The sequence below is a fragment of the Pezoporus flaviventris genome, unplaced genomic scaffold, assembly GCF_033815535.1.
Source record: "Pezoporus flaviventris isolate CSIRO_AGI_PZ_B2104156 unplaced genomic scaffold, CSIRO_AGI_Pfla_v1 ptg000132l, whole genome shotgun sequence".
Taxonomy (NCBI): domain Eukaryota; kingdom Metazoa; phylum Chordata; class Aves; order Psittaciformes; family Psittacidae; genus Pezoporus; species Pezoporus flaviventris.
In genome coordinates, this window is record NW_026892680.1 from 5,529 (window position 1) to 75,473 (window position 69,945).

Below are 69,945 nucleotides of genomic sequence, written 5' to 3' on the forward strand. Positions count from 1 at the left end.
CACGCACACATACATGTACATGCACGCATACGTGTACATACACACACACTATGAACATACACACGTGTACATACGCATGTACACACATACACACACATGTACATACACACACGTGCACATACACACACGTGTACATAGACACACGTGCACATACATACACACGCGTGCACATACACACACATGTACATACATACACACGCATGTACATACACACACGTGCACATACACACGTGTACATACACACACATGCATGCACATACATACACACACGTGTATATACACACACGTATGAACATACACACGTGTACATACACATGCATGTACACACATACACACACATGTACATACACACGCGTGTACATACACACGCGTGTACATAGACACACGTGCACATACATACACACGCGTGTACATACACGTGCACATACACACACATGTACATACATACACACACGTGTACACACACGTGTACATACATACACACGCATGTACATACACACACGTGCACATACACACGTGTACATACACACACATGCATGTACATACATACACACACGTGTACATACACACACACGTATGAACATACACACGTGTACATACACATGCATGTACACACATACACACACATGTACATACACACGCGTGTACATAAACACGCGTGTACATAGACACACGTGCACATACATACACACGCGTGTACATACACACACGTGCACATACACACACATGTACATACATACACACACGTGTACACACATACGTGTACATACATACACACGCATGTACATACACACACGTGTACACACACGTGTACATACATACACACGCATGTACATACACACACGTGTACACACACGTGTACATACACACACATGCATGTACATGCATACACACACGTGTACACACGCACACGTGTACATACACACACATGCATGCACATACATACACACACGTGTACATACACACACGTGTACAAACACACGTGTACATACATACACGTGTACATACATACATACACACGTGTACATACACACGTGTACATACACCCACGTGCACAGCCACGTGCACACCCTCCCGGTCACGTGACACCACCCCCCCCCCCCCCCCCCCCCGCCGCTTCCCGGCAGGGGCGGGGCCGAGTTCCCGCCAACGGCCCCGCGGTGGCGCCCGGACCCGCGCCCGGGGGAGGGGTCACGTGGCCGTAAAGTGCGCACGTGGCTGTGCACGTGAGGTGCGCACGTGTGTGTGTGTACACGTGTGTGTGTGTGTGCATACGTGTGTATGCATGTACACGTGTGTGTGTGTACATACATGTGTAAGCATGTACACGTGTGTGTACATACGTGTGTATGTACACGTGTGTGTATGTATGTACACGTGCGTGTGTACATACGTGTGTATGTATGTATACGTGTGTGTACACGTGTGTGTATGTATGTACACGTGTGTGTACACGTGTGTGTATGTACACGTGTGTGTATGTATGTACACGTGTGTGTGTACATACGTGTGTATGTATGTATACGTGTGTGTACACGTGTGTGTATGTATGTACACGTGTGTGTACACGTGTGTGTATGTACACGTGTGTGTATGTATGTACACGTGTGTGTACACGTGTGTGTATGTACACGTGTGTGTATGTATGTACACGTGTGTGTACACGTGTGTGTATGTACACGTGTGTGTATGTATGTACACGTGTGTGTGTACACGTGTGTGTATGTATGTACACGTGTGTGTGTACACGTGTGTGTATGTATGTACACGTGTGTATGTACACGTGTGTGTATGTATGTACACGTGTGTGTGTACACGTGTGTGTATGTATGTACACGTGTGTATGTACACGTGTGTGTATGTATGTACACGTGTGTGTGTACACGTGTGTATGTATGTACACGTGTGTGTATGTACACGTGTGTGTATGTACACGTGTGTGTATGTATGTACACGTGTGTGTACACGTGTGTGTATGTATGTACATGTGTGTGTATGTACATGTGTGTGTATGTACACGTGTGTGTATGTATGTACACGTGTGTGTACACGTGTGTGTATGTATGTACATGTGTGTGTATGTGCACGTGTGTGTATGTACACGCGTGTGTATGTATGTACACGTGTGTGTACACGTGTGTGTATGTATGTACACGTGTGTGTGTACACGTGTGTGTGTGTATGTACACGTGTGTGTATGTACACGTGTGTGTATGTATGTACACGTGTGTGTACACGTGTGTGTATGTATGTACACGTGTGTGTATGTATGTACACGTGTGTGTATGTATGTACACGTGTATGTACACGTGTGTGTATGTATGTACACGTGTGTGTATGTACACGTGTGTGTATGTACACGTGTGTGTATGTACACGTGTATGTACACGTGTGTGTATGTATGTACACGTGTGTGTACACGTGTGTGTATGTATGTACACGTGTGTGTATGTACACGTGTGTGTATGTATGTACACGTGTGTGTACACGTGTGTGTATGTATGTACATGTGTGTGTATGTACACGTGTGTGTATGTACATGCGTGTGTATGTATGTACACGTGTGTGTATGTACACGTGTGTGTATGTATGTACATGCGTGTGTATGTATGTACACGTGTGTGTATGTACACGTGTGTGTATGTATGTACACGTGTGTGTACACGTGTGTGTATGTATGTACACGTGTGTGTATGTACACGTGTGTGTGTAGTAGGTACACGTGTGTGTACACGTGTGTGTATGTATGTACACGTGTGTGTATGTACACGTGTGTGTATGTACACGTGTGTGTATGTATGTACACGTGTGTGTATGTATGTACACGTATGTGTGTATGTACACGTGTGTGTATGTATGTACACGTGTATGTACACGTGTGTGTATGTATGTACACGTGTGTGTGTATGTACACGTGTGTGTATGTATGTACACGTGTGTGTACACGTGTGTGTATGTATGTACACGTGTGTGTATGTATGTACACGTGTATGTATGTACACGTGTGTGTACACGTGTGTGTATGTATGTACATGTGTGTGTATGTATGTACACGTGTGTGTACACGTGTGTGTATGTATGTACACGTGTGTGTATGTATGTACACGTGTGTGTGTACATACGTGTGTATGTATGTACACGTGTGTGTGTATGTACACGTGTGTATGTATGTACACGTGTATGTATGTATGTACACGTGTGTGTACACGTGTGTGTATGTATGTACACGTGTGTGTATGTATGTACACGTGTGTGTACACGTGTGTGTATGTATGTACACGTGTGTGTACACGTGTGTGTATGTATGTACACGTGTGTGTACACGTGTGTGTATGTATGTACATGTGTGTGTATGTATGTACACGTGTGTGTATGTACACGTGTGTGTATGTACACGTGTGTGTATGTATGTACACGTGTGTGTGTACACGTGTGTGTATGTAGGTACATGTGTGTGTATGTATGTACACGTGTGTGTATGTATGTACACGTGTGTATGTATGTACACGTGTGTGTGTACACGTGTGTGTATGTATGTACACGTGTGTGTATGTATGTACACGTGTGTGTATGTATGTACACGTGTGTGTATGTATATACACGTGTGTATGTACACGTGTGTGCGTGTACACGTGTGTGTGGAGAAGGATGGATAAGGATGGAAAAGGAAGGAAAAGGATGGAGGGAGCAGGAGGGGAAAACGAGGGAGAAGGAGGGAAAAGGAAGAAGGAGGATGGAAAACGATGGAAAAGGAGGGAAAAAGATGGAAAACGAAGGAGGGAAAAAGAGGGAAAAGGAAGGAAAAGCATGGAGAAGGAAGGAGAAGGAGGGAGGAGGAGGGAAAAGGAGGGAGAAGGATGAAAAAGGATGGAAAAGGAAGGAGAAGGAGGGAAAAGGATGGAAAAGGATGGAAAAGGGGGGAGAAAGAGGGGAAAGGAGGGAAAAGGAAGGAGAAGGATGGAAAAGGAGGGAGAAGGAGGGAGAAGGAAGGAGAATGAGGGAAAAGGAAGGAAAAGGATGGAAAAGGAAGGAAAAGGAGGGAGGAGGAGGGAAAAGGAGGGAAAAGGTAGGAAAAGGATGGAAAAGGAGGAGAAGGATGGAAAGGGAGAAGGAGGGAGAAGGAGGGAAAAGGAAGGAGGGGAAAGGATGAAAAAGGATGGAGAAAGAGGGGAAAGGATGGAAAAGGGGGGAGGAGGATGGGGAAAAGGATGGAAAAGGAGGGAAAAGGAGGGAAAAGGATGGAAAAGGAAGGAAAACGATGGAAAAGGAGGGAGGAGGATGGGAAAAGGAGGGAAAAGGATGGAAAAGGAGGGAAAAGGAGGGAGAAGGATGGGAAAGGATGGGAAAAGGAGGGAGAAGGGGGGAAAAGAAGGGGAAAAGTAGGGAGAAGGATGGAAAAGGAAGGAGAAGGAGGGAAAAGGAGGGATAAGAAGGAAAAGGAAGGAAAAGGATAGAAAAGGAGGGAGAAGGAGGGAGAAGGAAAGAAAAAGGAGGGAAAAGGAAGGAAAAAGAGGGAGAAGGAGGGAAAAGGAAGGAAAAGGAGGGAAAAGGAGGGGAAAGGATGAAAAAGGATGGAGAAGGAGGGAGAAGGTAGGAAAGGATGGGAAAGGATGGAAAGGATGGAAAAGGAAGGAGAATGAGGGAAAAGGATGAAAAGGAGAGAGAGGATGGGAAAGGATGGGAAAGGAGGGAAAAGGAGGGAGATGGATGGAAAAGGATGGAAAAGGAAGGAGAATGAGGGAAAAGGATGGAAAAGGAGAGAGAAGGATGGGAAAGGATGGAAAAGGAGGGAAAAGGAGGGAGATGGATGGAAAAGGATGGAAAAGGAAGGAGAAAGAGGGGAAAGGATGGAAAAGGAGGGAGGAGGAGGGAAAAGGAAGGAAAAGGATAGAAAAGGAAGGAGAATGAGGGAAAAGGATGGAAAAGGAGAGAGAAGGATGGGAAAGGATGGGAAAAGGAGGGAAAAGGAGGGAGAAGGATGGAAAGGATGGAAAGGATGGAAAAGGAAAGAGAAAGAGGGGAAAGGGATGGAAAAGGAGGGAGGAGGAGGGAAAAGGAAGGAGAAGGAGGATAGGCCAGGGATAGGAGGGTGTTTTCCAAGGCCGCAGGCAGGGATCAGGCTCGTGCGCTGGGAGCAGCGGGAATGCCGGGTGGGAACAGGCGCCGGAGCCCATCCGGAAGCGCAGGGTCGCCAGGGACGAGCGGCATTCCAGAGGGAAATTCCCCATGGCCATTCCCATCGTTCCCAAGGATTCCCGCTTGGCTTGGAAGGGCCTCCCAAAGAAAACTGCCGGGATTCCAGCTCTTGGGAATGCTGCTGAGCCGGCATGGAATGGGGATGCTCCATGGGGATGCTCCATAGGGATGTTCCATAGGGATGCTCCTTAGGGATGTTCCATAGGGATGCTCCATGGGGATGCTCCATAAGGATGCCCTATGGGGGTGCTCCATAGGGATGCTCCATAGCGATGCTCCATAGGGATGCCCTATGGGGGTGCTCCATAGGGGTGTTCCATAGGGATGCTCCATAGGGATACTCCATAGGGATGCTCCATGGGGATGCTCCATGGGGATGCTCCATAGGGATGCTCTATGGGGATGCTCCATAGGGATGCTCCATAGCGATGCTCCATAGGGATGCCCTATGGGGGTGCTCCATAGGGGTGTTCCATAGGGATGCTCCATAGGGATGCTCCATGGGGATGCTCCATAGGGATACTCCATAGGGATGCTCCATAGGGATGCTCTATGGGGATTCTCCATAGGGGTGCTCCATAGCGATGCTCCATAGGGATGCCCTATGGGGGTGCTCCATAGGGGTGTTCCATAGGGATGCTCCATAGGGATACTCCATAGGGATGCTCCATGGGGATGCTCCATGGGGATGCTCCATAGGGATGCTCTATGGGGATGCTCCATAGGGATGCTCCATAGCGATGCTCCATAGGGATGCCCTATGGGGGTGCTCCATAGGGGTGTTCCATAGGGATGCTCCATAGGGATACTCCATAGGGATGCTCCATGGGGATGCTCCATAGGGATGCTCCATAGGGGTGCTCCATAGGGATGCTCTATGGGGGTGCTCCATGGGGGTGCTCCATAGGGATGTTCCATAGGGATGCTCCATGGGGATGCTCCATGGGGATGCTCCATAGGGATGCACCATAGCGATGCTCTATGGGGGTGCTCCGTAGGGGTGCTCCATAGGGGTGCTCCATGGGAATGTTCCCTAGGGATGCTCCATAGGGGTGCTCCATAGGGATTCTCCATAGGGATTCTCCATAGGGATTCTCCATAGGGATGCTCCATAGGGATTCTCCATAGGGATGCTCCATAGGGATGCTCCATAGGGATGCTCCTTAGGGATTCTCCATAGGGGTGCTCCATAGGGATTCTCCATAGGGATGCTCCATAGGGATGCTCCATGGGGATTCTCCATAGGGGTGCTCCATAGGGATGCTCCATGGGGATTCTCCATAGGGATGCTCCATGGGGATGCTCCACCCCCCTCATAGCCCAATCCCATCCCAGCGGGCCCCGAACACCATCCCAAACCATTCCCAAACCCTTCCCGTTCTCCCAGCTTCCCAAGGGCTTTCCCACCTCGGGAACGCCGGGATAAGAGCGGCTCCCATTCCCTGTGGCCATGAAGCGCCGGATCCGCGCTGGAATTCCTCCCTTCCCACCGGGAATGGGGCGATTCCCTCATTTATCCCGGGAATTCCCTCCCGATCCCATTGTTCCCCCCCACCCCCCCCATTCCCAAGCCGATCCCAAAGGGAGGGGGGGGGGGGGGGGGAATTCCCTGCTTACCGCGCTCCGAGGATACGGGGCTGTAGGGATCGGGAATGGCGGAGCCGGGATCCATGCGGGGGGGGGGGGGGGTTGCGGAGCATCCGGATCCACCGGGATCCACCGGGATCCATCGGGAGCGTCCCGGGATCCCGGCCGCTTCCCGGCGCCACAGCGCCACCTAGCGGCGGGCGGGCCCGCGGCGCCTCCCGGAGCGCGGGGAAGGGGACGCGGAGGGGGAGCGGAGGCCGGGGGGGAGCGGGGGGAGGCGGCGGGAGGCGCTGCTGGGGGCCGAGGCTTCGGGGCCTGCTCCGGTTCCTCCCCCTTAGGTGTCAATGGGGAGCGGGGCTAAACCCACCCCCCCCAGAGGGAAAAGTGCTTCCCCACGGGGGGGTTTCCCATGGAATTCCTCACTTTTGGAATGCCGTCAGCAAGGATACGGGGTTCCGGCTTGGGTGGGATGGGGAACGGGAGGAAAAAGGGGGGGGGGGGGTTGGCGGCAGCATTCCCAAGTTTTCCATCCCATGGCCGTGGGGGGCAGGGGGGGATAATTCCCATGGATATACAGAATTCCCATTGGCAACGCCCATTTCCGCTTAAACCCCCCCAAAATAAAGGAAAAAAAAAGAGGGAGACCAGCCCCGAAATTCCGTGTTTTCCCTGGATTTGGGAATGTCGAACTCGTGGAAGGGGGTTGGAAACCCACCCGGCACAGGGCTGCCGGCCCCTATCCCACGCAACGGCGCATCCCGAATGGAAGCCGCGATCCCAGTTCCGGGAATACCGCCCCCCCCCCCCCCCCCCCTTCCTTTTCCCCCTTGGCAAAAGGCATGGAATTTTATTTACAAGGGCACAGCGGGAGAATTCCGGGAAAAGTGGGAATTCCCAGGGTGGGGGGGTGGGGGGGGAGGGGAGGGGGGAACCAAAAAAGCCGGGAATTCTCTTTGGGAATGGCGGTCGGCGCTCCTCCGGGAATGGCGGTCGGGAATGGGGCTCAGTGGCTCTCCCCCTTCTTGCCCACTACCTGAGGAGAGAAGAAAGGAGAAGGCGGGCTCGGCGGCAGGCTCTTCCCGCGGCATTCCCGACGGGAACGGCAGCAGCCGGAGGGAGGCGGCGTTCCGAGGGGCTGGAAAAGCGGGAAGTGTGAGCGGCTCGCCGTGCTTCGGGATGGAAGGGATGCTGCCGCCAGAGGGAAAAGCCTTGGGAAGCCCATTCCCAGCTCCTGGAGCAGGACTGGACCCGCTTCCAAGGCCACGCAAAGGCAAAGGGATGGCGGCGAGCCGAAGCGGATCCATCCCATAATGCCGCCTTGGGATGGGGCTGATTCCAAAGGGATGCTCCCAAAATCCCATCCATCGCTTCCCAAAATCCCACTGAATGATTCCCAAAATCCCACCAATCACATCCCAAAATCCCATCGATCGCTTCCCAAAACCCCATCGAACGCATCCCAAAATCCCATCCATTGCTTCCCAAAACCCCATCCATCGCTTCCCAAAATCCCACTGAATGATTCCCAAAATCCCATCCATCAAATCCCAAAATCCCATCCATCGCTTCCCAAAATCCCATCGATCGCTTCCCAAAACCCCATCCATCGCTTCCCAAAACCCCATCGATCGCATCCCAAAATCCCATCCATTGCTTCCCAAAACCCCATCCATCTCTTCCCAAAACCCCATCCATCTCTTCCCAAAACCCCATCCATCGCATCCCAAAAACCCTCCGATCTCTTCCCAAAACCCCATCCATCTCTTCCCAAAATCCCATCGATCTCTTCCCAAAACCCCATCCATCTCTTCCCAAAACCCCATCCATCGCATCCCAAAACCCCTCCGATCTCTTCCCAAAACCCCATCCATCTCTTCCCAAAATCCCATCCATCTCTTCCCAAAACCCCATCCATCTCTTCGCAAAACCCCATCCATCGCATCCCAAAACCCCATCGATCTCTTCCCAAAACCCCATCCATCGCTTCCCAAAACCCCATCCATCGCATCCCAAAACCCCATCCATCGCATCCCAAAACCCCATCCATCTCTTCCCAAAACCCCACCGATCTCTTCCCAAAACCCCATCCATCGCATCCCAAAACCCCATCGATCTCTTCCCAAAACCCCATCCATCGCATCCCAAAACCCCATCCATCGCATCCCAAAACCCCATCCATTGCATCCCAAAATCCCATCCATCGCATCCCAAAATCCCATCCATCTCTTCCCAAAACCCCATCCATCGCATCCCAAAACCCCATCCATCTCTTCCCAAAACCCCACCGATCTCTTCCCAAAACCCCATCCATCTCTTCCCAAAACCCCACCGATCTCTTCCCAAAACCCCATCCATCGCATCCCAAAACCCCATCCATCTCTTCCCAAAACCCCACCGATCTCTTCCCAAAATCCCATCCATCTCTTCCCAAAACCCCATCGATCTCTTCCCAAAACCCCATCCATCGCATCCCAAAACCCCATCCATCGCATCCCAAAACCCCACCGATCTCTTCCCAAAACCCCACCGATCTCTTCCCAAAACCCCATCCATCGCATCCCAAAACCCCATCCATCTCTTCCCAAAACCACACCGATCTCTTCCCAAAATCCCATCCATCTCTTCCCAAAACCCCATCCATCGCATCCCAAAACCCCATCCATCGCATCCCAAAACCCCTCCGATCTCTTCCCAAAACCCCATCCATCGCATCCCAAAACCCCTCCGATCTCTTCCCAAAACCCCATCCATCTCTTCCCAAAACCCCATCGATCTCTTCCCAAAACCCCTCCGATCTCTTCCCAAAACCCCATCCATCTCTTCCCAAAACCCCATCCATCTCTTCCCAAAACCCCATCCATCGCATCCCAAAATCCCATCCATCTCTTCCCAAAACCCCATCCATCGCATCCCAAAACCCCATCCATCGCATCCCAAAACCCCATCCATCTCTTCCCAAAACCCCATCCATCTCTTCCCAAAACCCCTCCGATCTCTTCCCAAAACCCCACCGATCTCTTCCCAAAACCCCATCCATCTCTTCCCAAAACCCCATCCATCTCTTCCCAAAAACCCCTCCGATCTCTTCCCAAAACCCCTCCGATCTCTTCCCAAAACCCCATCCATCACATCCCAAAACCCCACCGATCTCTTCCCAAAACCCCATCCATCTCTTCCCAAAACCCCATCCATCGCATCCCAAAACCCCTCCAATCTCTTCCCAAAACCCCACCGATCTCTTCCCAAAACCCCATCCATCTCTTCCCAAAACCCCATCCATCTCTTCCCAAAACCCCTCCGATCTCTTCCCAAAACCCCACCGATCTCTTCCCAAAACCCCATCCATCGCATCCCAAAACCCCATCGATCTCTTCCCAAAACCCCACCGATCTCTTCCCAAAATCCCATCCATCTCTTCCCAAAACCCCATCCATCGCATCCCAAAACCCCATCCATCGCATCCCAAAACCCCACCGATCTCTTCCCAAAACCCCACCGATCTCTTCCCAAAACCCCACCGATGTCTTCCCAAAACCCCATCCATCGCATCCCAAAACCCCATCCATCTCTTCCCAAAACCCCACCGATCTCTTCCCAAAATCCCATCCATCTCTTCCCAAAACCCCATCCATCGCATCCCAAAACCCCATCCATCGCATCCCAAAACCCCTCCGATCTCTTCCCAAAACCCCATCCATCGCATCCCAAAACCCCTCCGATCTCTTCCCAAAACCCCATCCATCTCTTCCCAAAACCCCATCGATCTCTTCCCAAAACCCCATCCATCTCTTCCCAAAACCCCATCCATCTCTTCCCAAAACCCCATCCATCTCTTCCCAAAACCCCATCGATCTCTTCCCAAAACCCCATCCATCGCATCCCAAAACCCCATCCATCGCATCCCAAAACCCCTCCGATCTCTTCCCAAAACCCCACCGATCTCTTCCCAAAACCCCATCCATCTCTTCCCAAAACCCCATCCATCGCATCCCAAAACCCCATCGATCTCTTCCCAAAACCCCACCGATCTCTTCCCAAAATCCCATCCATCTCTTCCCAAAACCCCATCCATCGCATCCCAAAACCCCATCCATCGCATCCCAAAACCCCACCGATCTCTTCCCAAAACCCCACCGATCTCTTCCCAAAACCCCACCGATCTCTTCCCAAAACCCCATCCATCGCATCCCAAAACCCCTCCGATCTCTTCCCAAAACCCCATCCATCTCTTCCCAAAACCCCTCCGATCTCTTCCCAAAACCCCATCCATCTCTTCCCAAAACCCCATCCATCGCATCCCAAAACCCCTCCGATCTCTTCCCAAAACCCCATCCATCTCTTCCCAAAACCCCATCCATTTCTTCCCAAAACCCCTCCGATCTCTTCCCAAAACCCCATCGATCTCTTCCCAAAACCCCATCCATCTCTTCCCAAAACCCCATTGATCTCTTCCCAAAACCCCATCCATCTCTTCCCAAAACCCCACCGATCTCTTCCCAAAACCCCTCCGATCTCTTCCCAAAACCCCATCCATCGCATCCCAAAACCCCATTGATCTCTTCCCAAAACCCCATCCATCTCTTCCCAAAACCCCATCCATCGCATCCCAAAACCCCATCCATCGCATCCCAAAACCCCACTGATCTCTTCCCAAAACCCCATCCATCGCATCCCAAAACCCCACCGATCTCTTCCCAAAACCCCATCCATCTCTTCCCAAAACCCCATCCATCGCATCCCAAAACCCCATCCATGTCTTCCCAAAACCCCATCCATCGCATCCCAAAACCCCATCCATCGCATCCCAAAACCCCATCCATCGCATCCCAAAACCCCATCCATCTCTTCCCAAAACCCCATCCATCGCATCCCAAAACCCCTCCGATCTCTTCCCAAAACCCCTCCGATCTCTTCCCAAAACCCCATCCATCTCTTCCCAAAACCCCTCCGATCTCTTCCCAAAACCCCATCCATCGCATCCCAAAACCCCATCCATCTCTTCCCAAAACCCCATCCATCTCTTCCCAAAACCCCATCCATCTCTTCCCAAAACCCCATCCATCGCATCCCAAAACCCCATCGATCGCATCCCAAAACCCCATCCATCTCTTCCCAAAACCCCATCGATCTCTTCCCAAAACCCCATCGATCTCTTCCCAAAACCCCTCCGATCTCTTCCCAAAACCCCATCCATCTCTTCCCAAAACCCCATCCATCGCATCCCAAAACCCCATCCATTGCATCCCAAAACCCCATCCATCGCATCCCAAAACCCCTCCGATCTCTTCCCAAAACCCCATCGATCTCTTCCCAAAACCCCATCCATCGCATCCCAAAACCCCATCCATCTCTTCCCAAAACCCCTCCGATCTCTTCCCAAAACCCCATCCATCTCTTCCCAAAACCTCATCCATCGCATCCCAAAACCCCATCAATCTCTTCCCAAAACCCCATCCATCGCATCCCAAAACCCCATCCATCGCATCCCAAAACCCCTCCGATCTCTTCCCAAAACCCCTCCGATCTCTTCCCTCTTCCATCCCCTTCGGCGCCCGCCCGGCCGGCGCTGAACGCGGGGGGTGTCGGCGCGTCCGAGCGTTCCCAACGTTGGGAAAAGCCGGGAATGGGATCGGGATGGGGACTCACGCGCTTGAAGTCGTTCATGTTGGTGGCCTGCACGGGCGTGCCGATGAAGGTGAAGTAGGTGACGCGGGTCGTGGCCTCGGCGCCGTGGTTGGACTGCACAAAGAGCTGCGGGGAGGGGGGGAAGAGAAGAGAGGGATCGGCATTCCGGGGGGAAGGAATGACGGAGGAGAGCGGCATGCCAGGTTTATGGAATCCTGGGATAGCATTCCAGCTTTATGGAATCATAGGATAACATTCCAGGTTTATGGAATCGTGGAAGAGATCAGCGTTCCGGGGGGAAGGAATGATGGAAGAGAGCGGCATGCCAGGTTTATGGAATCCTGGGATAGCATTCCAGGTTTATGGAATCCTGGGATAGCATTGCAGGTTTATGGAATCATGGAAGAGAAGGGCATTACAGGTTTATGGAATCGTGGAAGAGAGCAGCATTCCAGGTTTATGGAATCCTGGGATAGCATTGCAGGTTTATGGAATCATGGAAGAGAAGGGCATTACAGGTTTATGGAATCGTGGAAGAGAGCAGCATTCCAGGTTTATGGAATCCTGGGATAGCATTCCAGGTTTATGGAATCATAGGATAACATTCCATGTTTATGGAATCATGGAAGAGATCAGCGTTCCGGGGGGAAGGAATGATGGAAGAGAGCGGCATGCCAGGTTTATGGAATCCCGGGATAGCATTCCAGGTTTATGGAATCCTGGGATAGCATTGCAGGTTTATGGAATCGTGGAAGAGAAGGGCATTACAGGTTTATGGAATCGTGGAAGAGAGCAGCATTCCGGGGGGAAGGAATGATGGAAGAAAGCGGCATGCCAGGTTTATGGAATCCTGGGATAGCATTCCAGCTTTATGGAATCATAGGATAACATTCCATGTTTATGGAATCGTGGAAGAGATCAGCGTTCCGGGGGGAAGGAATGATGGAAGAGAGCGGCATGCCAGGTTTATGGAATCCTGGGATAGCATTCCAGGTTTATGGAATCCTGGGATAGCATTCCAGGTTTATGGAATCATAGGATAACATTCCATGTTTATGGAATCGTGGAAGAGATCAGCGTTCCGGGGGGAAGGAATGATGGAAGAGAGCGGCATGCCAGGCTTATGGAATCCTGGGATAGCATTCCAGGTTTATGGAATCCTGGGAGAGCATTGCAGGTTTATGGAATCGTGGAAGAGAAGGGCATTCCAGGTTTATGGAATCGTGGAAGAGAGCAGCATTCCAGGTTTATGGAATCCTGGGATAGCATTCCAGGTTTTTGGAATCCTGGGATAGCATTCCATGTTTATGGAATCATGGGATAGCATTCCATGTTTAAAGAATGACGCAATAGATCAGCATTCCGCACGGAAGAAATCATGGAACAGATCAGCATTCCATGTTTAAGGAATCAGGGGATAGCATTCCATGTTTAAGGAATGATGGAACAGATCAGCATTCCATATTTAAGGAATCACGGGATAGCATTCCATATTTAAGGAATGACGGAATAGATCAGCATTCCATATTTATGGAATCATGGGACAGCATTCCGCATTTAAGGAATCATGGAAGAGATGAGCATTCCATATTTATGGAATCATAGAATAGCATTCCACGTTTAAGGAATGACGGAACAGCTCAGCATTCCATCTTTCTGGAATCACGGGATAGCATTCCACGTTTAAGGAACGACGGAACAGCTCAGCATTCCACGTTTCTGGAATCACAGGATAGCATTCCACGTTTAAGGAATAACGGAACAGCTCAGCATTCCATCTTTCTGGAATCACGGGATAGCATTCCACGTTTAAGGAATGACGGAATAGATCAGCATTCCATATTTATGGAATCATGGGACAGCATTCCGCATTTAACGAATCATGGAAGAGATGAGCATTCCATGTTTAAGGAATCATGGCATAGCATTCCACGTTTAAGGAACGACGGAACAGCTCAGCATTCCACGTTTCTGGAATCACAGGATAGCATTCCACGTTTAAGGAATGACGGAACAGCTCAGCATTCCATGTTTCTGGAATCACGGGATAGCATTCCACGTTTAAGGAATGACGGAACAGCTCAGCATTCCATGTTTCGGGAATCACAGGATAGCATTCCATGTTTAAGGAATGACAGAACAGCTCAGCATTCCATGTTTCTGGAATCACGGGATAGCATTCCACGTTTAAGGAATGACGGAATAGATCAGCATTCCATCTTTCTGGAATCATGGTACAGCATTCTGCATTTAAGGAATCATGGAAGAGATGAGCATTCCATGTTTAAGGAATCATGGAATAGCATCCCACGTTTAAGGAATGACGAAAGAGATCAGCATTCCATGTTTATGGAATCATGGAATAGCATTCCACGTTTAAGGAATGACGGAACAGCTCAGCATTCCACGTTTCTGGAATCACGGGATAGCATTCCATGTTTAAGGAATGACGGAACAGCTCAGCATTCCACGTTTAAGGAACGCTGGAACAGCTCAGCATTCCACGTTTCTGGAATCATGGAATAGCATTCCACACTTAAGGAACGACGGAACAGCTCAGCATTCCGCGCAGACGCAACGAGGGCCGCGACGCTCCCTTCTCCCTCCCAAGCTGCCACGGAGAGCAGGCCACGGCAGGGCGGCGGCATTCCCGAGGCCGGGAATGGCGGGCAGGGGCACTCACGGTGACGCTGTTGACGTTCTGGAACTTGACGTAGCGCAGCGGGATGCTCCCGGCCTCGCGGATGTCCTCGGGGCTCAGCTCCAGCGCCTGCGTGGGTTCGCTCCGCTCCGCTTCCGCAAAGTCCATGGAGCGCGGCAGGTTGATGAAGAGCTTCACGGATTTGGGGCCTTGGCCTGGGATGGGATGGGATGGGATAACGGGAACGGAGCCGTGCTCCCAAGGGAATGACCCCAACCCCTAACACACAAAGCCAACCCCGAAGCACTGACCCCAACCCTAAACCCTAACCCTAAGCCCGAAACCCGAACCTCAAGCCATAACCCCTAACGCTAACATCGAACCTTAACCCATAACCATACACCCTACCACCAACCCCAAACCCTAACCCACAGCCTAACCCCCAACCCTAACCCCCAAACCGAACGGCAACGCCAACCCCAAGCCGTTAACCCTAACCCAACCCCTAACCCTTAAACCCAAACTCTAACCCTAACCACAACCCTAACCCCAAGCCATAACCCCCAACCCTAACACCTAACTTTAACCCATAACCCCAACCCTAACCCCAACCCTAACCCCAACTCTAACACCAACCCCAACCCTAACACCAACCCCAAACCCTAACACCTAAACCCTAACCCTAACCCCAAAATTAACCCCTAACCCTAAACTCTAACCACTACCCTAATCCCTAACACCTAACCCTAACCCCTAACCCCAACCCTAACCCCAAGCCATAACCCCAAGCCATAACCCCTAACCCTAACACCTAACCATAAACCATAACCGTAACCCAGAACACCACCCCCTAAACCCCAACCCTAACCCCTAAAACCTACCCCTAACCCCAAACTCTAACCCTAACCCCAAACCATAACCCCCAACCCTAACACCTAACTTTAACCCATAACCCCAACCCTAACCCCAACCCCAAGCCCTAACCCGAGCCCCAACCCTAACACCTAAACCCTAACCACTAACCCCAAAATTAACCCCTAACCCTCAACCCTAACCCTAAGCCATAAACCCTAACCCTAGCCTTAACCCCAACCCTAACCCCAAACCCCCAACCCTAACTGCAACGGCAAACCCAAGCCGTAACCCCCAACCCCTAACCTAAACCCAACCCCTAACACCTGACCCCAACCATAACCCTAACCCCTAACCCCAACACTGACCCCAAACCCAAACCCTAACCCCAACCCTAAACCCCCAACCCCTAACCCCAACACTAACCCAAGCCGTAACCCATTACCCCAACACCTCACTTTAACCCATAACCACACCCCCTAACCAAACCCCCTAAACCCAAACCCACCCCTAAACCCCTAACCCCAACCCTAACCACACACCCTAATGCAACCCCAAACCCCAACCCCACCCGCTAACACCAACACCTAAACCCTAACCACTAACCCCAACACCTACCCCAAACCCCAACCCTAACTCTAACCTAAACCCTAACCCAAACCCTAGCCCCTAACCATAACCCTCAACCCTAACCCCTATTCCTAACCCCTAACCCAAACGCTAACCCCTAACCCCAACCCTAACTCTAACCTAAACCCTAACCCAAACCCTAGCCCCAACCATAACCCTCAACCCTAACCCCTATTACTAACCCCTAACCCAAACCCTAACCCCTAACCCCTAACGCCAACCCTAACTCTAACCCGAACCCTAACCCAACCCCTAACCCCTAACCCAAACTCTAACCCATAACCCCTAACCCCTAACCCAACCCTTAACCCCAACCCCTAACACCAACCCTAACCCCAACCCCTAACCCCTAACCCCAACCCCTAATCCCAACCCCTAACCCTAACCCTAACCCCAACCCCTAACCCCTAACCCCTAATCCCAACCCCTAACCCTAACCCTAACCCCAACCCCTAACCCCAACCCCTAACCCCAACCCCAACCCTATCCCCTAACCCAACCCCTAACCCCAACCCCTAACCCCTAACCCCAACCCTAACCCTAACCCCTAACCCCAAGCCCAACCCTCACCCCTATCCCAAGGGATTCTCCCATTGGGAATTGCCGCCCGCTCACCGTTATCCGGCCCTTGGAATTTCATGGAGTACAGCTTGACGGGCTGGCTGAAGGCCACGGTCATGAGGAGCTGGGGGGGAGAGGAGGAAAGGCTCCTGAATCCAGCGGCATTCCAGAGGGATACGCGCCGGGAGCCAGGGGACAAACCCTTGGAAGCACCCGGAGGCCCAATGGACAAGGGAAGCACGCGGCATTCCCAACGCGCTCCTTCTCCCTATGGAAGCGCGCGGCATTCCCAACGCGCTCCTTTCCCTATGGAAGCACTCGGCATTCCCAACGCGCTCCTTTTCCCTATGGAAGCGCGCGGCATTCCCAACGCGCTCCTTTCCCATTGGGAATCATACAGCACTCCCAACACGCTCCATTCCCTATGGAAGCCATCAGCATTCCCAACGCACTCCGTTCCCTATGGAACCACGCGGCATTCCCAGCACGCTCCTTTCCCATTGGGAATCATACAGCACTCCCAACGCGCTCCATTCCCTATGGAAGCCATCAGAATTCCCAGCGCGCTCCTTTCCCATTAGGAATCATGCGGCATTCCCAACGTGCTCCTTTCCCATTGGGAAGCACGCGGCATTCCCATTGGGAATCACGTGGCACTCCGAACACGCTCCGTTCCCTACGGAAGCCGTCGGCATTCCCAACACACTCCGTTCCCTATGGGAGCCATCGGCATTCCCAACGCGCTCCGTTCCCTATGGAACCACGTGGCATTCCCAACGCACTCCTTTCCCATTGGGAATCATGCGGCATTCCCAGCGTGCTCCTTTCCCATTGAGAAGCACGCAGCATTCCCATTGGGAATCACATGGCACTCCCAACACGCTCCGTTCCCTATGGAAGCCATCGGCACTCCCAACACGCTTCGTTCCCTACGGAAGCCATCGGCATTCCCAATGTGCTCCATTCCCTATGGAAGCCATGGGCATTCCCAACGTGCTCCTTTCCCATGGGGAACCACGCGGTATTCCCAACGCGCTCCTTTCCCATTGAGAATCACGCGGCACTCCCAACACACTCCGTTCCCTATGGAAGCCATCGGCACTCCCAACGCGCTCCGTTCCCTATGGGAGCCATCGGCATTCCCAATGCGCTCCGTTCCCTATGGAACCACGCGGCATTCCCAACGCACTCCTTTCCCATTGGGAATCATGCGGCATTCCCAGCGTGCTCCTTTCCCATTGAGAAGCACGCGGCATTCCCATTGGGAATCACGTGGCACTCCCAACACGCTCCATTCCCTATGGAAGCCATCGGCACTCCCAATGCGCTCCATTCCATACGGAAGCCATCGGCACTCCCAACGCGCTCCGTTCCCTATGGAAGCCATCGGCATTCCCAACGTGCTCCTTTCCCATTGGGAATCATACAGCACTCCCAACATGCTCCATTCCCTATGGAAGCCATCGGCATTCCCAATGCGCTCCGTTCCCTATGGAACCACGCGGCATTCCCAGCGCGCTCCTTTCCCATTGGGAATCATGCGGCATTCCCAACGCACTCCTTTCCCATTGAGAAGCACGCTGCATTCCCATTGGGAATCACGTGGCACTCCCAACGCGCTCCATTCCCTATGGAAGCCATCGGCACTCCCAACGCGCTCCGTTCCCTATGGGAGCCATCGGCATTCCCAATGCGCTCCGTTCCCTATGGAACCACGCGGCATTCCCAACGCGCTCCTTTCCCATTGGGAATCATACAGCACTCCCAACATGCTCCATTCCCTATGGAAGCCATCGGCATTCCCAATGCGCTCCGTTCCCTATGGAACCACGCGGCATTCCCAACGCACTCCTTTCCCATTGGGAATCATGCGGCATTCCCAGCATGCTCCTTTCCCATTGGGAAGCACGCTGCATTCCCATTGGGAATCACACGGCACTCCCAACACGCTCCGTTCCCTACGGAAGCCATCGGCACTCCCAATGCGCTCCATTCCATACGGAAGCCATCGGCACTCCCAATGCGCTCCGTTCCCTATGGAAGCCATCGGCATTCCCAACGTGCTCCTTTCCCATTGGGAATCATACAGCACTCCCAACATGCTCCATTCCCTATGGAAGCCATCGGAATTCCCAACGCGCTCCTTTCCCATTGGGAAGCACGCGGCATTCCCAACGTGCTCCTTTCCCATTGGGAACCACGCAGCACTCCCAACACGCTCCGTTCCCTACGGAAGCCATCGGCACTCCCAACGCGCTCCGTTCCCTACGGAAGCCATCGGCACTCCCAACGCGCTCCGTTCCCTACGGAAGCCATCGGCATTCCCAACACGCTCCGTTCCCTATGGAAGCCATCAGCATTCCCAACGCGCTCCGTTCCCTACGGAAGCCGTCAGCATTCCCAACGCGCTCCGTTCCCTACGGAAGCCGCCGGCATTCCCAACGCGCTCCGTTCCCTACGGAAGCCATCGGCACTCCCAACACGCTCCGTTCCCTACGGAAGCCGCCGGCATTCCCAACGCGCTCCGTTCCCTATGGAAGCCATCGGCACTCCCAACGCGCTCCGTTCCCTACGGAAGCCATCGGCATTCCCAACACGCTCCGTTCCCGATGGAAGCCATCAGCACTCCCAACACGCTCCGTTCCCTACGGAAGCCATCGGCACTCCCAACGCGCTCCGTTCCCTACGGAAGCCGTCAGCATTCCCAACGCGCTCCGTTCCCTACGGAAGCCGCCGGCATTCCCAACGCGCTCCGTTCCGTACGGAAGCCATCGGCATTCCCAACGCGCTCCGTTCCCTACGGAAGCCATCGGCACTCCCAACGCGCTCCATTCCATACGGAAGCCGTCAGCATTCCCAACGCGCTCCGTTCCCTACGGAAGCCGTCAGCATTCCCAACGCGCTCCGTTCCCTACGGAAGCCGCCGGCATTCCCAACGCCATTCCCGGACCTGCTCGTCGCAGTCGGATTCCAGGTAGGAAGCGTCCTTCCGGAGGCAGTTCTCGAAGCCGTGCTCGTCGCTCTCGTTGAGGCACTCGCAGCCCGCTCGGTTCACGAAGGGCAGCAAATCCATCTGGGAAAGGGGGCGGGAAGCGGGAATGGCAGGGATACAGGGCGCCAGCGGGATGGGAATTGCATGGGGGGGGGGGGCATTGAATCCCAGGAGTGCTTTGGGTGGGAGGGAAGGGATGGTCCCTGCATCCCATTGGGAATGGTCCCTGCATCCCATTGGGAATGGTCCCTGCGTCCCATTGGGAATGGTCCCTCTGTCCCATAGGGAATGGTCTCTGTGTCCTATAGGGAATGATCTCTGTGTCCCATTGGGAATGGTCCCTGCATCCCATTGGGAATGGTCCCTGCGTCCCATTGGGAATGGTCCCTGCGTCCCATTGGGAATGGTCCCTGCGTCCCATTGGGAATGGTCCCTGCATCCCAAAGGGAATGGTCCCTGCGTCCCATTGGGAATGGTCCCTGCATCCCAAAGGGAATGGTCCCTGCATCCCAAAGGGAATGGTCCCTGCATCCCATTGGGAATGGTTCCTGCATCCCATTGGCAATGGTCCCTGCATCCCATTGGGAATGGTCCCTGCATCCCATTGGGAATGGTCCCTGCATCCCAAAGGGAATGGTCCCTGCGTCCCATTGGGAATGGTCCCTCTGTCCCATAGGGAATGGTCTCTGTGTCCTATAGGGAATGATCTCTGTGTCCCATTGGGAATGGTCCCTGCATCCCAAAGGGAATGGTCCCTGCATCCCATTGGGAATGGTCCCTGCATCCCATTGGGAATGGTCCCTGCGTCCCAAAGGGAATGGTCCCTGCATCCCATTGGGAATGATCTCTGTGTCCCATTGGGAATGGTCCCTGCATCCCAAAGGGAATGGTCCCTGCGTCCCATTGGGAATGGTCCCTGCGTCCCAAAGGGAATGGTCCCTGCGTCCCAAAGGGAATGGTCCCTGCATCCCAAAGGGAATGGTCCCTGCATCCCATTGGGAATGATCCCTCCATCCCATTGGGAATGGTCCCTGCGTCCCAAAGGGAATGGTCCCTGCATCCCATTGGGAATGATCTCTCCATCCCATAGGGAATGATGCCTCCATCCCATACGGAACGCTCCCTCATCCCATACGGAATCACTCCTCCATCCCATAGGGAATCACCCCGCCATCCCATAGGGAATCACCTCTCCATCCTATAGGGAACGCTCCCTCCATCCCATAGGGAATGATGCTTCCATCCCATAGGGAATCACCCCTCCATCCCATAGGGAACGACGCTTCCATCCCATAAGGAATCACCCCTCCACCCCCCCCCTCCCCCATCAGAATTCCTTTGGGAAGCGCCTCCGTACGTATCCCTTGGGAATATCGGCGGCCTCGCCGTTGCCGGCCTCGTTCTCCAGGTGCTGCTTTATCTTCTCCTCCAATCCCATGGGATCGGCTCCCTGGTACTGATCCACGCGGACTTTATTCCGGAAGAACAGGAACGTCGGCGTGGCCGCGATGTTGTTGCTGGCCGCCGTTCCCTAGGGATGAAGGGATCCTTATGGAATTCCGGAGGTGGGGGGGGTGTTTTCCCAGCCTTTTCCCAACGGAATTCCCACCTGGCACTGGTGCACGTCCACCTCCAGGAACGCCGCCTGCGGGTACTTGGTGCTCAGGGAGCTGAAGGCCGGCGCTATCCTGAGGCAGGGCCCGCAGCTGCGGGCGCAAGGCACGGATCCGTCGGGATGATCCCATTGGGAATGATCCCTGCATCCCATTGGGAATGCTCCCTGCGTCCCATGGGATCAGCCCCGTAGGGGATTTGCCACGCTAAGGGGTTCGGAGCTGGACGCAACGGCCCCGTTTGGGGCTGGAAGCGGCCATTCCAAGCGGGAATTCTATGGGGAAGGGGGAAGGGGGGGGTCCTTCCCGTGCTCTTCCAGGCGGGAATGGCGTGGATCCATGGACCAAGGCACGGAACCCAGCCCAGTGGGATCAATGGCGGCAGCCCCTCCGGCTCCGGGCTGCCTCCAAGCCCCATATCCCATATCCCACACCCCATATCCCGTATCATATATCCCATGTCCCATACATCCCATATTCCATACTCCATATCCTGTATCATATATCCCACACCCCATACCTCATACCCCATATCATATATCCCATACCCCATATCCCACACCCCACATCCCATACCCTATATCCTGTATCATATATCCTATATCCCATACCCCATACCCTATATCCCACACCCCATATGCCATACCCCATATCCCATACATCCCATATCCCATATCATATATCCCATATCCCACACCTCATATCCCATACCCTATACCACATATATCCCATATCCCATACCCCACACCCCATACCCTACACCCCATATCCCATACCCCATACATCCCATATCCCATATCATATATTCTATATCACATACCCCATATCCCACACCATATATACCCCATATCCCATACCCCATATCATATATCCCATATCCCATATCCCATATCCTATATCCCATATTCCATACCCCATACCCCGTATCCCATACCCCATACATCCCATATCCCATATCCTGTATCATATATCCCATACCCCATATCATATATCCCACATCCCACACCCCATACCCCACACCCCATACCCCACACCCCATATCCTGTACCCCGTATCCCACACCCCATACCACATATATCCCCATACCCCATACCCCCATATCCTGTATCGGATATCCCATACTCCATATATCCCATACCCCATATTCCATATCCCATATCATATATCCCATATCCCATACCCCATACCCCATATCCCACACCCCATATGCCATACCCCATTCCACATATATCCTATATCCAACATCCCATACCACATATATCCCATATCCCATACCCCATATCCCATATCCTGTATCCCATACTCCATATATCCCATATCCCACACCCCATATGCCATACCCCATTCCACATATATCCCATATCCCACATCCCATACCACATATATCCCATATCCCATACCCCATATCCCATATCCTGTATCCCATACTCCATATATCCCATATCCCACACCCCATATGCCATACCCCATACCACATATATCCCATATCCCACATCCCATACCACATATATCCCATACCACATATCCCATATCTTATATCCCATACTCCATACATCCCATATCCCGTACCCCATATCCCACATCCCATATGCCATACCCCATACCACATATATCCCATATCCAACATCCCATACCACATATATCCCATATCCCATACCCCATATCCCGTATCATATATCCCATACCCCATATCCCACACCCCATATGCCATACCCCATACCACATATATCCCATATCCCACATCCCATACCACATATATCCCATATCCCATACATCCTACATCCCATACCTCATATCCCATATCATATATCCCATATCCCATATCCCACACCCCATATGCCATACCCCATACCCCATATACCCCATATCCCACACCCCATATGCCATACCCCATACCCCATATACCCCATATCCCACATCCCATATGCCATACCCCATACCACATATATCCCATATCCCACATCCCATACCACATATATCCCATATCCCATACCCCATATCCCATATCCTATATCCCATACTCCATATATCCCATATCCTACACCCCGTACCCCATACCCCATATCCCATATCCCGTATCCCACATCCCACCCCCCATATCCCCCCATTCCCGGTTCTATTCCCTCAGGGCCCGCTCCGGGCCCGCTCACCCGCTTGACCACGGCCAAGCGGGAGCCGGCGGCGCCCAGCTCCGGCTGGAACTCGGCGTCGTTGCCGATCACCTTCACCCCCCCCATGGCGCCGGGGCCGCGGGAGGAGGCGGCGGAGGAGGAGGAGGAGGAGGAGGAGGAGGAAGCGGCACCGGCACCGGGACCGGGACCGGCGGCGGAGGGACCCGGCGCGATCTGCAGCGTCACGGCCGGAAGCGGAGCCCCGGCATGCACCGCGCGGCGCAGGCGCCGCTGGCGGCGGTGTCGCCATTTTGGGTGAGGGCAAAAAGGAGCCGGCGGACATTTTAGGTAAGGGCAATGGGGAGGGGGGGTGGCTCTGTCGCCAGTTTGGGTGAGGGCGAAAGGAGCGGCGGACATTTTAGGTAAGGGCAAAAAGGAGAGGAGTTGGCTCTGTCGCCATTTTGGGTGAGGGCAAAAGGAGCCGGCGGACATTTTAGGTAAGGGCAAAAACGGCGGGGGGGGGGGGGGGGGGGAGGTGGGGTTGGCTCTGTCGCCATTTTGGGTGAGGGCGAAAGGAGCCGGCGGACATTTTAGGTAAGGGCAAAAAGGAGAGGAGTTGGCTCTGTCGCCATTTTGGGTGAGGGCAAAAGGAGCCGGCGGACATTTTAGGTAAGGGCAAAAACGGCGGGGGGGGGGGGGGGGGGGAGGTGGGGTTGGCTCTGTCGCCATTTTGGGTGAGGGCGAAAGGAGCCGGCGGACATTTTAGGTAAGGGCAAAAAGGAGAGGAGTTGGCTCTGTCGCCATTTTGGGTGAGGGCAAAGGGAGCCGGCGGACATTTTAGGTAAGGGCAATGGGGAGGGTGGTGGCTCTGTCGCCAGTTTGGGTGAGGGCGAAAGGAGCGGCGGACATTTTAGGTAAGGGCAATGGGGCGGTCGCCATTTTGGGTGAGGGCAAAAAGGAGCCGGCGGACATTTTAGGTAAGGGCAATGGGGAGGGTGGTGGCTCTGTCGCCAGTTTGGGTGAGGGCGAAAGGAGCGGCGGACATTTTAGGTAAGGGCAAAAAGGAGAGGCGTTGGCTCTGTCGCCATTTTGGGTGAGGGCAAAAGGAGCCGGCGGACATTTTAGGTAAGGGCAAAAACGGCGGGGGGAGGGGTGGCTCTGTCGCCATTTTGGGTGAGGGCAAAAGGAAGCGGCGGACATTTTAGGTAAGGGCAATGGGGCGGTCGCCATTTTGGGTGAGGGCAAAGGAAGCGGCGGACATTTTAGGTAAGGGCAAACGGGGGGGGAGAGCTGCCATTTTGGGTGAGGGCTAAAGGAGCTGGCGGACATTTTAGGTAAGGGCAAAAAGGAGAGGGGTTGGCTCTGTGGCCATTTTGAGTGAGGGCAAAAAGAAGCGGCGGCCATTTTAGGTAAGGGCAAAGGGGGGCGGTCGCCGTTTTGAGTGAGGACAAAGGGAAGCGGCGGACATTTTAGGTAAGGGCGGGGGGGAGGAAGGGAGTGGCGCGGTCCCCATTTTGAGTGAGGGCAAAAAGAAGCGGCGGCCATTTTAGGTAAGGGCAAGCGCGGGGCGTACAGGGAGCGTCCGCCATTTTGAGCGAGGGCAGGCGGAGGAGGCGGCGGCCATTTTAGGTGCGGGTAAGAGGGCTGGGGCAGGCGGCGGGGCCCCGGCGGTGCTGGGGGCGGGATGAGCTCCGTGACCGTGCGGGCTCGGACCCGGGAGTGACGGCTTTGGGAGCGCAGGGGACGCAGGCGGCCGGCAGCCGCTGAGGTAAAGCCGTTCCCCTTCGGTTAACCCCGGGTAAAATCCACCTCCTTCGCACCGCCCTACCGCCGGGAAGCGGCTGGGGACGGGAACAGCCCCTTCCAACCCCGGTGCCGCCGTTACCGGAGCGCTCCGGGTCCCCTCCGCTCCTCACGGCGGCCATTGAAACCCGCCAGCGCCTCAGCCCCGCCGCGCCGTTGTCATGGCGACGCCGCCTGCCGTCAGGCAGCACGGCGGAGGTTGGAGGGGGCGGGCTTTACGACAGCGGTGCCGGCATCACGACAGCCGGCGGCGCTTGGCGGCCCCGCGGGCAGGGAGCGCCGGTAACGGGGTTAGGGTTCCCTAACGGGAATGGGGGGGTTTGGATGAACCCTAAAGGGAATGGGGGGGTTGGGTGAGCCCTAAAGGCAATGGGGGGGTTGAATGAACGCTAAAGGGAATGGGGGGGGTTGGGTGAGCCCTAAAGGGAATGGGGGGGCTTGGATGAGGCCTAAAGGGAATGGGGGGGCTTGGATGAGGCCTAAAGGCAATGGGGGGGGCTTGGATGAGGCCTAAAGGGAATGGGGGGGCTTGGATGAGGCCTAAAGGTGAAGGAAGAGCTTCTGCATCCTTTGCCATTCCCATTGGGAAGGGGATGGGAGCTGGGGCCGGCTTTGCAGCGGCCCCATGTCCCTTTGGGGCTCCATTCCCAAAGGCAGGAGCGGCGGGATCCGCATTCCCGCGGGATGGCCGGCGCAGGCCTCGTGCTGCCCATCGTGTTGTGGGGCCGCCGGGCCCCCACGCACTGCGTCTGCAGCCTCCTCCTGTTGCCCGACGTGCCCGTGGTGGTGACGGGCTCCCACGACGGGCAGCTCTGCCTCTGGGACCTGGGGCCCGAGCTGCAGGTGAGTGCGCAATTCCCGCTTTTCCAGAGCTTTGGAAGCGCTTCCCGTTGTGTCATCGTGTCCCGTCCGTCCCCTGCCGCAGCTCACTGGCGTCCTTTGGAATCCATCCCATAATGAGCCTTGCGCAGCGGCATTCCCGGGATGCGTTCCTCATCCCATAGGAATCAATGGGAATGTCGCCATGGGGTTGCTCCCCCATCCCATAATGAGCAGCGATCCTTGCAGGATGCGTTCCCCCATCCCATAGGAATCAATGGGAATGTCGCCATGGGGTTGCTCCCCCATCCCATAATGAGCAGCGATCCTTGCGGGATCCGTTCCCCCATCCCATAGGAATCAATGGGAATGTCGCCATGGGGTTGCTCCCCATCCCATAATGATCCTTGCGCAGCGGCATTCCCGGGCTGCGTTCCCTCATCCCATAGGAATCAATGGGAATGTCGCCATGGGGTCACTCTCACCCCATCCCATAATGAGCCTTGCGCAGCGGCATTCCCGGGCTCCGTTCCCTCATCCCATAGGAATCAATGGGAATGTTGCCATGGGGTTGCTCTCACCCCATCCCATAATGAGCCTTGCGCAGCGGCATTCCCGGGCTGCGTTCCCTCATCCCATAGGAATCAATGGGAATGTCGCCATGGGGTTGCTCCCCATCCCATAATGATCCTTGCGCAGCGGCATTCCCGGGCTGCGTTCCCTCATCCCATAGGAATCAATGGGAATGTCGCCATGGGGTTGCTCCCCATCCCATAATGATCCTTGCGCAGCGGCATTCCCGGGATCCGTTCCCTCATCCCATAGGAATCAATGGGAATGTCGCCATGGGGTTGCTCTCACCCCATCCCATAATGATCCTTGCGCAGCGGCATTCCCGGGATGCGTTCCCTCATCCCATAGGAATCAATGGGAATGTCGCCATGGGGTTGCTCTCACCCCATCCCATAATGAGCCTTGCGCAGCGGCATTCCCGGGCTGCGTTCCCCCATCCCATAGGAATCAATGGGAATGTCGCCATGGGGTCGCTCCCCCATCCCGTAATGAGCCTTGCGCAGCGGCATTCCCGGGATGCGTTCCCTCATCCCATAGGAATCAATGGGAATGTTGCCATGGGGTCGCTCCCCCATCCCATAATGAGCCTTGCGCAGCGGCATTCCCGGGATGCGTTCCCCCATCCCATAGGAATCAATGGGAATGTCGCCATGGGGTTGCTCCCCATCCCATAATGAGCCTTGCGCAGCGGTATTCCCGGGATGCGTTCCCTCATCCCATAGGAATCAATGGGAATGTCGCCATGGGGTTGCTCTCACCCCATCCCATAATGAGCCTTGCGCAGCGGCATTCCTGGGCTCCGTTCCCTCATCCCATAGGAATCAATGGGAATGTCGCCATGGGGTCACTCTCACCCCATCCCATAATGAGCCTTGCGCAGCGGCATTCCCGGGCTGCGTTCCCCCATCCCATAGGAATCAATGGGAATGTCGCCATGGGGTCGCTCCCCCATCCCATAATGAGCCTTGCGCAGCGGCATTTCCGGGCTGCGTTCCCTCATCCCATAGGAATCAATGGGAATGTCGCCATGGGGTCGCTCCCCCATCCCATAATGAGCCTTGCGCAGCGGCATTCCCAGGCTGCGTTCCCTCATCCCATAGGAATCAATGGGAATGTCGCCATGGGGTCGCTCCCCCATCCCATAATGAGCCTTGCGCAGTGGCATTCCCGGGATGCGTTCCCCCATCCCATAGGAATCAATGGGAATGTCGCCATGGGGTTGCTCTCACCCCATCCCATAATGAGCCTTGCGCAGCGGCATTCCCGGGCTGCGTTCCCTCATCCCATAGGAATCAATGGGAATGTCGCCATGGGGTCGCTCCCCCATCCCATAATGAGCCTTGCGCAGCGGCATTCCCGGGATGCGTTCCCCCATCCCATAGGAATCAATGGGAATGTCGCCATGGGGTTGCTCTCACCCCATCCCATAATGAGCCTTGCGCAGCGGCATTCCCGGGCTGCGTTCCCCCATCCCATAGGAATCAATGGGAATGTCGCCATGGGGTCGCTCCCCCATCCCATAATGAGCCTTGCACAGCGGCATTCCCGGGCTGCGTTCCCCATCCCATAGGAATCAATGGGAATGTCGCCATGGGGTCGCTCCCCCATCCCATAATGAGCCTTGCACAGCGGCATTCCCGGGCTGCGTTCCCCCATCCCATAGGAATCAATGGGAATGTCGCCATGGGGTTGCTCCCCCATCCCATAATGAGCCTTGCGCAGCGGCATTCCCGGGATGCGTTCCCCATCCCATAGGAATCAATGGGAATGTCGCCATGGGGTTGCTCCCCCATCCCATAATGAGCCTTGCGCAGCGGCATTCCCGGGATGCGTTCCCCATCCCATAGGAATCAATGGGAATGTCGCCATGGGGTCGCTCCCCCATCCCATAATGAGCCTTGCGCAGCGGTATTCCTGGGCTGCGTTCCCCCATCCCATAGGAATCAATGGGAATGTCGCCATGGGGTTGCTCCCCCATCCCATAATGAGCCTTGCGCAGCGGCATTCCCGGGCTGCGTTCCCTCATCCCATAGGAATCAATGGGAATGTCGCCATGGGGTCGCTCCCCCATCCCATAATGAGCCTTGCGCAGCGGCATTCCCGGGCTGCGTTCCCCCATCCCATAGGAATCAATGGGAATGTCGCCATGGGGTTGCTCTCACCCCATCCCATAATGAGCCTTGCGCAGCGGCATTCCTGGGCTGCGTTCCCCCATCCCATAGGAATCAATGGGAATGTCGCCATGGGGTTGCTCTCACCCCATCCCATAATGAGCCTTGCGCAGCGGCATTCCCGGGCTGCGTTCCTCATCCCATAGGAATCAATGGGAATGTCGCCATGGGGTCGCTCCCCCATCCCATAATGAGCCTTGCGCAGCGGCATTCCCGGGCTGCGTTCCCTCATCCCATAGGAATCAATGGGAATGTCGCCATGGGGTCGCTCCCCCATCCCATAATGAGCCTTGCGCAGTGGCATTCCCGGGATCTGTTCCCCCATCCCATAGGAATCAATGGGAATGTCGCCATGGGGTCGCTCCCCCATCCCATAATGATCCTTGCGCAGCGGCATTCCCAGGATGCGTTCCCTCATCCTATAGGAATCAATGGGAATGTCGCCATGGGGTCGCTCCCCCATCCCGTAATGATCCTTGCGCAGCGGCATTCCCGGGATGCGTTCCCCCATCCCATAGGAATCAATGGGAATGTCGCCATGGGGTCGCTCCCCCATCCCATAATGAGCCTTGCGCAGCGGCATTCCTGGGATGCGTTCCCTCATCCCATAGGAATCAATGGGAATGTCGCCATGGGGTTGCTCTCACCCCATCCCATAATGAGCCTTGCGCAGCGGCATTCCCGGGCTGCGTTCCCCCATCCCATAGGAATCAATGGGAATGTCGCCATGGGGTTGCTCTCACCCCATCCCATAATGAGCCTTGCGCAGCGGCATTCCCGGGCTGCGTTCCCTCATCCCATAGGAATCAATGGGAATGTCGCCATGGGGTCGCTCCCCCATCCCATAATGAGCCTTGCGCAGCGGCATTCCCAGGATGCGTTCCCCCATCCCATAGGAATCAATGGGAATGTCGCCATGGGGTCGCTCCCCCCCGCCCCATGGAAGCCCCACAAAGACAAACCCCCCATCTTGCTGGGGGCGGGAGCGCGTTATTCCCACTCATTCCCAGCCATCCCGCTCCCAAATCCCGAGGGATTTAAGCCGGGAATCCCCTGGCTCCCATTGGCGATGGGCGCAGTGATTTCCCTTTAGGTTTAGTGCGTTTGGGTTCGCCGCATCGAGGCTGTCCATCCCATAATAACCTCTTTATGGCTCCTATGGGTCTCTGTCCCCCTTTTGCCCAATCCCATCCCTATCCCATCCCAATCCCATCCCTATCCCATCCCAATCCCATCCCTATCCCATCCCAATCCCATCCCAATCCCATCCCTATCTCATCCCAATCCCATCCCAATCCCATCCCTATCCCATCCCACTCCCATCCCAATCCCATCCCACTCCCATCCCAATCCCATCCCAATCCCACCCCAATCCCATCCCAATCCCATCCCAATCCCATCCCTATCCCATCCCAATCCCATCCCTATCCCATCCCAATCCCATCCCAATCCCATCCCAATCCCATCCCAATCCCATCCCTATCCCATCCCAATCCCATCCCAATCCCATCCCAATCCCATCCCTATCCCATCCCAATCCCATCCCAATCCCATCCCTATCCCATCCCAATCCCATCCCAATCCCATCCCAATCCCATCCCTATCCCATCCCTATCCCATCCCTATCCCATCCCAATCCCATCCCAATCCCATCCCAATCCCTATCCCATAGATCAACCCCCGGGCTCTGCTTTTCGGCCACGCCGCCCCCGTGCCCTGCCTGGCCCCGGCCTCGGGGCCCGGGGAGCAGCCCTGCGTCGTCAGCGCCTCGGAGAGCGGGTGAGTTCCCATGGGATTCATTCCCGACCTCGGGAATGCCGATAACGGGAAGACCCCCCCCCCATCCCCATCCCGCAACGGGGGGGGTGCGTTCCCGACGGCAGGAATTCCACCCTGGGGGGGGGGGAATACGTGGGATAAAGAGGGGGTCTTCAAGCGCGTTCCCAGCGTTATCCCGACGGCATTCCCGTTTTCCCCCCGTCATTCCATAGGGAGATGTGCCTGTGGGATGTCAACGACGGCCGGTGCCTGGAGTTCACCAAGCTGGCCTGCACGCACACCGGCATCCAGGTGAGCGCTTGGCATGCCGGGAGAGGGAGGGGGAAAATCCCTTGGGAATGCTGCCGAAAAGGCTGGAATGCCGCCCGGCCCCGCAGTTCTACCGGCCCGCCGGCGCCTGCCACCGGGAAGGGAGGCTCCTGTGCCACGGCCATTATCCCGAAATCCTCGTCGTGGATGCGAGCAGCTTGGAGGTCCTTTATTCCTTGGTCTCCAAGATCGCTCCCGACTGGATCAGCGCCGTCAGCGTCCTCCGCTCCGCCAGGAGCCAGGGTAAGGATGCGCTCCGGGAATGGGCTTTGGGATGGGTCCCATCCCATCCCGTTCCATGATCCCGGGAAGGATTTAACCCCTCCTTGCTCTGTGCTGTCCCAGAGGACACGGTGGTGGCAGTGTCCGTGACCGGCATCCTGAAGGTCTGGATCCTGCCGACGGAAGCGGGCCGCGGGCAGGTAAGGGGAAGGCGCCGGATCCGAGCCATTCCAGCCGTCGGGAATGCGGGATCCTCCTCTCCCAGCCTTTGGGCGCTGTTACAACGGGCTGGCATTCCCTGGGTGCCGCTTGAATAGGGAATTCCCGCCTTTTCCTTATCCCGATCCGGCGCCTTGCCGGCAGAATTCCCAACTTTTCCCATGTTTGGGTTGGAAAACTCTGCTTTCTTCCTTGGTCTGCCTCATTGTTGGTGTTAATGCCCAGCTATGGGTGCCCCCCCCCCCCCCCATATTCCCCCTCTTCATGGGGGCCACCTTGCTGCGCATCCCAAAGGGAATGCTGCATCCCAAAGGGAGCATCTCATCCCAAAGGGAACGCAGCATCCCAAAGGGAGCGCCGCATCCCAAAGGGGACACTGCATCCCAAAGGGAACTCAGCATCCTAAAGGGAGCGCAGCATCCCAAAGGGGACACTGCATCCCAAAGGGACCTCAGCATCCTAAAGGGAGCGCAGCATCCCAAAGGGGACACTGCATCCCAAAGGGACCTCAGCATCCCAAAGGGACCTCAGCATCCCAAAGGGAACTCAGCATCCCAAAGGGAACTCAGCATCCCAAAGGGAATGCTGCATCCCAAAGGGAACGCTGCATCCCAAAGGGAATGCAGCATCCCAAAGGGAACGCAGCATCCCAAAGGGGACGCAGCATCCCACAGGGAACGCAGCATCCCAAAGGGAGCGCCGCATCCCAAAGGGAACGCCGCATCCCAACGGGAGCGCAGCATCCCAAAGGGAACTCAGCATCCCAAAGGGAACGCAGCATCCCAAAGGGAGCGCCGCGTCCCAAAGGGAACGCAGCATCCCAAAGGGAGCGCCGCATCCCAAAGGGAACGCCGCATCCCAACGGGAGCGCAGCATCCCAAAGGGAACTCAGCATCCCAAAGGGAACTCAGCATCCCAAAGGGAACTCAGCATCCCAAAGGGAACGCAGCATCCCAAAGGGAGCGCCGCGTCCCAAAGGGAACGCAGCATCCCAAAGGGAACTCAGCATCCCAAAGGGAGCGCAGCATCCCAAAGGGAACGCAGCATCCCAAAGGGAGCGCAGCATCCCAAAGGGAACGCAGCATCCCAAAGGGAACGCAGCATCCCAAAGGGAACGCAGCATCCCAAAGGGACCTCAGCATCCCAACGGGAGCGCCGCATCCCAACAGGATCTCCGCATCCCAAAGGGAACGCCGCATCCCGACGGGAGCTCAGCATCCCAACGGGTGCTCAGCATCCCAAAGGGACCTCAGCATCCCAACGGGAACGCCGCATCCCAACGGGAACGCCGCATCCCAATGGGAGCGCAGCATCCCAAAGGGACCTCAGCATCCCAACGGGAGCACAGCATCCCAACGGGAACGCCGCATCCCAACGGGAACGCCGCATCCCAACGGGATCTCCGCATCCCAAAGGGAGCTCAGCATCCCAACGGGAGCACCGCATCCCAAAGGGAACGCAGCATCCCAAAGGGAATGCAGCATCCCAAAGGGAACGCAGCATCCCAACGGGAGCGCCGCATCCCAATGGGAACGCCGCATCCCGACGGGAGCTCCTCATCCCAACGGGACCTCAGCATCCCAACGGGAACACAGCATCCCAACGGGACCTCAGCATCCCAACGGGAGCTCCGCATCCCAACGGGAGCACAGCATCCCAAAGGGACCTCAGCATCCCAACGGGAACACAGCATCCCAACGGGAGCTCCGCATCCCAACGGGACCTCAGCATCCCAACGGGAGCTCAGCATCCCAACGGGATCTCCGCATCCCGACGGGAGCTCCGCATCCCACGGGATTCCCGTCTCCCGTTGCCCCTAGGAGCCGGCCCCGCTCTCCGAAGAGGAATCCAAGCCCATCTCGTGCCACAACTGCCGGAGCCTCTCCCTGTGTCCCTGGGCTCCCAGCTCCTTGCTCCTGGTGTGCTCCCAGTACTGGCGGGTAAGCGCGGGAGGGAATCCCATGGGATGCTCCGCGCCCTCTTCCCACGGAGCCTCCCGCAGCTCCGTTGTTTCCCCTCTAGGTCCTGGATGCCGGGGATTATTCCTTGCTCTGCTCCGTGCGCAGCGAGAGCCGGCGGGCTTGGAGCGGGGGGGAATTCCTCGCCCCGGATCGGGTCGTTGTATGGACCGAGGAAGGGCAGAGCTTCATCTACGCGCTGCCCAGCAGGTAGGGAATGGGGCGGCATTCCCGGCATTCCGTGCTGCTGGAGGCAGGGCCAAAAGGGAGCCCCCCCGGGAGCGGCGCTTGGGGGCTTTTCCCTCCGGGATGCTGCTTGCCCTTGGACAAGCGGATCCAGGTGGGAATGGGGCTCTTCCCGTAGCCTGAGATTGGCTGGAAGGTGCCTCCCGTCCCGCAGCATCCCCGTGGGATGAATCCCTTGGGATACACGCCGCTCATCCCCGCTCCTTGTTCTCCCAGCTGCCTGCCCGCCAGCGATTCCTTCCGGCGCGACGTTGGGAAAGGCGTGGAAAACCTCATCCCGCCTTCCTTGATCCGGGTGCTGGAGAGGCCGGAGCAGGAGGTAAAACCCCGTGGATCCCCGGCTGCCGGCCTTTGGAATGGCTTCTATTCCCTCTAAACCTTTGGGATCTTCCCGTTCCCTTTGGGATCCGGCGTTATCCTTCGGGAAACCCCATTGCATCCTTTGTTATCTCCCCGTTCCCTTTGGGATCCGGCGTTATCCTTCGGGAAACCCCGTCGTATCCTTTGGGATCCGGCGTTATCCTTCGGGAAACCCCGTCATATCCTTTGTTATCTCCCCGTTCCCTTTGGGATATGGCGTTATCCTTTGGGAAACCCCATTGCATCCTTTGTTATCTCCCCGTTCCCTTTGGGATCCGGCGTTATCCTTCGGGAAACCCCGCCGTATCCTTTGGGATCCGGCGTTATCCTTCGGGAAACCCCGTCGTATCCCTGTTATCCCATTGGGCCCCATGCTTCCCCTGCCCTCTTGCCTCCAGCAGCTCCTCATCTGCCCCCCCGTGACTCGCTTCTTCTATGGCCGGAAGCCTTGGGCTTCCCAGCTCCTCATCCAAGGCGACTCTTCGGGACGCCTTTCCCTATGGAGCATCCCGGCTAACCCGGAGCAGCCCGAAGGTACCCCGCGGGGAGAAAGGGGGATGCGAGGGCCGGGGAGCCGCCGCTCTCGGATCGGGATCCCTCCTTCCCGTTGAGGCCCAGGAGCATCCCGAGCGGGGCGGAAGGCTCCTAGGGTTTAACCCCTTCTCCCTTCCCCTTTCCCTGTGCTCCAGGCCCGCAGCCGTCGGCGTCCTTATCCCTGCAGGAAGCCTTTGAGGGGCTCGAGCCTGGCCCGGCCGGGATCATCGACCAGCTCAGCTCCGTTCCCAACATCCCGGAGCCCCTCAAGGTGACGGCCAGCGTCTACATCCCCCTCCAGGCCCGCTTGGTGTGCGGCCGCGACGACGGCAGCATCGTCATCGTGCCCGCCACGCAGACGGCAACCGTGCAGCTCCTGCGCGGGGAGCACGCGCTCCGCAGGGGTACGGCCGGCCCCAAGGGTGCCCTAAAGCACCTTGTAGGGGCTAAAGGGGGTTCTGAGCTGGGCATGGACCTAAGGAGACCTTAAAGCAGGGTCTAAAGGGGGTTCTGAGCATGGCATGGGCCTAAGGAGACCTTAAAGCAGGGTCTAAAGGGGGTTCTGAGCATGGCATGGACCTAAAGAGACCTTAAAGCAGGGTCTAAAGGGGGTTCTGAGCATGGCATGGACCTAAGGAGACCTTAAAGCAGGGTCTAAAGGGGGTTCTGAGCATGGCATGGACCTAAGGAGACCTTAAAGCAGGGTCTAAAGGGGGTTCTGAGCATGGCATGGACCTAAGGAGACCTTAAAGCAGGGTCTAAAGGGGGTTCTGAGCTGGGCATGGACCTAAGGAGACCTTAAAGCAGGGTCTAAAGGGGGTTCTGAGCTGGGCATGGACCTAAGGAGACCTTAAAGCAGGGTCTAAAGGGGGTTCTGAGCCAGGCATGGACCTAAGGAGACCTTAAAGCAGGGTCTAAAGGGGGTTCTGAGCTGGGCATGGACCTAAGGAGACCTTAAAGCAGGGTCTAAAGGGGGTTCTGAGCCAGGCATGGACCTAAGGAGACCTTAAAGCAGGGTCTAAAGGGGGTTCTGAGCTGGGCATGGCCCTAAAGAGACCTTAAAGCAGGGTCTAAAGGGGGTTCTGAGCTGGGCATGGACCTAAGGAGACCTTAAAGCAGGGTCTAAAGGGGGTTCTGAGCATGGCATGGACCTAAGGAGACCTTAAAGCAGGGTCTAAAGGGGTTCTGAGCATGGCATGGACCTAAGGAGACCTTAAAGCAGGGGCTAAAGGGGGTTCTGAGCTGGGCATGGGCCTAAGGAGACCTTAAAGCAGGGTCTAAAGGGGGTTCTGAGCTGGGCATGGACCTAAAGAGACCTTAAAGCAGGGTCTAAAGGGGGTTCTGAGCCAGGCATGGACCTAAGGAGACCTTAAAGCAGTGGCTAAAGGGGGTTCTGAGCATGGCATGGACCTAAGGAGACCTTAAAGCAGGGTCTAAAGGGGGTTCTGAGGTGGGCATGGACCTAAAGAGACCTTAAAGCAGGGTCTAAAGGGGTTCTGAGCATGGCATGGACCTAAGGAGACCTTAAAGCAGTGGCTAAAGGGGGTTCTGAGCATGGCATGGACCTAAGGAGACCTTAAAGCAGGGTCTAAAGGGGGTTCTGAGGTGGGCATGGACCTAAAGAGACCTTAAAGCAGGGTCTAAAGGGGGTTCTGAGCTGGGCATGGACCTAAGGAGACCTTAAAGCAGGGTCTAAAGGGGGTTCTGAGCTGGGCATGGACCTAAGGAGACCTTAAAGCAGGGTCTAAAGGGGGTTCTGAGCCGGGCATGGACCTAAGGAGACCTTAAAGCAGGGTCTAAAGGGGGTTCTGAGCATGGCATGGACCTAAGGAGACCTTAAAGCAGGGTCTAAAGGGGGTTCTGAGCCGTGCATGGGCCTAAGGAGACCTTAAAGCAGGGTCTAAAGGGGGTTCTGAGCCGGGCATGGACCTAAGGAGACCTTAAAGCAGGGTCTAAAGGGGGTTCTGAGCATGGCATGGACCTAAGGAGACCTTAAAGCAGGGTCTAAAGGGGGTTCTGAGCTGGGCATGGACCTAAGGAGACCTTAAAGCAGGGTCTAAAGGGGGTTCTGAGCTGGGCATGGGCCTAAGGAGACCTTAAAGCAGGGTCTAAAGGGGGTTCTGAGCTGGGCATGGACCTAAAGAGACCTTAAAGCAGGGTCTAAAGGGGTTCTGAGCATGGCATGGACCTAAGGAAACCTTAAAGCAGGGTCTAAAGGGGGTTCTGAGCATGGCATGGACCTAAGGAGACCTTAAAGCAGGGTCTAAAGGGGGTTCTGAGCTGGGCATGGACCTAAGGAGACCTTAAAGCAGGGTCTAAAGGGGGTTCTGAGCTGGGCATGGACCTAAGGAGACCTTAAAGCAGGGTCTAAAGGGTTCTGAGCATGGCATGGACCTAAAGAGACCTTAAAGCAGGGTCTAAAGGGGGTTCTGAGCATGGCATGGACCTAAGGAGACCTTAAAGCAGGGTCTAAAGGGGGTTCTGAGCTGGGCATGGACCTAAGGAGACCTTAAAGCAGGGGCTAAAGGGGGTTCTGAGCTGGGCATGGACCTAAGGAGACCTTAAAGCAGGGTCTAAAGGGGGTTCTGAGCTGGGCATGGACCTAAGGAGACCTTAAAGCAGGGTCTAAAGGGTTCTGAGCTCGGCATGGGCCTAAGGAGACCTTAAAGCAGGGTCTAAAGGGGGTTCTGAGCCGGGCATGGACCTAAGGAGACCTTAAAGCAGGGTCTAAAGGGGTTCTGAGCATGGCATGGACCTTAAGGAGACCTTAAAGCAGGGTCTAAAGGGTTCTGAGCATGGCATGGACCTAAGGAGACCTTAAAGCAGGGTTTAAAGGGGGTTCTGAGCTGGGCATGGACCTAAGGAGACCTTAAAGCAGGGTCTAAAGGGGGTTCTGAGCATGGCATGGACCTAAGGAGACCTTAAAGCAGAGTCTAAAGGGGGTTCTGAGCATGGCATGGCCCTAAGGAGACCTTAAAGCAGGGTCTAAAGGGGGTTCTGAGCATGGCATGGACCTAAGGAGACCTTAAAGCAGGGTCTAAAGGGGGTTCTGAGCTGGGCATGGACCTAAGGAGACCTTAAAGCAGGGTCTAAAGGGGGTTCTGAGCTGGGCATGGACCTAAGGAGACCTTAAAGCAGGGGCTAAAGGGGGTTCTGAGCATGGCATGGACCTAAGGAGACCTTAAAGCAGGGTCTAAAGGGGGTTCTGAGCTGGGCATGGACCTAAGGAGACCTTAAAGCAGGGTCTAAAGGGGGTTCTGAGCTGGGCATGGACCTAAGGAGACCTTAAAGCAGCTCTTAGGGTCTAAAGGGGGTTCTGAGCTGGACATGGCCCTAAGGAAACCTTAAAGCAGCTCTTAGGGTCTAAAGGGGGTTCTGGGCGGGGTGGATCCGTGCTTTGGGGAAGGGGATGTCAGGCAGGGCAGGGCTTTAAGGTGGTGGGAGCTCCGTGCCCGTGACGCCTTTAGGATGGCTCTCCAAGGGAGCAGGAGGGGTTGTCGCAACCAGCTCCTCCTTCCACCTCGGGAATGCTCCCACCTCGACGGGGTCGGGAGCAGCCTGGCCTTAGATGAAGGGGATCCCTATGGGAGCCTTGTGCTGGAAGCTCCATCCTCGCTCTTCCCATCGCAAGGCTTGGAGGCCTCTTTTCGCCTCCTTGCTGGTCTTTGATCCCTCTCTTTTGTTCCCTGCTCGCCCCAGGTTGGCCCCCGCACCGCACGCTCCGCGGCCATCGCGCCAGGGTCACCTGCCTGCTGTACCCCCACCAGGTGTCGGCGCGCTACGAGCCCGGCTCCCTGCTCTCGGGGGGGCTGGACTTCGCCGTGATCCTTTGGGATATCTTCTCCGGCGCCATGAAGCATCTCTTCCTGGTGCACGGCGGCGAGATCAACCAGCTCCTGGTGCCCCCCGACGGCTGCAGCGTGAGTTCAATCCCTTGGCAGCGCTGCGAGGAGCCAATACGGATGAGCTTAAAAGAGGAAGGGGGGGTTGATCCTTAGGGAAAAGGGGGTGGCGGCCGTTGAGGGTTGCAACCGATGCAATCGTTGGGCGCGGTTCTGGGAATGCCGTCCCCAGCCCGTTCCCGGCTTTCCCCCCCGCAGGCCAGGGTGCAGCAGTGCGTGTGCTCGGTGGCCAGCGACCACTCGGTGGGGCTGCTGAGCCTGCGGGAGAGGAAATGCCTCCTGCTGGCTTCCCGGCACCTCTTCCCAATCCGAGTGATCAAGTGGAGGCCCGCCGAGGACTACCTGGTGGTGGGCTGCGCCGACGGCTCCGTCTACGTCTGGCAGATGGATACAGGTGAAGGCTCCGCCGGGATGCTGAGGGGACGTTGGGAAGCTCGTGTGGGAATGGTTCCTTTGGGACGCTCCCGACGCCTTCACCCCCTCCCATCGGTGCCCCCCCAGGAGCTCTGGACCGCTGCGTGATGGGGATAACGGCGCTGGAGATCCTGACGGCGTGCGACGAGGCCGTGCCGGCCGGCCTGGACGCCCTAGGCCACGCCGCCGTCAACCTCAAGCAGGCCATGACGCGGAGGAGCTTGGCCGCCCTCAAGAACGTGGCCCACCAGAAGCTGCAGACCTTGGCCACCAACCTCCTGGCGCCCGAGGCGGCCGACAAGGTGGGCTGGTTTTCCAGGGAATGATGGATCCTGGGGGGGGGCCTTACCCAAAGCTCCAGGGAAAAGGAGGATCGAAGACGTGAGGAGCTGGGGGTCTTCACCCTCAAACTGGTGGTGTTCACCCTGAAGCTGGTGTTCTTCACCCTCAAACTGGTGTTCTTCACCCTCAAACTGGTGGTGTTCACCCTGAAGTTGGTGTTCTTCACCCTCAAACTGGTGTTATTCACCCTCAGACTGGTGTTCTTCACCCTAAAGTTGGTGTTCTTCACCCTAAAGTTGGTGTTCTTCACCCTAAAGTTGGTGTTCTTCACCCTAAAACTGGTGTTCCCCCCCAAAACTGGTGTTCTTCACCCTCAAACTGGTGGTGTTCACCCTGAAGTTGGTGTTCTTCACCCTCAAACTGGTGTTCTTCACCCTAAAGTTGCTGTTCTTCACCCTAAAGTTGGTGTTCTTCACCCTAAAGCTGCTGTTCTTCACCCTAAAACTGGTGTTCCCCCCCAAAACTGGTGTTCTTCACCCTCAAACTGGTGGTGTTCACCCTGAAGTTGGTGTTCTTCACCCTCAAACTGGTGTTCTTCACCCTAAAGTTGCTGTTCTTCACCCTAAAGTTGGTGTTCTTCACCCTAAAGTTGGTGTTCTTCACCCTAAAGCTGCTGTTCTTCACCCTAAAACTGGTGTTCCCCCCCAAAACTGGTTTTCTTCACCCTCAAACTGGTGGTGTTCACCCTAAAGTTGGTGGTCTTCACCCTCAGACTGGTGTTCTTCACCCTAAAGTTGGTGTTCTTCACCCTAAAGTTGGTGTTCTTCACCCTAAAGTTGGTGTTCTTCACCCTAAAGCTGCTGTTCTTCACCCTAAAACTGGTGTTCCCCCCCAAAACTGGTGTTCTTCACCCTCAAACTGGTGGTGTTCACCCTAAAGTTGGTGTTCTTCACCCTAAAGTTGGTGTTCTTCACCCTAAAGTTGGTGTTCTTCACCCTAAAACTGGTGTTCCCCCCCAAAACTGGTGTTCCTCACCCTCAAACTGGTGGTGTTCACCCTGAAGTTGGTGTTCTTCACCCTCAAACTGGTGTTCTTCACCCTAAAGTTGGTGTTCTTCACCCTGAAGTTGGTGTTCTTCACCCTCAAACTGGTGTTCTTCACCCTAAAGTTGGTGTTCTTCACCCTCAAGTTGGTGTTCTTCACCCTAGAGTTGGTGTTCTTCACCCTCAAACTGGTGTTGTTCACCCTAAAGTTGGTGGTCTTCACCCTCTAGTTGGTGCTCTTCACCCTAAAGCTGCTGTTCTTCACCATAAAACTGGTGTTCTTCACCCTCAAACTGGTGTTCCCCCCCCAAAACTGCTGTTCTTCCCCCTAAAGCTCCTCTTCAAGCTCCTTTTCCTGCTTCTTTTCCAGGGGGATTTGCCCAAGTATTCCCCCAATTCCCTGATGGTCCAAGCCCTGAAGACGAGCGGGACGGACGCCGACATCCACGTGCTCTTCTTCGACGTGGAGGCCCTCATCATCCAGCTGCTGAGCGAGGAGGCTTCCCGAGCCAGCAGCAGCACGGCTTCTCCCGAGAGCCATCCCAAAGCTTCCAGCAGCTTGGAGAAGGGAAGTTCCTTCCTGGCGAGCAAGAGAGCCGCCGTCCTCTTCCAGCAGGTCAAGGAGACCATCAAGGAGAACATCAAGGAGCATCTCCTGGATGAGGAGGAGGAAGAGGACGAAGAATCGCTGAGGCAGAGGAGGAAAGAGGGCGCTCCCGAATATCGCTCCGGGAAATCCAAGCCTTTAACTCTGCTGGAATCCAACCTCACCATGGATACGGCCAAGCTCTTCATGTCCTGCCTCCACGCTTGGGGCCTCAACGCCAGCCTGGATGAGCTGTGCTTGGAACGCTTGGGAATGCTGCGGCCCCACTGCGCCGTGTCCTTCGGGCTCCTCTCCCGTGGGGCCCACATGTCCCTCATGCTGCCCGGTTACAACCAAGCCCTCGGGGATTGCTCCTGGCCTAAAGGGGGCAGCGGGAAGGGCACCTATGGGGTCTCCCGCGCCGTGACCACCCAACACCTCCTCTCCGTCATCTCCTTGGCCAACACGCTCATGGGCATGACCAACGCCACCTTCATCGGCGAGCACATGAAGAAGGGGCCCTCCAGGTAGGGACCTGGATCCTTGGGCTTGGAAGTTGGGAGCTGGAGCTGCTTTTCCCAAGTTTTTCTCCTCTTTTTTTTCCCATGTCCCCCTTCCCATTTTGCCCTTTTTAGGCCTCCCAGACCGGGCCCTGCCGAGAGCTCGCGAGCCAAAGCCCCCCCTGGCCTTGCAGCCCAAGGACACATCAAGCAAGGTAAAAGGGGCTGAGAGGGGTCCGAGAGCCTCGGGAGCAGGTCCCATAGGGGTGCCTTGCCTTGGGTTCGATGAGTAGGGCACCTTCCAATCCCCCCCCTTTCCCGTGTGGAAGCAGCAGAGCCCAGCTCCAAGCCGTTATTCCCAGCTCCTCCGGGCTTCCTTCTCCTCCTTGGAAGCGTTGGGTTTCCTGCCCCACTGCTCCTCTTGCTTTACTCTTGCTGCTCTCCTCACTCTGCCTCTTGTGTTTTCTCTTCTCTTCTCTTCTCTTCCTTTCCCTGCCCTGGGCAAGGCAACCCCGAAGGTGCTCCCGACGCTGCTCCTCCTCCTTTCCATCCCTCTTTCTTAGTCAACGAAGGTATTCCTTCCCTCCTCGGTATTCCTTCCCTCCTCGGTATTCCTTCCCTCCTCGGTATTCCTTCCCTCCTCGGTCTTCCTTCCCTCCTCGGTATTCCTTCCCTCCTCGGTATTCCTTCCCTCCTCGGTATTCCTTCCCTCCTCGGTATTCCTTCCCCCCTCGGTATTCCTTCCCTCCTCGCTTCCTGCTTCCCACCTACCCCACACCCCCCCGGGAGGGAGGGGACAAAGAAGGGGTTGGTGGGAGAGGAAGAGGAGGAGGAAGGAGGAGATGGCTGTGCCAGGGTGGAAAAGGCTTGGATAGCTTATGTGTGTTGGAGAGCATCGGGGGTAGTGGTGGGGTGCCCCATAAGTGGTCCAAATCCCCCTCAATGTAACCCCTTTGTAGCTCTTGGAGGCAGAATGGGGATACTACTACTAGTAGTAAGTATGCTTTGAGTATCTATAGGGGTGCCTAGGAGTAAATCCATCCTACGAGCATCTAAGATGGAAAGAGCTCAGGTTGGAGCCCTGAAGGGGAGCTCTTTAAGGCAGAATGGGGATACTACTACTAGTAGTAAGTGTGCTTTGAGTATCTATAGGGGTGCCTAGGAGTAAATCCGTCCTACAAGCATTTAACATGGAAGCAGCTTGGGTTGGAGCCCTGAAGGGAAGCTCTTTAAGGCAGAATGGGGATACTACTACTAGTAGTAAGTATGCTTTGAGTATCCATAGGGGTGCCTAGGAGTAAATCCATCCTACAAGCATCTAAGATGGAAACAGCTCAGGTTGGAGCCTTGAAGGGAAGCTCTTTAAGGCAGAATGGGGATACTACTACTAGTAGTAAGTATGCTTTGAGTATCCATAGGGGTGCCTAGGAGTAAATCCATCCTACGAGCATCTAAGATGGAAAGAGCTCAGGTTGGAGCCCTGAAGGGGAGCTCTTTAAGGCAGAATGGGGATACTACTACTAGTAGTAAGTATGCTTTGAGTATCTATAGGGGTGCCTAGGAGTAAATCCGTCCTACAAGCATTTAACATGGAAGCAGCTTGGGTTGGAGCCCTGAAGGGAAGCTCTTTAAGGCAGAATGGGGATACTACTACTAGTAGTAAGTATGCTTTGAGTATCCATAGGGGTGCCTAGGAGTAAATCCATCCTACAAGCATCTAAGATGGAAACAGCTCAGGTTGGAGCCTTGAAGGGAAGCTCTTTAAGGCAGAATGGGGATACTACTACTAGTCGTAAGTATGCTTTGAGTATCCATAGGGGTGCCTAGGAGTAAATCCATCCTACAAGCATCTAAGATGGAAACAGCTCAGGTTGGAGCCTTGAAGGGAAGCTCTTTAAGGCAGAATGGGGATACTACTACTAGTAGTAAGTATGCTTTGAGTATCCATAGGGGTGCCTAGGAGTAAATCCATCCTACAAGCATTTAACATGGAAGCAGCTCGGGTTGGAGCCCCAAAGGGGAGCTCTTTAAGGCAGAATGGGGATACTACTACTAGTAGTAAGTGTGCTTTGAGTATCCATAGGGGTGCCTAGGAGTAAATCCATCCTACAAGCATTTAACATGGAAGCAGCTCGGGTTGGAGCCCCAAAGGGGAGCTCTTTAAGGCAGAATGGGGATACTACTACTAGTAGTAAGTGTGCTTTGAGTATCCATAGGGGTGCCTAGGAGTAAATCCATCCTCCAAGCCTCTACCATGGAAACAGGCCTGGTGGCACCCCCCCAGCATCGAGGCTTGGCCTAGGGGCGGAGTAAGCGCGTCGCAGGCAGGTTGAGGGGGCAAGCAGGGCCTCCAAGCCCCTTCCAACACGACGTAGGCAGGCCCCGAGTCGGCCTCCATCCCAACCCTTCCCACCTCTCATTCCCAAGAGGAATAAGACCGGGATAAGCCGAGCAGGCTAGGATGGGATGCTTTCCTCCTCAAACCTTACTCCCCCCCCTCCCCGACCAATGGAATCCAATGGCTTTGGGAGGTGGGATGGAAGGGGGGGGGTGTGTGTGTCCGTCCATCCCTCCGTCCCCACCCCGCTTCCCCGCTGATCCCGAGGCTTTTCCTTTGGGATGGGCGGCGGGCAGGATGGAGCCAGCTGGCCGCCATGCACTGCGTCATGCTGCCCGAGCTGCTGGGCCTGGAGCGCTTCCGCCCTCCGCTCCTGGAGATGCTGGCGCGGCGCTGGCAGGATCGCTGCTTGGAGGTGATCATTGCCCCTTCCCCTCTTCCCTAATCCCATGGGATTTGCCTTGGGAACGAAGGGGATGCTGCTTCCTTTGCCCCCCTCCAGGTGAGAGAGGCAGCCCAAGCCCTGCTGCTCGCCGAGCTGCGCCGCATGGAGCAGGCCGGGAGGAAGGAAACCATCGACGCTTGGGCTCCCTACCTGCCCCACTACATGGACAGCGTTCTGTCCCGTGAGTCGGCCGCTGGGAAGTGGGAAAATCCCATGGGAAGAGCCCCCGTCCCCCCTGGGAAAAGGCCTCGGATGCATCCCCCTTTCCCCTAGGAGCCCGCCGAGGTGGCCTGACCCATAAGACGCGGTCCCTGCCGCCAAGGGGCGTGATCGCGGATCCCGCTGGAAAACCGGGATTTGGGGAAGGAAGGAAGGGCTTTTCCCACTGGTTTTCCTCGGTTCTTGCAGCCGGAGTAAGCTCGGAAGCCCCCCAGCCCGGCAGCGCCAGCCCGGAGCCCTCGGGAGCAGAAAGCAAGGCGCAGGAGGAGGAGCACGACCTGGCTGACGACGACATTCCAGCAGGTGGGAGGAGAATGGGATCCCCGATGGAATGGGATGGGCTCGGAAACGGGCCTCCAAGGCTCGTTCCCAACGTTGTGCTCCGAGGGATCCTAAGGAAGCCGCGCGATTCCTAGCGGGAGCGAGCTCGCGGTGCCAAGGGGAAAATCCCTTGGGATTAGAGCCCAGCATCCTCCGGCTTTTGGCTCTTCCTGCTGCTTGGCCTGCACAGCACTGCTGGTACCCAGGGGCCAGGCGGCTTTTCCCGGCATTCCCTTCATCCATGGGTTTCAAGGATCGCTCGGGCATCGGTATTCCCGAGGGAGTCGGAACGGAGGGGAAAGACTTTGGGATGCCGGGCATGGAAAAGGCTCCCTGGAGAGCTCAAAGCAGTGCCTAAAGGTGCTGCGGGAAACCTGGAATCCGGGTTTTAGAGGCGGGATTTAGGGCTGGGAATGCCACTCGGCATCCCTTGGGCTCATCCCCATCCAGGGCATCCTTGCTCCGTCCCCTCTGGGCCACAAGAGGGAGCGGTGGGTGTGGGAATGAGCCATGGATTTGGGATTTTCCTGCATTCCCAGCACCCTCCGCAGGGCTTTTGTCCTTCCCCTTCTCTTTTCCACTTGGAGCTCTTGGAAATCCTTACTTTTCCAATGGGAATGGGGGTGGTGAACCATCCGGTCAGGGGGCAGCGCCGTGCTGATCCCGCAGGAAAAGCTCCTTCCATAGAGCTGATCCCAGCCTTAAAAGCTCCCCCGGGGCGGGGGGGGCAGTTTGGAGAGCATCCTGAGGGTTAATGATGGCATTCCAGAGGCATTCCAGGCAAAAGGTGTCCTGGAATGGCGGAGAGGGAGACGGGGTTTGGAGCCAGCCTGCTCTAGTGTTAAGGTCTTTCCCAATCCAAAGCGTTCCGGGAGGCAGGAAGCGGAAGGATGCATCCTTTGGGATGCAGTGAAGGGTTAACGTGGCTCAGGAGGCGGGATACAGGGAGCCCGGAGCAGGATTCCTCCTGTCATTCCCTAGCACAGGCACCTAGGTGGAATCCATATGGATAGCTGTTCTGTAGGGATAATAGGTGTGGATATCCATTCTACAGGGATAATAGGTATGGATATCTGTTCCATATGGGTAATACATATGGATATCCATTCCATATGGATAATAGATAGGGATATCCATTCTATATGGATAATAGATAGGGATATCCATTCTATATGGATAATAGATATGGATATCCATTCCATATGGATAATAGATATGGATATCCATTCCATATGGATAATAGATGTGGATATCTGTTCTATATGGATAATAGATATGGATATCCATTCCTTATGGATAATAGATATGGATATCCATTCCATATGGATAATAGATAGGGATATCCATTCTATATGGATAATAGATAGGGATATCCATTTTATATGGATAATAGATAGGGATATCCATTCTATATGGATAATAGATATGGATATCCATTCTATATGGATAATAGGTATGGATATCCGTTCCATATGGATAATAGATATGGATATCCATTCTATATGGATAATAGATGTGGATAGCCATTCTCTATGGATAATAGATAGGGATATCCATTCTATATGGATAATAGATGTGGATAGCCATTCTCTATGGATAATAGGTAGGGATATCCATTCTCTATGGATAATAGGTATGGATATCCGTTCTATATGGATAATAGATATGGATATCTGTTCCATATTGGATAATAGATGTGGATATCCGTTCTGTATGGATAACAGGTATGTGTACGTATATAATCCATAGGGCTAGCTCCTCCTAGGATGGGAATGGGGATGCTGGAGGAGCAGCTCCCATATCCCCGCATTCCCATCCCTTCCCCGCGTGTCAGCGTTGCTCCAGCCCGGAATTCCACGGCTTTTCCCATGTGCCGCGGCTCTCCCTTCCCAACATCCATCCCCTTGCAGGTTGCCTGCCCCAGCTCAAGAAGGCTTCCCCGTCCTACGAGGAGAGGAGGAAGCAAGCCACAGCCATCGTCCTGCTGGGAGTCATCGGAGCCGAGTTCGGAGCCGAGATTGAACCCCCCAAGCTCCTGCCGCGGCCCCGCAGCTCCAGCCAGATTCCCGAAGGATTTGGTTTGACCAGCGGAGGAGCCAACTATTCCCTGGCGAGGCACACGTGTGAGGATCCCAAAGCTTCCGGGGAAAAGGGGCAATTCCCCTCTGGTTTCTTAGGTGGGAAAGGATGGAGAGCGTGGATCGGAGCCCTGTGGTGTGTCTGCCTCTCTGCAGTGAGGTGGGATCCATTCTGTTCCGCGGTTTAGATCCCGGTTATCCCAGTTGGAGGAGTTGGACTGCCTGGCAGCCGTCCTTTTCCCCATGCCTGGAATTGCCTTAGGGCTCCCCAGGGTCATCCCAAATCTGCTTGGGAGGGAGCAGGGAGGCAGAAAGGCAAGAGGAGGATGCTCCTCAGAGGGCATTGAGCTGCCTGCTCTCCTGATGGAACACGTAATCCCGTTAAATCCCACTGTTTGATCCCATGATGGACCGCGCTCCCAACGCAGCTGCTTCCAGAGAATCCAGCAGCGTTCCATCCCAAGGCACCCAGTGTTCCATCGCCCTCCCCAGGTCAACCTGGTCCGCGTGCTTTCCTGAAGGAATTCGGTGGGAGGTGCACAGGATCCATGGGGTTAAGCTAGGAAAAGGGAGATTTGGATGGGATTAAGGCAGGAAAAGGGAGATTTGGATGGGGTTAAGGCAGGAGAAGGGAGATTTGGATGGGATTAAGGCAGGAAAAGGGAGATTTGGATGGGGTTAAGCCAGGAGAAGGGAGATTTGGATGGGGTTAAGGCAGGAGAAGGGAGATTTGGATGGGATTAAGGCAGGAGAAGGGAGATTTGGATGGGATTAAGGCAGGAGAAGGGAGATTTGGATGGGATTAAGGCAGGAGAAGGGAGATTTGGATGGGGTTAAGCCAGGAGAAGGGAGATTTGGATGGGATTAAGGCAGGAAAAGGGAGATTTGGATGGGGTTAAGGCAGGAAAAGGGAGATTTGGATGGGGTTAAGGCAGGAGAAGGGAGATTTGGATGGGGTTAAGGCAGGAAAAGGGAGATTTGGATGGGGTTAAGGCAGGAGAAGGGAGATTTGGATGGGATTAAGGCAGGAGAAGGGAGATTTGGATGGGATTAAGGCAGGAGAAGGGAGATTTGGATGGGGTTAAGCCAGGAGAAGGGAGATTTGGATGGGGTTAAGCCAGGAAAAGGGAGATTTGGATGGGGTTAAGGCAGGAAAAGGGAGATTTGGATGGGGTTAAGGCAGGAAAAGGGAGATTTGGATGGGATTAAGGCAGGAGAAGGGAGATTTGGATGGGGTTAAGCCAGGAGAAGGGAGATTTGGATGGGATTAAGGCAGGAGAAGGGAGATTTGGATGGGATCAAACCAGGAGAAGGGAGATTTGGATGGGGTTAAGCCAGGAGAAGGGAGATTTGGATGGGATCAAACCCGGAGAAGGGAGATTTGGATGGGATTAAGGCAGGAGAAGGGAGATTTGGATGGGGTTAAGGCAGGAGAAGGGAGATTTGGATGGGATTAAGGCAGGAGAAGGGAGATTTGGATGGGGTTAAGGCAGGAGAAGGGAGATTTGGATGGGGTTAAGCCAGGAAAAGGGAGATTTGGATGGGGTTAAGGCAGGAGAAGGGAGATTTGGATGGGATTAAGGCAGGAGAAGGGAGATTTGGATGGGGTTAAGGCAGGAGAAGGGAGATTTGGATGGGATTAAGGCAGGAGAAGGGAGATTTGGATGGGGTTAAGGCAGGAGAAGGGAGATTTGGATGGGGTTAAGGCAGGAGAAGGGAGATTTGGATGGGGTTAAGGCAGGAGAAGGGAGATTTGGATGGGGTTAAGGCAGGAGAAGGGAGATTTGGATGGGGTTAAGCCAGGAGAAGGGAGATTTGGATGGGGTTAAGGCAGGAGAAGGGAGATTTGGATGGGATTAAGGCAGGAGAAGGCATTCCTCTTCATCCTCACCGTAGCGCGGAGAATCCCTCGGGAGAAGGAGCTGCCGTTGGCCCTCTGGGATGTCAACGGCCCTTGGCAGCCCGAGCCCATCCCGTAGGCGATTCCCATACGGATTCCCTCCCTGTTATCCCAGGCAAGGCGCTGACCTTCCTGCTGCTGCAGGCGCCCAGCGCCCGCCTGCCGGCGCACAGCACCATCCGCCGCAGCGCCATCGACCTCATCGGCCGCGGCTTCACCGTCTGGGAGCCCTACATGGACGTGTCGGCCGTGCTCATGGGGCTGCTGGAGCTCTGCGCCGAGGCCGACAAGCTCTTGGCCAAGTAGGTGGGGCCAGCGCTTCCCGACGTTGGGAATACGGGATATACGGGCCGGGAGAGGGGCCCGCGTCGCCCCTGGCAACGGGGTAGGGCTTGGGTACCAAGCATCGCATCCAACGTGGCCTTGAAGGATGAAGCATCTCCTTCCAACCCATTCCAACGTCCCCTACCCCTCATAGGGATGCACTTCCCCAAATCCCATCCCCTGACCTTCATCCTCATCCTCATCCTCAGCATCACCCCTGGTGCTGCTGGTCCAGCACTTGGGTACCAACCATCGCCCATCGCATCCAACCCGGCCTTGAAGGATGAAGCATCTCCTTCCAACCCATTCCAATGTCCCATACCCTTCATAGGGATGCACTTCCCCAAATCCCATCCCCTGACCTTCATCCTCATCCTCTTCCTCAGCATCACCCCTGGTGCTGCTGGTCCAGCGCTTGGGTACCAACCATCACCCATCGCATCCAACCCGGCCTTGAAGGATGAAGCATCTCCTTCCAACCCATTCCAACGTCCCCTACCCCTCATAGGGATGCGCTTCCCCAAATCCCATCCCCTGACCTTCATCCTCATCCTCTTCCTCAGCATCACCCCTGGTGCTGCTGCTCCAGCGCTTGGGTACCAAGCATCACCTCCAACGTGGCCTTGAAGGATGAAGCATCTCCTTCCAACCCATTCCAATGTCCCATACCCCTTGTTGGGATGCACTTCCCAGTATCCCATCCCCTGACCTTCATCCTCATCCTCTTCCTCAGCATCACCCCGGTGCTGCTGCTCCAGCGCTTGGGTACCAAGCATCACCTCCAACCTAGCCTTGAAGGATGAAGCATCTCCTTCCAACCCATTCCAACGTCCCCTACCCCTCATAGGGATGCGCTTCCCAAGATCCCATCCCCTGACCTTCATCCTCATCCTCTTCCTCAGCATCACCCCTGGTGCTGCTGGTCCAGCGCTTGGGTACCAACCATCACCCATCGCATCCAACCCGGCCTTGAAGGATGAAGCATCTCCTTCCAACCCATTCCAACGTCCCCTACCCCTCATAGGGATGCGCTTCCCCAAATCCCATCCCCTGACCTTCATCCTCATCCTCTTCCTCAGCATCACCCCTGGTGCTGCTGCTCCAGCGCTTGGGTACCAAGCATCGCATCCAACGTGGCCTTGAAGGATGAAGCATCTCCTTCCAACCCATTCCAACGTCCCCTACCCCTCATAGGGATGCGCTTCCCAAGATCCCATCCCCTGACCTTCATCCTCATCCTCTTCCTTAGCATCACCCCTGGTGCTGCTGGTCCAGCGCTTGGGTACCAAGCATCACCCATCGCATCCAACCCGGCCTTGAAGGATGAAGCATCTCCTTCCAACCCATTCCAACGTCCCCTACCCCTCATAGGGATGCGCTTCCCAGTATCCCATCCCCTGACCTTCATCCTCATCCTCTTCCTCAGCATCACCCCTGGTGCTGCTGGTCCAGCGCTTGGGTACCAAGCATCACCCATCGCATCCAACCCGGCCTTGAAGGATGAAGCATCTCCTTCCAACCCATTCCAACGTCCCCTACCCCTCATAGGGATGCGCTTCCCCAAATCCCATCCCCTGACCTTCATCCTCATCCTCTTCCTCAGCATCACCCCTGGTGCTGCTGCTCCAGCGCTTGGGTACCAAGCATCACCTCCAACCTAGCCTTGAAGGATGAAGCATCTCCTTCCAACCCATTCCAACGTCCCATACCCCTCATAGGGATGCACTTCCCAAGATCCCATCCCCTGACCTTCATCCTCATCCTCAGCATCACCCCTGGTGCTGCTGGTCCAGCGCTTGGGTACCAAGCATCACCTCCAACCTAGCCTTGAAGGATGAAGCATCTCCTTCCAACCCATTCCAATGTCCCATACCCTTCATAGGGATGCACTTCCCAGTATCCCATCCCCTGACCTTCATCCTCATCCTCATCCTCAGCATCATCCCTGGTGCTGCTGGTCCAGCGCTTGGGTACCAAGCATCACCTCCAACCTAGCCTTGAAGGTTGAAGCATCTCCTTCCAACCCATTCCAATGTCCCATACCCCTTGTTGGGATGCGCTTCCCAAGATCCCATCCCCTGACCTTCATCCTCATCCTCAGCATCACCCCTGGTGCTGCTGGTCCAGCGCTTGGGTACCAAGCATCACCTCCAACCTAGCCTTGAAGGATGAAGCATCTCCTTCCAACCCATTCCAACGTCCCATACCCCTCATAGGGATGTGCTTCCCAGTATCCCATCCCCTGACCTTCATCCTCTTCCCCCCTCTTCCTCAGCATCACCCCGGGGCTGCCCCTGAGCCCGCCCGCCGACTCGGCCCGCTCGGCGCGCCACGCTCTGGCCCTCATCGCCACGGCGCGGCCCCCGGCCTTCATCACCACCATCGCCAAGGAGGTGAGGGGATGGAGCCCCTTCCCCCCGCCACCCCCTTTTCCGATGGGAATCCCCGCTCCGCCATCCCGCGGGGATCCCACTCGGATCCGCTCCCCTCTCGTAGGTGCACAGGCACACGGCCCTGGCTGCCAACACTCAATCCCAGCCGAACATCCACACTTCCACCCTGGCCAGGGCCAAAGGGGAGATCCTGCGCGTCCTGGAGATCCTCATCGAGAAGATGCCCGGCGACGTGGTGGAGCTGCTGGTGGAGGTGAGCGTTCCCGGCGGGATAACGCCCTGGGAGCGCCCTTTATTCCCGGGAGCCGGGCAATGAGGCGGCCTCGTCCCTCGCAGGTGATGGACATCATCATGTATTGCCTCGAAGGGGCCTTAGGCAAGAAGAAAGGCCTTCAGGAATGCTTCCCGGCCATCTGCAGGTGAGCCGTTCCCTCGGGAATGCCGACGCTGCTCCGATGGGATTAGGGACAGCCGGGTTAAATGGGGCTGGGAGCAAGCAGGGTGGCCCCTTTGGGAAGGGGGGCAGCTTTCAGCTGGCTCCCATCCCAAAGCAAGCTGGGATTCCTGGAGTCTCCCGCAGGCAATTCCCATTGTTCCGCCTTCCTGCCAGGTTCTACATGGTGAGCTACTACGAGCGGAGCCACCGGGTCGCCGTGGGAGCCCGCCACGGCTCCGTGGCCCTCTATGACATCCGCACCGGGAAGTGCCAGGTAACCCGTGGAATTCCAGGCCTTTCTCCCTGGAAGTGAATGGGAAGAGCCGCCCTTAGGGAAGCGCGGTGGGAGCTCGCCGTTCGCATCCGCGGGGAACGCTGCGTGCCTCTTCTGCGGCCTCATTTTCCAAAGAGATCCTGCTTTTAGGTCTTCCTTTTCCACATCCATCTCCTTCCCGATGCTCGGCATCCAACAAGGCTGGGATTCATCTGGTTTCCAGCTGTTTTCCATGCTCCGTGCCCTTCCCATGGAAGCATGGATTTGCCTTGCACCCAGGAGCACCCAGGGCCTCGCTCTGCAGCTCCCCATTGCCTCCAGCTCTTGCTATCCCACAGCAGCATTCCCAAGCCAACGCTTCCTGCTCCAGGGCTCTGGAAGGCCTTGGATGGGGCTGGAGAGGACAGGGGTGTTAAATGGGGGGAGCCCTACGGTGCCTGGGGGCCATAGAGAGGCCCCCGTTGCTGTTTTCCATAGGGATATGCTCCAAAGGAGCCTTCCAGCGCCGGACGGCATTCCTTGTTCTTTCCTTCTCTTCCCAGACTATCCATGGCCACAAAGGGCCCATAACCGCAGTGGCTTTCGCTCCCGATGGAAGGTACCTGGCCACCTACTCCAACTCCGACAGCCACCTCTGCTTCTGGCAGGTAAGGGGGGATCCATCCGGGTGGCCATGGAGATCCACAGCAGGGAGAGATGGGAGCGGGTCCGGGATGGAGATGGGAGCGGGTCCGGGATGGAGATGGGAGCAGGTCCAGGATGGAGATGGGAGCAGCTCCATGTTGGAGATGGGACTTGCTCCATGTTGGAGATGGGAGCAGCTCCATGTTGGAGATGGGAGCAGCTCCATGTTGGAGACGGGAGCAGCTCCATGTTGGAGACGGGAGCAGCTCCATGTTGGAGATGGGAGCAGCTCCATGTTGGAGACGGGAGCAGCTCCATGTTGGAGACGGGAGCAGCTCCATGTTGGAGACGGGAGCAGCTCCATGTTGGAGACGGGAGCAGCTCCATGTTGGAGATGGGAGCAGCTCCATGTTGGAGATGGGAGCAGCTCCATGTTGGAGATGGGAGCAGCTCCATGTTGGAGACGGGAGCAGCTCCATGTTGGAGACGGGAGCAGCTCCATGTTGGAGACGGGAGCAGCTCCATGTTGGAGACGGGAGCAGCTCCATGTTGGAGATGGGACTTGCTCCATGTTGGAGACGGGAGCAGCTCCATGTTGGAGACGGGAGCAGGTCCATGTTGGAGACGGGAGCAGCTCCATGTTGGAGACGGGAGCAGCTCCATGTTGGAGACGGGAGCAGCTCCATGTTGGAGACGGGAGCAGCTCCATGTTGGAGATGGGACTTGCTCCATGTTGGAGACGGGAGCAGCTCCATGTTGGAGACGGGAGCAGCTCCATGTTGGAGACGGGAGCAGCTCCATGTTGGAGACGGGAGCAGCTCCATGTTGGAGACGGGAGCAGCTCCATGTTGGAGATGGGACTTGCTCCATGTTGGAGATGGGACTTGCTCCATGTTGGAGACGGGAGCAGCTCCATGTTGGAGATGGGACTTGCTCCATGTTGGAGATGGGACTTGCTCCATGTTGGAGATGGGAGCAGCTCCATGTTGGAGACGGGAGCAGCTCCATGTTGGAGATGGGAGCAGCTCCATGTTGGAGACGGGAGCAGCTCCATGTTGGAGATGGGAGCAGCTCCATGTTGGAGACGGGAGCAGCTCCATGTTGGAGACGGGAGCAGCTCCATGTTGGAGACGGGAGCAGCTCCCTGTTGGAGCTGAGGACATCCGGCCGCCATGGCTCTCCTTGCAGATGAACACATCCCTGTTGGGAAGCATTGGAATGCTGAACTCGGCCCCCCAGCTCCGCTGCATCAAAACCTACCAGGTCCCCCCGGTGCAGCCGGCCTCGCCGGGCTCCCACACCGCCCTCAAGCTGGCCCGCCTCATCTGGACTTCCAATAGGAACGTCATCCTCATGGCGCACGACGGCAAGGAGCATCGCTTCATGGTCTGAGGTAACCCCCCCCCACCGCCATTCCCGATGGATCTCCAGCCTTCCCGACGCTCCCAAACGCCTCCCGGTGTTCCCGTTGCAGGCGGACGCCTGGGCGCCGCGCTCCTTGGGATGGCGAAGCTCATCCCAACGTGTTTCCCAGCCGCGTTTCCTCGGGAGCCTCTTCCCCTTTCCGGGCGCTCGGGAATGATGGGATGGGAAGAGCTTGCCTTGGATGCGCCCATCCAAAGGGGGATATTCCCTCTCCGGAGACTCTTTGGCGATATTCCTTCCGAAATCCCTCAAAGGTGGGGGGGAAAAAGAAGGAATATTTGTGTCTCCGGGTGCTTTCCCAGGTAGTGGTTGGAGCACAGAGCCAAGGGCTGAGCCTGGAAGCAGCAGGGAAGTGGTTGGAATGGCTCCAGGGAAGCGCTTCGCTTCCATCGGGATGATCCCGGTTCCGTTGAGGCGGGGCTGGGGTCTTCTCCTCCCGTCGCTCCCGGCTTCCCGTGGATCGCTCCAGGTTTAGGACTATGGAAGACCCTTCCTTAAGGCTGGGAAAACTCCTGGAATTCCGGCGTTGTCTCCATGAGCAAGGCAAAAAAGCTCCTTGGAAGACCCCAACTCCATGAGCTTCCGTTGGTTTGGCATTCCGGAGCTTCTCCCGTTGCTCCCTCCCTCGTCGGCGTCGGGAAGCGCCTCCCGAGTTCCATAGGGAAGGAAGGAAGCCCGTTGGGAATGCTTTAGCACCGCCTGCCAGCAAGTTGGATCCTTCCTCCGGCAGGGATATCCATGGAGCATCCCTATAGGAGACTCTTCCCCACATCCCCCTATTCATGTCTATGGTGTGGGGCCAGATCCGTGTTATCCCCTCTGAGCTCCCCCCCCGCCCTGCATCCATGCAAAAAAGCTGGAATTCCCTGTAGGGAAGCATGCCTCACGGTAGGTACCCGGTGCCCATCCCGGTGGCATCCGGGCTGGAGCTGCTTCCCCGTGCTGTTCCCTATGGTGTTCCCAGTGCTTCCAGGCGCATCCCGGTGTAACCCTGTAGTAAAGCGCTCGCTTCCGAGGGCACGGAGGGAGGGAGGTTCCAAGATGTGGGAATGCTCCTCCGGCCCCATCCGCTCTTCCTGCCTGTGTCTGGATCTCGGGGGGGGGAAATAAAAGCTGCATGTGTGGGGCAAACGTTGCCTTCGTGTTATTCCCGCTGGAAAAGGGGCCTGGCGCCTCCTCTCTTCCCACTTTTCCAATGGCCGGGATATGGAGGTGTTTCCCCATCCCGGATCCGGGCTCTTCCCATGGAGGCAAGCGAGGGGCTTGGAACTGCTGCTCCGGAGCCCATAGGGCCAAAAAGGGGGGAGCCGGGAAGAGGGGCTTTGGCTGTGGGGATGAAGGCTCCGGAGCAGCGGGAATGGGGTTAGGGGGCAAGATCCCATTGGGCTCGTTCCCAAGCTCCCATCCCATTGTCCCAAGCCCCTTGCCGTGGGCCCCATCGCCCACCAAGGGTGATCCCTATGGATCGCCAGCTCCAGGGGGGAAGCTCAGCCCCACGTGCATCCATTGGGGTTAATGGGGGGCATTGGGGTTAATGGGGGGCTCAGTGGGGCTAATGGGGACGGCATTGGGGTTAATGGGGGGCATTGGGGTTAATGGGGGGCATTGGGGTTAATGGGGGGGTCAGTGGGGCTAATGGGGAGGGCATTGGGGTTAATGGGGGGCTTTGGGGTTAATGGGGAGGGCATTGGGGTTAATGGGGGGCATTGGGGTTAATGGGGGGGTCAGTGGGGCTAATGGGGACGGCATTGGGGTTAATGGGGGGCATTGGGGTTAATGGGGGGCATTGGGGGTAATGGGGGGCATTGGGCTTAATGAGGAGGGAAATGGGGCTAATGGGGGGGCATTGGGGCTAATGGGGGGGCTTTGGGGCTAATGGGAGGGCATTGGGGTTAATGGGGGGCTTTGGGGCTAATGGGGGGCATTGGGGTTAATGGAGGGGCTCAGTGGGGCTAATGGGGGGGACATTGGGGCTAATGGGGGGGCATTGGGCTAATGGGGGGGCATTGGGGCCAATGGGGGGGCATTGGGGTTAATGGGGGGCATTGGGGCCAATGGGCGGGCATTGGGGTTAATGGGAGGCTTTGGGGCTAATGGGGGGGGATTAGGGCTAATGGGGAGGGCATTGGGGCTAATGGGGGGGCATTGGGGTTAATGGGGAGGGCATTGGGGCTAATGGGGGGCATTGGGGCTAATGGGGGCATTGGGGCTAATGGGGGGGCATTGGGGCTAATGGGGGGGCACTGAGCTTAATGGAGGAGCACACTGGGGCTAATGGGGGGGCATTGGGGCTAATGGGGGGGCATTGGGGTTAATGGGGGGCATTGGGGTTAATGGGAGGGCATTGGGGCTAATGGGGGGGCTCAGTGGGGCTAATGGGGAGGGCATTGGGGTTAATGGGAGGCTTTGGGGCTAATGGGGGGGCATTGGGGTTAAAGGGAGGCTTTGGGGCTAATGGGGGGGGATTAGGGCTAATGGGGGGGCATTGGGGCTAATGGGGGGGCATTGGGGCTAATGGGGACGGCATTGGGGTTAATGGGGGGCATTGGGGCTAATGGGGGAGCACTGGGCTTAATGGGGGGGCATTGGGGCTAATGGGGAGGGCATTGGGGTTAATGGGAGGCTTTGGGGCTAATGGGGGGGCATTGGGGTTAATGGGGGGGGATTAGGGCTAATGGGGAGGGCATTGGGGCTAATGGGGGGCATTGGGCTTAATGGAGGGGCTCAGTGGGGCTAATGGGAGGGCACTGGGGTTAATGGGGGTGCACTGGGGTTAATGGGGGTGCACTGGGGTTAATGGGGGGCACTGGTTTTGATGGGGCGCGCATTGGGTTTAACTGGGGCTGCCCCCGGGGGGCGCCGCATCCTCGGGGCCGTTGCCGGCGCCGTCCCCGCTCCGTTCCCGTTCCTTCCCGGCTGCCATTTCCCCTCCCTCCTTCCCCCTCCTCCTCCTCCTCCTCCTCCTCCTCCTCCCGTCCATTTTCTGCTCGGCTCCCGTTGGAAGCGGCTCCCATGTAACCGTGTCCCGTGTGTGTCCCCCCCCTCCCCGGGCCGCAGGATGCGGAGCTGCAGGATGCTGCGCCTGGCCAGCGTGCTGGGGCTCCTCATGCTCAGCATCGCCCTCCTCATCCTCTCGCTGCTCAGCTACGCGGCCCTGCGCAAGGACAGCGCCTTCGGGCCCCCCCGCGCCGCCGGGCCCCGCATGTACATGTTCCAGGCGGGATTCAGGTGAGGAGGAGACCCTCGGATACCCCCCCCCCCTCCCCTTCATCAGCATCAGCATCAGCATCACCGTGTGCGGCGTTGGCACCGCGGGGGATGGAGGGCCGAGGGGGGGGCAATCGGTACCAGCCGGCCTGGCTTGGGGCATCCCGGTGCATCCCGACTCCATCTATCCCGGTGCATCCCAATGCATCCCGGTGCATCCCAACCCTGTCTATCCCAGTGCATCCCAATGCATCCCAGTGCATCCCACCCCCATCTATCCCGGTGCATCCCAATGCATCCCACCCCCATCTATCCCAGTGCATCCCAATGCATCCCGGTGCATCCCAACCCCATCTATCCCAGTGCATCCCAATGCATCCCAGTGCATCCCAACCCCATCTATCCCAGTGCATCCCAATGCATCCCAGTGCATCCCAATGCATCCCAGTGCATCCCAACCCCATCTATCCCAGTGCATCCCAATGCATCCCAGTGCATCCCAACCCCATCTATCCCAGTGCATCCCAATGCATCCCAGTGCATCCCAACCCCATCTATCCCAGTGCATCCCAATGCATCCCAGTGCATCCCAATGCATCCCAGTGCATCCCAACCCCATCTATCCCAGTGCATCCCGACTCCATCTATCCCGGTGCATTCCAATGCATCCCAGTGCATTCCAACCCCATCTATCCCGGTGCATCCCAATGCATCCCAGTGCATCCCACCCCCATCTATCCCAGTGCATCCCAATGCATCCCGGTGCATCCCAACCCCATCTATCCTAGTGCATCCCAATGCATCCCGGTGCATCCCAACCCTGTCTATCCCAGTGCATCCCAATGCATCCCAGTGCATCCCAATGCATCCCGGTGCATCCCAACCCCATCTATCCCAGTGCATACCAATGAATCCCAGTGCATCCCAACCCCATCTATCCCGGTGCATCCCAATGCATTCCAGTGCATCCCAATGCATCCCAGTGCATCCCACCCCCATCTATCCTAGTGCATCCCAATGCATCCCGGTGCATCCCAACCCTGTCTATCCCAGTGTATCCCAATGCATCCCAGTGCATCCCAACCCCATCTATCCCAGTGCATCCCAATGCATCCCGGTGCATTCCAACCCCATCTATCCCGGTGCATCCCAATGCATCCCAGTGCATCCCAACCCCATCTATCCCAGTGCATCCCAATGCATCCCGGTGCATTCCAACCCCATCTATCCCGGTGCATCCCAATGCATCCCAGTGCATCCCAACCCTGTCTATCCCAGTGCATCCCAATGCATCCCAGTGCATCCCAACCCCATCTATCCCAGTGCATCCCGGTGCATCCCAACCCTGTCTATCCCAGTGCATCCTGATCCCATCTATCCCAGTGCATCCCACTGCATCCCAACCCCATCTATCCTGGTGCATCCCGCCCCCATCTATCCCAGTGCATCCCAGTGCATCCCAATGCATCCCAGTGCATCCCGGTGCATCCCAATGCATCCCAATGCATCCCAATGCATCCCAATGCATCCCGATGCATCCCAACCCCATCTATCCCGGCGCATCCCGACGCATCCCGACGCATCCCAGTGCATCCCGCCCCACCTATCCCAGCCTATCCCGGCGCGGGCGCTGTCCGTGGTGCTGAAGGGCCGCTACCGCATCCCTGCGCCCGCTTCCCCAGGTCCCAGTTCGCGCTCAAGTTCCTGGATCCCTCCTTTGTCCCCATCACCCATTCCCTGAGCCAGGAGCTGCAGGAGAAGCCCTCCAAGTGGGTCTTCAACCGGACGGCCTTCGCCCAGCAGAGGTGAGCCCTGCATCGGCCCCTTCCCTCGGGATCCCTTTCCGCCCTCTGCTTGGCTTCGCCCATCCGAAAAGGCTTTTCCGCGCTGGATGATGCCTGGAGCCTCAACCGGAGCCGCTGATTCCATCCGTCCATGGGATCCGTTGGCAGCCAATGGGATCCCATGGGATCCGTTACCCATCGAGCCACCCCCCCCCCAAAAATGGAGGCTGGAATTGCGTCCTCCCAAACGCCTCGGCCCCTCCGTGCCCATGGGAATGAGCAGAGGATGTGGCTGGTGGGTCAGAAGGAAGGGTAGCCAATGGGATCTTGGTCGGTCAACTTGGACCATGCTGGTGGGTCAGAAGGAAGGGTAGCCAATGGGATCTTGGTCGGTCAACTTGGACCATGCTGGTGGGTCAGAAGGAAGGCTAGCCAATGGGATCTTGGTCGTTGAGCTTGGACCATGCTGGTGGGTCAGAAGGAAGGCTAGCCAATGGGATCTTGGTCGGTCAACTTGGACCATGCTGGTGGGTCAGAAGGAAGGCTAGCCAATGGGATCTTGGTTGGTCAACTTGGACCATGCTGGTGGGTCAGAAGGAAGGCTAGCCAATGGGATCTTGGTCGGTCAGCTTGGACCATGCTGGTGGGTCAGAAGGAAGGCTAGCCAATGGGATCTTGGTCGTTGAGCTTGGACCATGCTGGTGGGCCAGAGGGAAGGCTAGCCAATGGGATCCTGGTTGGTCAACTTGGACCATGCTGGTGGGTCAGAAGGAAGGCTAGCCAATGGGATCTTGGTCGTTGAGCTTGGGCCGCGTTTCCCCCTGGATCGATGACGGAGAAAGGGAAGTTCGGGTGGCAAAGGGGTGGGAAGAGGGGAATGAGCTCCCCGTTTGCCTCTCGCTGCAGGCAGGAGATCCTCCAGCACGTGGACGTCATCCAGAACTTCTCGCTGACCAAGAGCCGCGTGCGCATCGGGCAGCTCCTGCACTACGACTACTCGAGCCACAAGTACGTCTTCTCGGTGAGCGCCAACTTCCGCTCGCTGCTTCCCGACGCCTCCCCCGTGCTGGACAAGCACTACAACACCTGCGCCGTGGTGGGCAACGGCGGGATCCTCACCGGGAGCCGCTGCGGCCGCGCCATCGACGCCGCCGACTTCGTCTTCCGCTGCAACTTCGCGCCCACCGAGGCCTTCCAGCGGGACGTGGGCCGGAAGACCAACCTGACCACCTTCAACCCCAGCATCCTGGAGAAGTACTACAACAACCTGCTCACCATCCAGGACCGCAACAACTTCTTCCTGAGCCTCCAGAAGCTCGACGGGGCCATCCTGTGGATCCCGGCTTTCTTCTTCCACACCTCGGCCACCGTCACCCGCACCTTGGTGGACTTCTTTGTGGAGCACCGCGGGCAGCTCAAGGTGCAGCTGGCGTGGCCGGGCAACATCATGCAGCACGTCAACAGGTACGGGGTGGAGGGGTTGGGTTGGCTTGGGTTGGGTTGGGTTGGCTTGAACCCATTTGCTTCCATGGGGAATTGCTTCCGGAAGGCCTTCCCGTCGCCGTTGCTGTGGGTTAGTGGGGGGATGAGGAGGGAATGGTTGGATTTGGGCTTTCCCAACCTTTCCCAATGTTTCCCAAACTTTTCCAACCTTTCCCAACCCTTTCCAACCTTTCCCAACCTGTTCCAACCTTTCCCAACCTGTTCCAACCTTTTCAAACCCTTTTTCATCCTTTTCCAACCTTTCCCAACCTTTTCTAACCTTTCCCAACCTGTTCCAACCTTTCCCACCTTTCCCAACCTGTTCCAACCTTTTCAAACCCTTTTCCATCCTTTTCCAACCTTCCCCAACCTTTCCCAACCTTTCCCAACCTTTCCCAACCTTTTCCAACCTTTCCCAACCTTTCCCAGCCTGTTCCAACCTTTCCCAACCTGTTCCAACCTTTTCAAACCCTTTTTCATCCTTTTCCAACCTTTCCCAACCTTTTCCATCCTTTCCCAACCTGTTTCAACCTTTCCCAACCTTTCCCAACCTTCCCAACCTTTCCCAACCTTTCCCAACCTTTCCCAACCTTCCCAACCTTTCCCAACCTTTCCCAACCCATTCCAACCTTTATCCCAACCTTTATCCCAACCTTTCCCAACCTTTCCCAACCCATTCCAACCTTTATCCCAACCTTTATCCCAACCTTTCCCAACCCTTCCCAACCTGTTCCAACCTGTTCCATCCTTTCCCAACCCTTCCCAACCTTCCCAACCTTTATCCCAACCTTTATCCCAACCTTTCCCAACCTTCCCAACCTTTCCCAACCTTTCCCAACCTTCCCAACCTTCCCAACCTTTATCCCAACCTTTATCCCAACCTTTCCCAACCTGTTCCAACCTTTCCCAACCTTTCCCAACCCATTCCAACCTTTATCCCAACCTTTCCCAACCCTTCCCAACCTGTTCCAACCTGTTCCATCCTTTCCCAACCTTCCCAACCTTTATCCCAACCTTTCCCCCCCCCGTTTCCCACCCCCATTCCTGACGGCGCTCTTCCCTTGGGCCGCAGGTACTGGCGGAACAAGCACCTCTCCCCCAAGCGGCTCAGCACGGGCATCCTCGTCTACACGCTGGCCTCGGCCCTCTGCGACCGCATCCACCTCTACGGCTTCTGGCCCTTCGCCCTGGACCCCAGCAGCCGCCAGGAGCTGCCCTACCACTACTACGACAAGAAGGGCACCAAGTTCACCACCAAGTGGCAGGAATCCCACCAGCTCCCGGCGGAATTCCAGCTCCTCGTCCGCATGCACGGGGACGGACTGGCCCGCCTCACCTTGGCCCCCTGCGCCTGAGGCGCTGCCGCCGCCGCGGCGATGCCTTCCTTCCCCGTTGGATCCCGGCCTCAAGGCCTTTTCCCCATGCTTTTCCTCCCTCCTGCCTTCCCGTTATCCCTGCTTTTCCCGAGGGGTTGGGAAGCCGCGCGCCCGTGCCATTCCGGCCGCTCCAGGATGAAGCCGGTGGCGCTTCCGTTGAGTTGGAGGGCTGAAGGCCCTTCTCCTCTCTCAGCATTCCATACTCGTCTGCCCCTTGCCTCCGTCAGAGCCGGGAATGCTCCCTTTGGCCCCTCGTCCTTCATCCCCGTTCCCGAAGGCGCCGGGTCGGAAGAGCTCCCGCCGCGGGGAGGTGTTCCTTATCCCTCTTGGAAGAGCCCAAGCGAGGCTGGCCCTTGTTCCTTCCCACGCACGGGAGCCATGGAATGGGTTGGAAGGGATCATCGAGCACGGTGCTCCAAGCCCCATCCTTGGACGCTGCCGGGGATGGGACATTCCCAGCTTCCTCGGGCAGCCCCTTCCAGTGCCTCTGCCCCCTCTTTGTAAGGAATTCCTGCCGGAGACCACCCCCTGCTCCAAGCTGATCCCATTCCCTTGCCCCCATCCCTCCATGTCCCCGATGAAGACCCGTCGCCAGCCTCGCTTTAGAGCCTGGAAGCCGCCCGGAGGCTTCCATGGGGGATTCCCTCCTCGCTATTCCAAGCATTCCCGCTCTCCCCGCTCGCTGTCCCTCGCGCCTCTCGTCTCCCCGCCTGGTCGTGCCGTGCCGGTGCCGCTGCCGTCCGCGTCCTTGTTGCTCTTCCCACCTCTTCGGGGTGGCCGGACCGCGGGCTTCCCAACGCTTTGGGATGAAGGAGCCAGCATCCCAAAGCCCTGCAGGCCCCTTGGGATGCTCGGAGCGTGGCCAAGGGGTTGAAACTGGCGAGCCCCCCCCCGATCCCAATGGAATCCTGGAGGAAGCCGCCTCGCACCGCTTGGGTTTGTTCCAACCGGGAATGGAGACCTGGGCGAGGAGGGAAGGGCTGGCAGCGGGAATCCTGCGCCTGGAATGCCGTCCCGCGGACTTCTCCACCTCTAAGGTGGGCTGAGGCCCACGGTGAAGGCCGAAGGTGGAGGCCGGGTGGGATGCTGGGAAGCCGCCATGGGATGAGGCAGGCATCATCCCGTCTTCGCCTCACAGGGAAGAGCATCCCAAAGCCTCCTCCCCGGCCCCCTTCGGGCAGTTTCAAGCCATGCCCGGTTGCCCTGCCCCTACATTCCCGTTGCCCACGGCTGTTCCCAGGAAGCTGGTGATATCCCGCTCGCTTCCAGCCTGGAGAACACCGGGAACACCGGCGGCCTAGAGCCCGCAAGGCAACACGGCTCCCTGTGGCTCAGGACAAGCGGCGCCGCTGGTTCCTCTCTTCCTTCCCCTCTCTTTGGCCCTGCCGCTCTCCCCAGCCCAATTCCCGATGGATCCATTCCCGTCCCAACTGAATGTCCAGACAAGCTCAAGGAATGTCGACCTATCGATGCTTCTAAGTCTGGACCAGCTCCCATGGAAGGCGCTGGTGGGATGCAGACCCCTTTGGGTACCATCCTTTGGGTACCATCCTTTGGGCAGCATCCTTTGGGTGCCACCCTTTGGGCAGCATCCTTTGGGTACCACCCTTTGGATAGCATCCTTTGGGTAGCATCCTTTGGGCAGCATCCTTTGGGTAGCATCCTTTGGGCAGCATCCTTTGGGCAGCATCCTTTGGGTACCATCCTTTGGGCAGCATCCTTTGGGCAGCATCCTTTGGGTACCATCCTTTGGGTACCACCCTTTGGGTACCATCCTTTGGGTGCCACCCTTTGGGTGCCATCCTTTGGGCAGCATCCTTTGGACAGCATCCTTTGGGCACCATCCTTTGGGTACCATCCTTTGGGTAGCATCCTTTGGGCAGCATCCTTTGGACAGCATCCTTTGGGCACCATCCTTTGGGTACCATCCTTTGGGTACCATCCTTTGGGCAGCATCCTTTGGGCAGCATCCTTTGGGTACCACCCTTTGGGTGCCATCCTTTGGGCAGCATCCTTTGGATACCACCCTTTGGGCAGCATCCTTTGGATACCATCCTTTGGGCAGCCCCTTTGGGCAGCATCCTTTGGGTACCATCCTTTGGGCAGCATCCTTTGGATACCACCCTTTGGGCAGCATCCTTTGGATACCATCCTTTGGGCAGCATCCTTTGGGTACCACCCCTTGGGCAGCATCCTTTGGGTACCACCCTTTGGGTACCATCCTTTGGGCAGCCCCTTTGGGCAGCATCCTTTGGGTACCACCCTTTGGGTAGCATCCTTTGGGTGCCACCCTTTGGGCAGCATCCTTTGGGTACCATCCTTTGGGTGCCACCCTTTGGGCAGCATCCTTTGGGTACCACCCTTTGGGTACCATCCTTTGGGTACCACCCTTTGGGCAGCATCCTTTGGGTACCACCCTTTGGGTACCATCCTTTGGGTGCCATCCTTTGGGCAGCATCCTTTGGGTACCACCCTTTGGGTACCATCCTTTGGGTGCCACCCTTTGGGCAGCATCCTTTGGGTACCACCCTTTGGGTACCATCCTTTGGGTGCCACCCTTTGGGCAGCATCCTTTGGGTACCACCCTTTGGGTACCATCCTTTGGGTGCCATCCTTTGGGCAGCATCCTTTCCCAGCGGGATGGGTGCCGGGTGCCGTTGGGTGCTGGCGTTGGGCTGACGGGGCCAGCAGCAGGAGCCATGGAGAAGGGATGGACGCGGGAATGGAAGCGGTGGGATTGCCTTCAGGTCCTTCCCTTGGCTTGGCCTTGGACCTTCACTGCCTGCATCCTCCATGGATGAGACGCGGAGCCTTCGGGATGAGCTGGATCCGCCGGCGACTGGGAGCGTGGAGAAGGGAAGCGGCTTTTCCAGGCGGGAATGGCTCGCTATTCCCATTGGATACCCACGATGGGGCTGGGAAGCAAAGGGCGCCGTGGTCGCGCTAAAAGCTCCTTCGTCCTCCGCCGTATCCGAGCAGCATCCGATTCGCACTGCCTAAAGCTCAGCAAGGGCCCGGGCCCGGGCTGGGAATGCCATGGAATTCCTTGGGGAAGCAGCCGGGCCCCTGTGGTTTCTGTGGTGTGAGCGTGCCTGCAGCATCGTGTGCCAAATCCCGACCTGGAATGCTCTGGTTTTCAATAAACGGGTTTCTTGTGCTTTGGAAGCCGCATCCCGGTTGATGGAGGGGTCCCAGGGAGGTGGGAAAAGGGGTGGGGGCAGCGGGATTGGGAGCAGGGAGCCGTGGAGCAAGGGAAGGGGAGGGGGGGGGATGCCAATGGGAGCCAGGAGCAATGGAAGTGCTGGCCTCCTTTTCCCATCCCTTTTCCTATCCCTTTTCCCATTCCTTTTCCTATCCCTTTTCCTATTCTTTTTCCTATTCTGATGCCTAGTCCTTTGTTTTCCCCCTTTCTTCTCCCTTCTTTCCCCTTTTCTCCCCTTTTTTCCTCCCTTTTCCCCCTTCTTTCCCCTTCTATCGTCTCATTTGCCCTCTTTTCCTTTTTTCTTTTTTCCCATTTCCCCCCTTTTTCCCAATTTTCCCCCTTTTTTCCCTTTCCCCCCTTTTTCCCATTTTTCCTTTTTTTGCTTTTTCCCCCACTTTTTTCCCAAATTTTTCCCCCTTTTTCCCAATTTTTCTCATTTCTCCACCTTTTTTTCTGATTTTTCCCCATTTTTTCCCTTTTCTCCCAATCTTTACCGTTTTTTTCCTTTTTTCCCAATTTTTCCTATTTTTTCCCATTTTTCCCTTTTTACCCATTTTTCCCTTTTTCCTAATTTTTCCCCTTTTTTCCATTTTTTTTCCCATTTTTCCCCCTTTTTTCCTTTTTTTCCCAAATTTTTCTCCTTTTTTCCCATTTTCCCCCCTTTTTTCCCCACTTTTTCCTATTTTTTCCCAACTTTCCCCCTTTTTTCCTGTTTTTTCCCCATTTTTTCCCATTCAATTTCCCTTTCCCCCCCTTCTTTTCCCTTTTCCCCCCCTCTCCCAGCTCCCCGGTCTCCCCGCGGTCCCTTTAACCCCGCCCGTCCCCTCTCCCGCTCTCCCATTGGCCGCTGCGCTCTCTCAGGCCCCGCCCCCTCCCGTTGCGCTCCTGGACAGCTCCGGGCCCCGTTCCCGTTCCCGTTCCCTGCTCCATGAACGCGGAGCTGCCGCTGGAGCCGCTGGGCCCCGACGGCCCCATCCTGGGCTGCGGCTGCGGGTCCGGGTCCGGTCCCGTTCCGCCGCGGGCGCTCCCGGCGGGGCCGTGCTCGCTGCCGAGCGGCTCCGAGCTCCGGTCGGAGCTGGCACCGGCGCCGAGCGGGGCCTGCGAGCCGGGCCTCGGCCTCCCCCCGGGGGCCTCCTACGCGGCGCTGCCGCCGCCGCCGGCCGAGCTCCAGCCCCCGCCGCCCGGCCCCAGCCTCCCCGCCGCCGCCTTCGGCCTCTACGCGCCCCGCAGGGAGGCGGCGCTGGGGCCGGGGCCGCTGCCCGGGGCCCGGGGGGACCTCGCCTTCGAGCCGCCGTTGCCGAGCGCGCCGGGGGCGGCGGCGGAGGAGGAGCTGAACACGCGGGAGGTGGCCGGGCGGGTGGCGGCCGAGCTGAAGCGCTGCAGCATCCCGCAGGCCGTGTTCGCGCAGCGGGTGCTCCGCCGCTCGCAGGGCACCCTCTCCGACCTGCTGCGGAACCCCAAGCCCTGGGGCAAGCTCAAAGCCGGCCGCGAAACCTTCCGCAGGATGTGGAAGTGGCTGCAGGAGCCCGAGGGACGGCGGGTGGCGGCGCTGAGGCTCGCAGGTACCGGGAGAGCCGGGGCGGGCGGGGGGGAACGGGGGCAGCGGGCGCCTCCTGGTGTGGGCGACCGGAGCAGCGGCCCCCATTGTTCTAACGGGGACACAAATCCCGACCCCCCCCCCCCTCCCTCCAGGTAACGGGAGCCCCCCCTCCTGCAGTGAGGGGGGAGGGATGGGGGATGCGGGGATGAGGGATGCAGGGATGAGGGATGCAGGGATGAAGGATGCTGGATGAGGGATGAAGGATGCAGGGATGAGGGATGCAGGGATGAAGGATGCTGGATGAGGGATGAAGGATGCAGGGATGAGGGATGCAGGGATGAAGGATGCTGGATGAGGGATGCAGGGATGAGGGATGCAGGGATGAAGGATGCAGGGATGCAGGGATGAAGGATGCTGGATGAGGGATGCAGGGATGAGGGATGCAGGGATGAAGGATGCAGGGATGAGGGATGAGGGATGCAGGGATGAGGGATGAGGGATGCAGGGATGAGGGATGAGGGATGCAGGGATGAAGGATGCTGAATGAGGGATACAGGGATGAAGGATGCTGGATGAGGGATGCAGGGATGAAGGATGCTGGATGAGGGATGCAGGATGCTGGATGAGGGATGCAGGATGCTGGATGAGGGATGCAGGGATGAAGGATGCTGGATGAGGGATGCTGAATTAGGGATGAAGGACGCAGGGATGAAGGATGCTGGATGAGGGATGCAGGGATGAGGGATGCAGGGATGAGGGATGAGGGATGCTGAATTAGGGATGAAGGATGCAGGGATGAGGGATGCAGGGATGAAGGATGCAGGGATGAGGGATGAGGGATGAAGGATGCAGGGATGAGGGATGAGGGATGAAGGATGCAGGGATGAGGGATGCAGGGATGAAGGATGCAGGGATGAGGGATGAGGGATGCTGGATGAGGGATGCAAGATGCTGAATGTGGGATGAAGGCTGAGGGATGCAGGAGAAGCGATACAGGATGAGGGATGAGGGATGCGGGATGAGGGATGAAGGATGAGGGATGCAGGATGCTGGATGAGGGATGAGGGATGAAGGATGAGAGATGAGGGATGCAGGATGCAGAGTGCAAGATGCTGGATGAGGGATGAAGGATGAGAATGAGGGATAGGGATGAGGGATGCAGGATACAGGATGAAGGATGCAGGGTGCTAGATGAGGGATGAAGGATGAGGGATGTAGGATGAAGGCTGAGGGATGAGGGATGCGGAATGCAGGATGAGGGATGCAGGATGAGGGATGCTGGATCCCAGGTCCCAAACCCAGTCCCACGCAGTCCTTTGGGTTCCGACCCCATCCCGCATTGTGCTTCCCGCAGCGCCCGCTTCCCTGCGTGGAGCCCATGGGATGGACACGGGGGTGCCGATGGGATGCGGGACGGCATTCCCATCCCGGCTGTCCGGAGTGCCGGGTGCCTTTGGAATAGGAAGGGCTTTGGGATCAATGCGGGCGACGGGGACGGATGGAAAGAGCCTCAATGCCCTACGGCTTGCATTGAGCTGCCCCGTTTCCAGCCCTGCTTGCCTTGCCCAGGCAGGGGTTTCCCTATGGAGCCGTGTTTCTAGGGCAGAAAACCGGGAATGCTGGGGCTGCCCCATCCCTGGAACGCCGGGCAGGGCTTGGAGCAAGCCCCTAGGGAAGGAGTCCCCCTTGGATCGAGACGAGCTTTAAGGTCCTTTATATTCGACACTCGCTCTTCCATTTTATCCCTCTTTTCCCCTCCTTTTCCCCCTTTTTCCCCCTTCCTGCTCCCGTTTTCCCTTCCGTTCCCGTTCTCCCATCCCGCTCCGGTTAGTGCCGGCTTCAGCACCGCGGACAGCGGCGGGAGCGGGGAGGAAGCGGGAGGGATGTCGGGAATGGGGGGGACGGAAGGGATCGGCGGATGATTGGGAATGGGGGAGCAGGGGGATGTGGGGAAGCGGGGGGGGGGGACGCTGGGGGAGGGAGGGAGCGTTGGGAAGTGAGAGAGGGATGCGGGCTGAAGGGGAATGCTGGGATTGGTTGGGATGTGGGAGAAGGAAGAGGAGAGTGGGCTGGGGGTGCCCATAGGGAAGGCTTTGGGGGGGGGGGGTGTGTGCTGTAGCCGGTGCGGTCTGCAGCTAAGTATTATGGGATGGGAAGCTCCGTATCCCTTCTGCTACCTACAGATAGAAGCCATTCCTTTATCCTCGTAGAGGAGGGCTCGTGCTGGAGCGATCCATGGGGCAAATCGGGATGCTGGGGGGTGGGGGGGGGAATGCACCAGCAACCTCCTGCCCCATCCCTGTGTTCCATGGGAGCCTTGTGCCCTGCCTTCCGGTCGGGAATTAGGCCTTCATCCCGCCCTTATGACCCCGTAAGGTCCCATAGGGCCCTGCCTCCATTGGACCTCACGGTCTGAGCGGGAAGCCATGGGAATGGGAGGGATGTGGGGGCTCTTCGGAAGGGGTCCCTTCCAAGCCAACCCATCCCATCCCAGTTATCCCATCGAGCCCACTCTAAGGCGTGATCCCGACTCCGTGCTTGCTTGCCTTTCCATTCCCGGTCTTTTCTTTTCTTTCCATGCCAAGTCCTTCCCATTCCGAGACTGGGAAATGCCTGCCAAAGCTGCCTGCAGCATCCCTGTCTCCATGGGGAGGATGCTGTGGTACCCGGGGCTGGGCTGGCGCGTCCCTCGGGGCCGCCGCCTACAACGTGGGATGGGGAAAGGGGCCGCTTCCAGCTCTGGGGGATGTAATTCCTTGCTCCTGGCTTGGGATTCCAAAGGGAATAGCTGCCGAGAAGGGGAAGCATCCGTGTGCCGTGCCTGAGGAGGGAAGGGCCCTGCATGCAAGCTGCCCGAGCCCCGCTCCTCTCCTTGGAGTGCCCTAAGCCATCCCTACCCCATCCCTCTTCCCAGGCGGATGACATCAGCGGGAATCCTTTGGGATGGCGCGGGCATCCGTAAGGATTCCGTGCGCGGCATTCCAAGCCTTTGGAAAACCCTTCCGGTGGGGAATGTCGTGCTCGGGAGCAAACCCGTCCCGTTGCAAAG

At 56.6% G+C, this 69,945-nt stretch overlaps 3 protein-coding genes across 3 annotated transcripts; 2 read left to right on the forward strand and 1 right to left on the reverse strand.

Moving 5' to 3' along the window:
• Positions 1 to 7,759: 7,759 nt before the first annotated feature.
• TXNL1 (thioredoxin like 1) lies at positions 7,760 to 23,934 on the reverse strand. Its single transcript, XM_061478852.1, has 8 exons — positions 23,848 to 23,934; positions 21,694 to 21,864; positions 21,442 to 21,615; positions 20,043 to 20,165; positions 17,147 to 17,216; positions 15,092 to 15,264; positions 12,430 to 12,534; positions 7,760 to 7,816 (listed from the first exon to the last, which is right to left on the reverse strand). The coding sequence occupies exons 1-8, from the start codon at positions 23,932 to 23,934 to the stop codon at positions 7,787 to 7,789; spliced, it is 933 nt and encodes a 310-aa protein (XP_061334836.1). The 3' UTR covers positions 7,760 to 7,786.
• Positions 23,935 to 26,295: 2,361 nt separating this feature from the next.
• Positions 26,296 to 54,276, forward strand: WDR7 (WD repeat domain 7). Its single transcript, XM_061478825.1, has 26 exons — positions 26,296 to 26,454; positions 30,847 to 30,953; positions 31,166 to 31,244; positions 31,331 to 31,505; positions 31,608 to 31,684; positions 33,524 to 33,643; positions 33,726 to 33,871; positions 34,124 to 34,226; positions 34,669 to 34,801; positions 34,957 to 35,205; positions 38,501 to 38,721; positions 38,902 to 39,097; positions 39,205 to 39,419; positions 40,813 to 41,555; positions 41,664 to 41,743; positions 44,163 to 44,281; positions 44,369 to 44,492; positions 44,720 to 44,833; positions 46,762 to 46,974; positions 48,945 to 49,131; positions 51,429 to 51,546; positions 51,650 to 51,799; positions 51,883 to 51,965; positions 52,157 to 52,256; positions 52,799 to 52,903; positions 54,069 to 54,276. Exons 1-26 carry the CDS (start codon positions 26,296 to 26,298, stop codon positions 54,270 to 54,272), a joined length of 4,320 nt encoding a protein of 1,439 aa, XP_061334809.1. The 3' UTR covers positions 54,273 to 54,276.
• A 3,066-nt stretch (positions 54,277 to 57,342) lies between these two features.
• ST8SIA3 (ST8 alpha-N-acetyl-neuraminide alpha-2,8-sialyltransferase 3) lies at positions 57,343 to 62,133 on the forward strand. Its single transcript, XM_061478849.1, has 4 exons — positions 57,343 to 57,533; positions 59,195 to 59,317; positions 60,203 to 60,760; positions 61,851 to 62,133. Exons 1-4 carry the CDS (start codon positions 57,364 to 57,366, stop codon positions 62,131 to 62,133), a joined length of 1,134 nt encoding a protein of 377 aa, XP_061334833.1. The 5' UTR covers positions 57,343 to 57,363.
• Positions 62,134 to 69,945: the final 7,812 nt, after the last annotated feature.

Bases quoted from the DNA above. Each gene is read 5' to 3' on its own strand.
- WDR7 (XM_061478825.1), top strand. From the start codon at position 26,296: ATGGCCGGCGCAGGCCTCGTGCTGCCCATCGTGTTGTGGGGCCGCCGG. The intron at 31,506-31,607 runs GTAAGGATGCGC...GTGCTGTCCCAG, and splicing joins CCGCTCCGCCAGGAGCCAGG to AGGACACGGTGGTGGCAGTG. The intron at 41,556-41,663 runs GTAGGGACCTGG...TGCCCTTTTTAG, and splicing joins ATGAAGAAGGGGCCCTCCAG to GCCTCCCAGACCGGGCCCTG.
- TXNL1 (XM_061478852.1), bottom strand. From the start codon at position 23,934: ATGGGGGGGGTGAAGGTGATCGGCAACGACGCCGAGTTCCAGCCGGAG. The intron at 21,616-21,693 runs GTGGGAATTCCG...CTTCATCCCTAG, and splicing joins TGGACGTGCACCAGTGCCAG to GGAACGGCGGCCAGCAACAA. The intron at 15,265-17,146 runs GTGAGCGGGCGG...ATCCCATCCCAG, and splicing joins ATTCCAAGGGCCGGATAACG to GCCAAGGCCCCAAATCCGTG.
- ST8SIA3 (XM_061478849.1), top strand. From the start codon at position 57,364: ATGCGGAGCTGCAGGATGCTGCGCCTGGCCAGCGTGCTGGGGCTCCTC. The intron at 57,534-59,194 runs GTGAGGAGGAGA...CCGCTTCCCCAG, and splicing joins ATGTTCCAGGCGGGATTCAG to GTCCCAGTTCGCGCTCAAGT. The intron at 59,318-60,202 runs GTGAGCCCTGCA...CTCTCGCTGCAG, and splicing joins ACGGCCTTCGCCCAGCAGAG to GCAGGAGATCCTCCAGCACG.